Source organism: Alnus glutinosa, chromosome 8, assembly GCF_958979055.1.
Source record: "Alnus glutinosa chromosome 8, dhAlnGlut1.1, whole genome shotgun sequence".
Classification (NCBI taxonomy): Eukaryota; Viridiplantae; Streptophyta; class Magnoliopsida; order Fagales; family Betulaceae; genus Alnus; species Alnus glutinosa.
In genome coordinates this window covers 10,501,497-10,573,585 of record NC_084893.1, presented here as the reverse complement: position 1 = coordinate 10,573,585, position 72,089 = coordinate 10,501,497, and the positions used below count along the sequence as shown (strand labels likewise).

At 36.0% G+C, this 72,089-nt stretch overlaps 4 protein-coding genes and 1 non-coding gene across 8 annotated transcripts; 1 reads left to right on the top strand and 4 right to left on the bottom strand.

Moving 5' to 3' along the window:
* Window positions 1-3,599: 3,599 nt before the first annotated feature.
* LOC133876110 (uncharacterized) lies at window positions 3,600-4,354 on the bottom strand. Its single transcript, XM_062314395.1, has 3 exons — window positions 4,265-4,354; window positions 4,053-4,134; window positions 3,600-3,940 (listed from the first exon to the last, which is right to left on the bottom strand). The coding sequence occupies exons 1-3, from the start codon at window positions 4,352-4,354 to the stop codon at window positions 3,600-3,602; spliced, it is 513 nt and encodes a 170-aa protein (XP_062170379.1).
* Window positions 4,355-18,776: 14,422 nt separating this feature from the next.
* Window positions 18,777-20,116, top strand: LOC133876465 (uncharacterized). Its single transcript, XM_062314742.1, has 2 exons — window positions 18,777-19,226; window positions 19,309-20,116. The coding sequence occupies exons 1-2, from the start codon at window positions 18,907-18,909 to the stop codon at window positions 19,793-19,795; spliced, it is 807 nt and encodes a 268-aa protein (XP_062170726.1). The 5' UTR covers window positions 18,777-18,906; the 3' UTR covers window positions 19,796-20,116.
* A 1,850-nt stretch (window positions 20,117-21,966) lies between these two features.
* Window positions 21,967-34,795, bottom strand: LOC133874662 (putative cyclin-B3-1). Of its 4 annotated transcripts, none has more exons than XM_062312537.1 (23): window positions 34,747-34,795; window positions 34,163-34,223; window positions 33,990-34,053; window positions 32,492-32,543; window positions 32,310-32,358; window positions 32,128-32,221; window positions 31,835-31,870; window positions 30,708-30,765; window positions 29,803-29,860; window positions 29,640-29,691; window positions 29,433-29,465; window positions 29,284-29,338; window positions 29,055-29,103; window positions 28,666-28,756; window positions 27,175-27,223; window positions 25,884-26,177; window positions 25,684-25,806; window positions 24,517-24,606; window positions 24,147-24,308; window positions 23,979-24,038; window positions 22,804-22,902; window positions 22,508-22,686; window positions 21,967-22,436 (listed from the first exon to the last, which is right to left on the bottom strand). In XM_062312537.1, exons 1-23 carry the CDS (start codon window positions 34,747-34,749, stop codon window positions 22,301-22,303), a joined length of 1,947 nt encoding a protein of 648 aa, XP_062168521.1. In that variant the 5' UTR covers window positions 34,750-34,795; the 3' UTR covers window positions 21,967-22,300. The 4 variants fall into 4 exon arrangements, with proteins under 4 accessions (XP_062168521.1, XP_062168522.1, XP_062168524.1 ...); XM_062312538.1 differs by having other exon boundaries at window positions 34,178-34,223; window positions 34,747-34,777; XM_062312540.1 differs by lacking the exon at window positions 34,747-34,795 and adding an exon at window positions 34,634-34,701 and having other exon boundaries at window positions 34,178-34,223.
* Window positions 34,796-34,884: 89 nt separating this feature from the next.
* TRNAI-AAU (transfer RNA isoleucine (anticodon AAU)) lies at window positions 34,885-34,958 on the bottom strand. The gene has a single exon. It is a non-coding gene; the product is annotated as a tRNA-Ile (tRNA).
* A 5,515-nt stretch (window positions 34,959-40,473) lies between these two features.
* Window positions 40,474-45,798, bottom strand: LOC133876423 (uncharacterized). The gene is made up of 6 exons (XM_062314706.1): window positions 45,385-45,798; window positions 44,485-44,536; window positions 44,302-44,350; window positions 44,126-44,219; window positions 42,021-42,076; window positions 40,474-40,771 (listed from the first exon to the last, which is right to left on the bottom strand). The coding sequence occupies exons 1-5, from the start codon at window positions 45,738-45,740 to the stop codon at window positions 42,052-42,054; spliced, it is 576 nt and encodes a 191-aa protein (XP_062170690.1). The 5' UTR covers window positions 45,741-45,798; the 3' UTR covers window positions 40,474-40,771; window positions 42,021-42,051.
* Between the last annotated feature and the right edge of the window lie 26,291 nt (window positions 45,799-72,089).

Below are 72,089 nucleotides of genomic sequence, written 5' to 3'. Positions count from 1 at the left end.
AGGTTGCCTTGCTGCTCCACCCGAGCTCTACTCCTGCTCCTTTCTCTTCTTTCTTCTCCTCGAGGCCGAGGTGCTGGTTTTCTGCTTCTACCTCTTCTTTCTTCTTGCCTCGGTCTATAGTTTCTCCTTTCATTCCGATCTTCTTCTCTTCTAGGTCGCGGATATTGGTCCCGATCCTGTTGGTTTCTCTCATTAACGAGAAATCGGACTAGCTTCCCATTCTCAATAAATTTCTCAATCAACTGTCTCAGTGATACACACTGCTCGGTCAGGTGACCATATGAATCATGGAAGGCACAGTATTTGTGAGCCAGGCGTGGAGGTGGATCTCCTTAAATGGGTCTCGGCCTCTGGTAATTCGGATCTTTTTTGAGTTCCATAAGCACCTTGGTGAGAGAGGCATTTAATGGAGTCCACTTGTAATCTCCGAAATTCTTCTTCGCCTTCTTGTACTCCCTGGGACCGGCATCCTGTGTGGGCTCAGGATTCTTCTTCTTCTTGGGCTTCTCGGTGGAAGGCTGTTGTTGCTGCTGGGAATTACCGAGAAGGGCTCGAAGTGTTTCCTCCTGATTAATGTACGAAGGTGGTTTTAACGCCAAGTCCGCCATCAATGGTCCGTCTTTCTTCAATCCTTGGAAAATTGCACCATAAATAAAGTCGTCTGGTGCACTTTCTATCTCCAACTTTTCCTAGTTGAATCTCCATAAATAATCCTTTAAAGACTCGTTTGGTCCCTGCTGCACAGAGAGTAGATACCATCTGGGTTTCCTTCTGGCTCTTCCGGACATAAACTGGGCCAGGAATTTCCTTCCAAGGGTGTCGAAATTATCAATCGACCTTGGGGGAAGGTTCCTGAGCCACTCTCGGGCCTTTCTTGACAAGGTGAGTGGAAAAGCTCGACACGCCACAGCGTCAGGTGTCTTGTGCAAGGACACATGAGATTGGAAATTATCCAAATGCTCCACCGGGTCTTCACTACCTGAAAAAACAGGGATATCGGGTACCTTAAACCTTCCGGGCAGGTCGAAGTTGGATACTTCTTCGGTAAATATAGACTCCTTATGCTGAAAGAGGTTGTCTACGAGAGACTCCTTCCCGTCTCGCTTCTGATCCATAGTTCTTGATAGTGCATCATACTTTATGCCCAAGTCTAGGACCATCTGCTGCAGCCTTCTTTCGGAGTCTGTTGGTGGAGGTGGAACTGGATTAATAGGCTCCACACAGTCCTCGATCCGCGGCTCGACTCTCTCCCCTGACTCTTCTGGGTTTCCATTAGGATTCGTTCCTTCAACCGCATCGTGATTCAATGGTGGTGGAGTATGAGCAGCTATCAGCAAGGCATTCTGAGCCAACAAGTCCTCTACATTCTTTTGCGCCTGAGCCAACTGTTGGCTCAACTGGGTTATTCTGGCCTCTGGACCGGCAGCCTCTGCTTCTCCGTGGACATCATCTTGATTAGGGCGTCGCGCTTCTTCTTGGGTTTCGTTTTGAACCGGATTAGAACGTCTCGTAGTCACCATTACGGATTTATTTTTGTAAGAACAATTCTTCGTTCCCACAGACGGCGCCAAACTGTTGGTACAGTTTCCGGTATGGTGACGTGTCTCCAATTGATTCGCTGCTTCCCGCAAACGCACAACCTTCATTCTTGTAAAACAACAAACAACTAGTCAGGGGTGCCGACTACGCCCACTCCAATGCCTAAGTCAATGCAAATCAATTTCCTGGAAAGTATCTGTAATCTCAAAAGCTCAGAGATAATCTATGTAATACCTGGTGTGATGGTCTTATTTATAGGCTGGTAGTCGCAGTGCTACCGGAATTCTTAAAACCTAGTTGAACTAGGAGTTTGAGTCCTAGTCTGGTTGAACTTTAACTTTATCTTCAGGGAATTTGAATAAGGCCACAGAGTCCAAATTGAATTGCATTCGTACCTCTTTAATCACCTCTTTAATCTTAATTTCCACGTTACTAGCCATCTTATCCCGTTAATAATGGGGTAGAGGCTTATCCCTGATCTTCCGGGATACTAGCCTTATCTCATTCTAAGACAATTGTAACACACTTCGACCAACCCCCGAGGTGATAATATCTGAGACATGTTCGCTCCGAAAGGATTAGGAGATCTCGGAATATTGCCGCACCGTAACAGGGTTGTGGAAGATCCGAGGTGTTATCATACCGAGACCATCTTATCCGAGGTGTTATCATACCGAGTCCGTCTTATCCGAGGTGTTATCATACCGAGGCAATCTTTGTATATCGGGTTGTGATTCAACTTCCCGAATGGTCTCGTAGCTTCTATCGAATCTCCGAGGCATAAATATCCGAGATATGTTCGCTCCGATCAGGCTAGGAGATCTCGGGATATTTCATACCGTCACCGGGTTTGATGAGACCGAGACGTCATTATACCTAGACGATCTTCCTTTGCTGGGTCGTAACAAATGTCCGAAATGTAACTCCGAGATGTTTCCAGATTAGGATCCACGTGTCCTCGGGGTTAATTTTATCCCCAACAGATTTATTGGTAATAACTTTGTTAAGGAATAAATGTTCAGCTACAAGAATATATATAGCTTTAAGAAAAGTAAATTCTCAGCTTTAATTTACACATTATCTCTTTTTTATTTTCATTATAATAATTGCACTTGTAAAAGTGATACCGAAACTTAATTTGCCAGGTCCTAATTTTACATTGCACATTAATCTTTGACAAATTAATGTATTCGAACTATGGAGTTGATAATTCCAATTAACTCATTCATGAAACAATTGATCTTAACAATATTCTAAAATGGTAATTCGAATATAACACCTCAGAAGTAATTTGGCTTCCCCAAAGTTAAAGAAATTTAGAGAGCATTACCACTTTTAGAGCGTTGGATCTATTTGTAATAACTTTGTTAAGGAATAAACGTTCAATTACAAGAATATATATAGCTTTAAGAAAAGTAAATTCTCAGCATTAATTTACTCACCATCTCTTTTTCTTTTCATTATAATAATTATACTTGTAAATGAGATACCAAAACTTAACTTGTTAGGTTCTAATTTTCCATTGCAAATTAATCTTTGACAAATAAGAAATGCTGGGGTGTACACTATTGTACACCCCTCATCTCACCCTTATATGTATTTTTATTTTTTACACAAATAAAATTGATAAATACATGTAAGGGTGGGATGAGGGGTGTACAATCGGCATTTCTCTTGACAAATTAATATATTACAACTATTGAGTTGATAATTTCAATTAACTCGCTCATGAAATAATTGATTTTAAAAATATCCTAAAATTATCATTCGAATATAAGACCTCAGAAATAAATTTGACTACCCAAAGTTAAGGAAATTTAGACTCAAATGCTTTAAATACAAGCGTTAATTAGTATAATAAACCAAATTTTAAAAATATTCAACCCAATTGAGAAAAAAAAAAATTGTTCATATTAAAAAACATTAAAAAGACAAAAAATATGGATCCTCTACGAAGGCAGTTTTCTTTGTCTCATTATCTAATCTCCCCCGACAACAATCCATTTATTTGCTTTCCCTTACTATTTGTGCTTATTCAACTCTTTCTTCATTGCTTGTGATCAGTCAACCTCCTCCTCCTGATCCTCTTCCTCTTCAGCACCTCCTCCACCTCCCCCTACTCCTCCGCCTACTGCTTCGCCTGCTCCTCCCCCTGCTCCTCCGCCTGCTGCTTCACCTGATCCGCCCCCTGCTCCTCCACCTGCTGCTTCGCCTGCTCCTCCCTCTGCTCCTCCGCCTGCTGCTCCGCCTATCTTTTCTTTCTTAAGAATAGTTATCCGTTTGTTATGTTTACTAGTGTTCCAGACCCATTTCTCGAGATTTGCTATGCTAAACACACCGATCACAGCCAGTGCCAGTTTCCCCTCACGATTAGCAGCTACGTCCTCTACTTTAGAAACTCCTGAGAATTTATAGCAGCTCATATATATCAGATATATATATATATATATATATCTCCAAATTAATCTCAAAATCAATTGAGAAAAAAGGGTTGGATTTAGATAAAGTTATACCTGACATAGACTTACAGCGTTTCTTGACATCGGGCAAGCAATGGTTACAGCAACTATTGAACTCTATGACCACTTTGATCCCCTGAAACAAGAGGAAGGGCGCCAAGTGTTTGTTAGACTCGATATATTGAAGCCGAAATGATGAACCGAAAACAAACAAACCAAATTAAAATGCCATTAATTAGATTCTCCCACTACATCTGTTAACATACATTTCGTTCTAATTCTTCTTGCGAGGGGCCTTCAGGACCTTCAAGTACTTTTTTTATCTTCTGAAGTGCACACTTCTTTATGGAGTTCATACTTTCGACCTTAATTCTCTTCACCTAGCTGCCTTGTACGATTACTTACCTCTTTTGTCCCTTAATTCCATATATATAATGGTTCCTTGCTAAAAGGAAAATGACGATCGACAAAGTAAGCCTGGTACCTAGCATTCAAATTGATAAACAAATGCAGTGCATGCGAGATATGATTGATGGCATGATCTTGCGTATTGATGGTGCATGCATATGAACCCAATTAAGTTTATATATACCTACTTATTGCTTCTTTAGTATTAAGCAATTCACTAAGTCAAAATATATATATATATATATATATTATGAGTGAAGTTTTAATTATCTTGTTAGAATATTAATTAATTAAAATTATTATTTTTTAAAAGTTTAAGCTATTTTAGATAAGTTGAGATTTTTTTTTTTTTTTTTAATATGAATGAGACCCCCTCAAGGGAGGGCTAGTTCGTATACCCTTCCTTAAGAGGTAAATCCAGAGCCCATATTTCGCACACATCTATTAGTTATAACATAATATTAGAGCAAATGTCCTCATTTAACATGATAAATGTTGCAGGTGTTGGGCATCACTTGTTGAGAAAAAATCTGATTTCACAAGTGAAGGAAGTGTTATTTTAAATAAGTATTAAAATTTATCATTTCCTATCATGCATCTTAAACTTTTGGGATAAGTATTAATTTAACAATCATGATTATAAAAAAAATAAAAAATAAATATAAAAAATAAAACAGCTTTAAGATATAATAATTAATTTTGCTTTTAAATTTTATATCTTTTGGATATATATCCAGTACCTCGGATTATATGGAGATATGTGAATGAAGGAAATCACATTTCCAATTAATTACATAAACCCAATGTTAAGTAGTTGTTAACTACATATTCCTTCCCTTACTAGTGTCACTGATTTTCGACCTATAAGTTTGTGCAATGTTCTATATAAATTGATTTCCAAAATCCTTGCTAACCAACTGAAGGAAGTACTCCCAGAAATTACTTCTAGCACACAAAGTGCCTTCATTCCAGAGAGGCTGATTACAAACAATGTGTTGGCTGCATACGAGACTATGTACACCATGCAAACCAGGATGTGGAGCAAAGTTGGATTTATGGGGATCAAACTAAATATGAATAAGGCTTATGACTGGGTGGAGTGAGAGTCTTTGGAAGCTATTATGGCAAGACTAGGCTTCTCTGCAAGATGGATCCAACTAGTCATGACTTGTGTCTGAATTGTTTCATATTCAGTTGTGGTTAATAGCAATTCACTGGGGTAGATTAAACCTACAAGAGGGATTCACCAAGGAGACCCTATTTCCCTTTACCTGTTTTTGATTTATGTTGAGGCACTAAGTTCCTTTCTCCTTTGAGCAGAACACACAAGGATCCTTACTGGGGTTCCAACTTCTTTGAAGGGGCCTAGACTTAGCCATTTCTTCTTTGCTGACGATAGTTTAATTTTCTACAAGGCTAACTCAGTAGAATCACTACAAAAAAAAAAGGACAATTATGGACGGTCTTTTTCTAGACGGTTTCTAAAACCGTCTGGAATTAAATTTTTACGGACTGTTTTTAAACAACCGTCTCTAAATAAATAAACAACCGTCCATAAATGTACAGACAGTTTGTTTTAAACCGTCTGAAAATTCATAAGTAATCAAATGATGCAGCTCGGCACCCTCAACCATAGATTGGAACACTATCGGCGGCTTAAATGCGTCTAAAGAAAATGACGTGGATTGAGAAGCATAGCAAAATGATGCGGATCTGAACCCCACATCGCATATTCCCCAAGCAAAGAAGGCGTACAGCCCCTCTGAAGCCCCCATCGCAAATGTGAACCCCAGCCCCTCATGAACCTCAGCTGGCCGAACGACAGCCCTGAGGGTTTTTAGTGAAGCAAAATGCTATTGATCACTGACTTTTGTATTTGTTTTGGATCAAAAGGGTTTTTCCTTTTTGGATTCGTTGATTCACACGGGCGACGAGATCTCGACGGAACTGCGGGATCAGGACGACGGGAGAGAGTGCCGGAGATGTGAAACACACGCAGTTCTGGCCGGATTTGGCGAGGTCGTCTGGGTTTCCAGCCGAAACCCACTCTCGGCATCTCTCTCTGGCCGGATACAGAGAGAGATCCGACCAGAATACCACGTATTCCGACCGGTTCTCTCTTCCTCTCTTTTCTCTGTCGCCGGCCGATGTGCGTGGGTGACGGATCTCTCTTCCTCTCTCTCTTTCTCCGTCGCCATTCGGATCTCTCTTCCTCTCTCTCCTTCTCTTTCGCCAGCAGGCGTATGAACCGTTCAGACCTTTTTTTTTTTTTTTTTTTGAAAGGTATTAGGCCATCAAAAAACTAATTAATATAAAAATAATAATATTAATATATATTTTTTTTTATAAAAAAAAAAAAGGAAAAAAAAAAAAAAAAAAAAAAAAAAAAAAAAAGAAGAAGAAGAAGAAGAAAGTCTGGATGGTTTTGGGCAAAACAGTTCTGGACGGTTTGGGCCAAACCGCCTGGAATTCCGAACGATTTTGCCCAAACCGTCCATAAATTCATTTAGCGACATTATATACTAAAAGGTTTTAAATCTTCCAGAAAAAACCGTCTGGAATTGATTTCAAATGGTTTTTCTGCATTTAAACTGTCCAGAATTTGCTTCTTTTATTTCCTTTTTTTTTTTTTTTTTTTTTTTTTTTTTGTGTGTGTGTGTGTAGTGAATGGAGAAGAGTGCTAAGGATTCTTGGCACATATGAAGCAAGTTCAGGGTAGAAACTTAATTTAAAGAAGACTTCTTTCTTCTTTAGTCGCAACACAAGCCAAGAGAAGAGGCAGGATATTCTTAAACTTTCAAGTTTGATAGAGGCAAATCTTAACATGTACAATACTTCACAATCTCAGCTTACCCAAACCATCTTTGATTCCAATGATAAGATGACCCACTTTGCTCCGATTATGACCCCTCGCTTTAATTGCATCGACAATTTGTAAAGTATCTCCTTCTAGCATAATATCGAAAAAAAAACCCACCTCCTTACAAAATTCCATAGCATGGACAGCAACCAAAGTTTCAGTGTTACACAAGCTTCGACCAAAAGATTTTTGTAGTGCTACAGGCAGCCAATACAGTTCCCTCATGGTCCCATACTATAATACGTCCATGAGTCTTATTAATAGCGGCATTCTAATTAACTTTAATCATACATGTGGGGGGTTTCTTCCAAGTAATTGGATCCTCAACATTAGTGAGACTCTGGGCGTCCCTTCATTTGTGTTTACCCTCCTAAAATCATTGAGGGAGTTGCTAGCCTCAATGAAAAGTTGGTTGGCCCGAAGAAAGCGTCCCCCATGCCCCACCTCATTTCTTCGAAACTAGATTTTGCGGGCCACCACCACCGCCAGTTCAAGATCTTCCATATCACAGCACTCTAACAAATTCTCAAACACTTGCAAGAAAGTAAGGCCTATGTCTGAACATTTTTGAATTGCCTTGGGCCCACGCCACCATACATTTGTCTCAATCCCTCTCTATTGATTCCAAAAAAAAAAAAAAAAAAATGTTGATTAAAATTAATTTTGAGTATTATTAGGAGTACTATAGCTTTTATTACAAATTCCTCGTAAATTGAGTGATAGTCCACATGGCACTTACTACTTCAACCACTAAACAATTAAATTTACTTGTCAATTTTTTCTGTGTCTAATTTTTTCACTCACATGGCAATCAGGTAGACGACCATGTGAGTTTCTAAAGATATTGTAGTAAAAATTGTAATACCTTAAGCATTTTTCATCAAATTTAATTATTTAGTAACCAGTGTGTTAAGTGTCACGTGCACCTACAAACTAATATCAATTATAATTTAATTTAAATGTTTAGTGATAGACATGACAATTTAATGGCTAACATGATGAATGCCTTATAGACTTGTCACGTTAATTTGTAAGAGACTTTACAGTAAGAACTATTATAACACCCTTAACTGCCGTTATTAGCAAATTATTTTTTAGAAAATAAGACAATTGCAGTATATGAGAAACATACATCCCCCAAATAATCAGATTGGGGCAGCGGCAAGTAGCCAAATTCAAACAAGAGCTGGGTTTGATGGATCCCTCACAAAATAAGGTAACGTGCCAGTGATTTCTGTTTATCACCGGAGGGAGGTAACAGGAAAATTATATGAAAAGTTCATGGGTCCATTAACACTTTTAAAAGACATTTTAAGAAATAAGAGGACACCATAACTTATAAAGTGTTCAAGTGAAGAAAATCTTAACGATATGAAACTCTTTAACACATTCCCCCAAGTGTGACAACGAATAACCAAACACTTCCCTCAGCAAGCTGGGAGGAGAGACGTGTTGGTGGAAGAGATGTTGGATCAGAATATGGATGTGGGATATGGGCAGGATGGGGATCCAAGGTATTGTTGGGTTGGGCTTGAGGAATATTCTGTAGGAAGCCGGAACGTGTGGGACCCAAGGCAAGAATACATTGCATCCCATTCCAAATTTGGAGGCAGATTCATCCCTAATTTTAAGAAACAATCATTTCTTTAGCGTTGAAACTTTGGCATCTCGGAGGGACGGATCGGAGGTGATCAAGCTTGAAACAAAACGATATATCAGCTTTAACCAAACATTACATTCCGAGTCAACTGAAAGAATGTTTTCATGTGTCATTTTGCTCGTAAGAAGTACTCTTCTTTTTTTTTCTTTTTTTCCTTTTTTTTTTTTTTTTTTTTGGAGAATTTCACTTAGAGTAATGATTCACTACCACCTAAATATACAACTTTTTACCACCTTGCCTATGTGGCAAGGTGGTCCCCTACCTTAATTTATTTTTAAAAAATAAAAAAATTCAAAAAGTAGTGGGGGACCACCTTGCCACATAGGCAATGTGGTAAAAAGTTGTATATTTAGGTGGTAGTGAATCATTACTCTTTCACTTAAGGGTACTAAACTTCAAATCATCTTAAACTAAGGTATTCAATTTTTAAAACGTCTCAATAACAAGTATTCTGTTAAGATTTGATGTTAAATCTTGCAAAAATTCTCAAAATACTCTTACTGTTTTTTAGGAAAAAAAAAATTGATAGAATTTAGGTATTGGTTAGAATTTAACGAAATTTACAAAAATACATATGTTTGAATCTTTGAAATATTTATTATTTTTTTAAAAAAATAAATAAATAAATAAACACATGAATATTTTGAAAATTTTAGCAGAATTTAATAGCAAATCTTAACAAAGTACCTGTTATTGAGATGTTTTGAAAATTGAATTTAGTTTTAGATATTTTGAAGTTCAGTACCCTTAAGTCTTAAGACATTTTGAAGTTCTTCCAATTTTTTTAATTGCAAAGAAAAATTTGGAAGAGCAAATGCATTTTGAAAAAAGTAAGTTTTTTTTCTTTATAGAATTACGTTTGTTTTCATTCTCTTACCCATCTTTTGCATAAATCTATAATTAAATTTGTGAAATTTACATGTGAGTCTTGTGAATTTAATGAGATTTTTTATTTTTTTTTTAGAAAAATAGACAAAAGATGATTAAGATAATGACACCAAACACATTTTTATTTTTATAAATTAAATAGGAAGGAGTCTTTGTCGGCATAAGGGTAGGGTACGTTTTTTATGGACGAATATTTGTGGTTAAAGTGCAGGATTTATTCGGAAGATGCTAAAATGGGGAGTATCCAATAAGGAATGTGCTCTCTTTCCTTGCAAAAAAAATGTCCCAAAGGAATATCCTTTTCGATTGCGCTCTTCTAATTTAATGTTTTCTCCTTTGTCTTTTTGAATCGTTGACACCTTATCCAGAAACCATCCAATATAATCTTGGTATGGCTCCACCTTCAGCATTTCGGCTGGCCCATAATTATCAGTTTTCATGTCTCATATTGTTTTCCAAATTAGCTTTTGCAATATAAGAAAGTCTACTATTATATATATATATATATAGAGAGAGAGAGAGAGAGAGAGATTTGATTGCTGCACTACAAGTCCACAACATGAGAACAACAACTCCTCACATGAGGGTGGGCCCCACTGAAAAACAATCTGAGACATGAAAACCACAATTATCAATTATGGGTCAGCCCTCATGTGAGGGGTTATTGTGCCCATGTTGTGGGCTTGTAGTGCAAGTAGCATTTTTCATATATATAAAGCCGAGTTCATACTCATACTTAGAATAGCATAGAATGGTGATACGTGACATGAACTCATACTTTTTAGTGACTAAACCGGTCATTTAAGTATTGAACCTGTCTATTTAATATATCTCTCACTATTAATGATACTATTAATCTCTCTCAATTAATGATATAAATAAGACTCTTTTGTGGAAAAATGTGTTTCTTTAATATTTTATATTTTTGGTTGAAATCTAAATATGTTTCCATTTTGTTTGTGAAATTTTTGGTTGAGCAATTCTTCATTTGAAGCATTTCGAATGTTCAGAATTATATAGGATTGAAATATAATAGGTATCACATCGACAATAAAAAAAATTCCTACTAATTTTTTATTTTATGCTTTGATAATCAAAATCATAGTTTTCTTTTTAGTATTTTTCTTCTTCATACTTATTTTTATTCTAAACTACATCTATGAGAACAAAGATCTTAACATATTTTAATTTATATGAATTAAACTACAAATAAGGGTCTTATGTTTTAATTCATGTGAATGTTTGATGGGATATTTGTTTTTCTTTTTGAGAATGAACAATTTTCACATATTTTTTGGAAGTATTATTCTACTTTTGAAAGCAAAAAAAGGCAAAATTTTATTTGATTACTGTGCACAAAAGGAATAGAAATGCTTTTAAAACACTAAAAAGTTAATTAAACATTAAATTTGAAATGGTTTTTTTTCTTTTAATGTTCAAAATCTAGGTTTTTCTTTTGCTATTTTTTTTTTTTCCTTTACACTTCTTTCCATTTTAAACTACACATATGAATATTTTAAATGTTTTAATTTATATATATTAAAACTAAAATTATGGTTCTTTTGATAGTATAATTTTATGTAATTTATATATTCATCCAATGTTTTTTGTGCAATGGAGAATTATGACACGTGGCGTGAACCCATAATTTTTAAACACTAAACTAGTTTCTTAATTAAAAAAAACTGGTAAATTTTAAAGGTAGAACCGGTTTTGTCATGATTTTAATAAATTTACTGTGAGTTAATGAAAAAGATCATGGGTATTAATCTTTGAGACCAAAATAAGAATTTTTTTGCATTATATCATTAAGTGTCATTATAGACGCATTAAGTTGTGAGATTTTTTTAAAAATTAAAATTGAAAACATGCATTAATTCTAAGTGGTCAGTTTTTTTTTTTCTCCAAAATTTTATTTCAAAAATTTTTCTTATATAAGATTTCATTAAGTTCAAAATTTTAATGTACAATATTATGGTTTCGGAATATACGACTCTCAAAAATTATAGAGATCGAGACAAAATTTAAAACCAATAGCATACTACATTAACTACCCATAATTGACCATATAGGTATTGCATGCATTTATTTTAAAGAAATCGTACAAATAAGCTGAAAAGTCATATTACTTTCTTAGATTGGTTATTTATATCTCTCTCTTTAGGGTTTAAAACATCTAGAATTGTGAAATCAAGAGCATCCAGCAGTGACATTCAAGGGAAGAACAGAGTGTTGAAATACATTTTTTTTTCTTTTGGGGGGTTTTGTGGAGGTTAAAGGACTTTAATTAGATTTTATGCATTTTTATATTTAGAATCTAAATATTCTTCTGCTATTTTTTTTTTCTTTATACTAATGTTCAGAATTATTTGCGTTTTATTTGTATTGAAATATAATAGGTATCACACAAAGATTCCTACTAATTTTGTATTAATGCGTTGATATTTAGATTAAACTATGTATTCTTTTTTATATTTTTTTCTTTATACTTTTAATTTTAAACCACGTATACCTATGGGAACAAAAATTTAAACATGTTTTAATGTATATGGATTAAACTAAAATAAAGACTTATCACTTAAGTTTCCCGGAATTTAATTTTTTTTTGTTTATGTGACTTATTCCATTTTTAGCCATTTTTTTGAAAGTATTTTTATGCTTGTGAAAGTAAAACAAGGCAAAACTTTATTTTATTGTTGTGCATAAAAATAACATAAATACTTTTGAAACACCAAATAGATATTAAGCATTGAACATGATGTGAGAGTTTATTTAACTGCATTAAATGTTTAATGAAAGATTTTGTTTTATTTTGTATTCGTAAAAAAATATTTTGTTTAATTTGTTCAGTATTTTTTAAAATGTTTATAATTACTTGGGTTTTATTTATATTTAAATATAATAGCTAGGTATCATACTAACAATATCATAGATTCCTACTAATTTTTTATTAATGCTTTGGTAATTAGATTAAACCATGTTTTCTTCTTGCTATTTTTTTTCTTCTTTATACTTCTTTTTCGTTATAAACTATTGCACAAAGATTTTAACATGTTTTAATTTATATAGATTAAACTAAAATTAAGTGTCTTACTTTTTAGTTCATTTGAATGTTTTAAGGAATTTTTTTTGTTTTTGTTTGTATGATTTACTCGATTTTCAGCCATTTTGTTTAGTTATATATATATATATATATTTTATAATGTTCATAATTATATGGATTTTATTTGTATCGAAATATAATACGTATCACACCAATAATATTAGAGACTCCTGCTAATTTTTTTTTATTAATGCTTTGATAATCATAATCTATAAGTTTTTTCTTGCTTTTTTTCTTTTATCTCTTTATACTTCTTTTCATTTTAAACTACTGATATGAGAACAAAGATTTTAATATGTTTTAATTTATATGAATTAAAATAAAATTAAAAGGTTTTATTTTTTAATATATTTGAATTTTTGATTTATTTTTTGATTTTTTTGGTATGCACTCAATTTTTTTTTTTTGAAGTGGTTTTTTTTTTTTTTTTTTTTGCTTTTGAAAACAAAATAAGGCAAAAAATTATTTAATTAAGCATTGATCGTGATGTGAGGAGATTTATTTGATTCATTAAATGTTGAGTGAAAAATTTTGTTTTATTTTGTAGGATTTGGCTTAAGTGCTGTAAAAAAAAAATTATAGTACCATCTTGACCATTGAAAAAACTACAGCACTATGCTGTAATATTTGAAATTTAGATTTTCTTTTTGCTCCTTTTTTTTTTTTTTTTTAATGCTTCTTTTCGTTATAAACTTCATCTATGTGAACAAATATTTTAAAAAGTTTTGTTTTTTTGGGTTAAAATAAAATTAAGGGTCTTAACATTTATTGTCTTTTTATTGAAAGATGTGTGATAATTTTTTTTTTACAAGCATTTTTTGACCTATAATAAAAAATACAATGAAAATATGTTTAAATTCTGAAACTAAATTATAATAAAGAATTTCGCGCATAGCGGGAAGTATGAGCTAGTTATCATATAATTATGTTATCATAAAACACTTCAATCCAAACACTAATTGTATCTAAAACACTCCTCCTTTATGCATTAAATTGTTATCAAATAAATTATTCCATTCAATTCCATATGGCATGTACAAGCCAATAGGTCCTTGTTTACCACTTTTCCTCTCCAATATCTCTGGATCAAAGTTACTATCGGGATTTAGTGATTCCCGAGATGTTTCAGTAATCCCGAAATTGATTCTTTTCGGGACTTCATACATATCGGTTGAAATTTTCTGCGAAGTACCTATTTCTCGAATAATATTATGTGCCTATTTTTCCCGGTATTCTCAAGATTTGATGGTCCCGACATACCCTTGGTAAACGCCGTTGGTTACTACGTTCTATTATTGCCTCCTCACTGTCCTCAGGCCTGTGTCTTCATGGACTTATATGAATTTGATTAGCCCATTCCTTTTGTTGGTTATGAGAATATTTCTCAACAATATATATATATATATATATATATATAAGTTAATTGCATGAACAAGCTCAAGTAATTTTGAAAAATAAACTAACAGAGTTTGAATAGATAATTTAGTTCAGCGATAAGCTCGAGCTCAACTCGTATTTGAAAAAGAAAATTAAACAATTGAACTTGAACATTCAACACTCAATTCACATTCAACATTCAATATTCAATACTTGAACTTGAACATTCAAAATTTGAAGTAATTCGTGTTCAAAAAAGAAAATGAAACAATTGAATTTGAACATTCAACACTCAATTCACATTCAACATTCAACACTTGAACTTGAACATTCAAAATTTGAAGTAATTTCAAATATAGTAATGCTAGGACTACATTTTTATTGCAAAATTATTTCACAATACTAATGTGGCACTGACAATTCACTATTTTTTTATTTTTTATTTTTTTTAAAAAAAAAGATAATGATTTCATTCATCTCTAAACGATAGAGCATGTGTTGCTTTAATAAAAAAAAAAAAAAATCACAAATACAACACTGAATTTCTTTCATCAAAATCCGATTTATGATTTGTTTAACGGCTGTTATGACTAACCCATGGGCAGCATAGTTTACATCACTTCTAACGTGGCCAATTTGCCAACTATGCATCAAGTTAAGCACACCTCGTGCGTCATCCACAAGTTTTCCATATCTCCACCAATTATGTCCACCGGCTTTGACAATATTCACAACTTGGAGCGCATCACCTTCCATAATAATCTTTCGAAGACCCAAATCTTTGCTAAATTATGCTACATGTAGAGCAGCCAAGGCTTCCGCTGCTACAGCCTCTAGGCTCCCCAATTTGGTCATACTTTGCGCTACAATTACATATCCCTTATGGTCCCGTACTGTAGCACCCATAGCCATTCGCCCATTAACCTTATCAACAGACACATCCCAATTTACTTTTTACATATCTGCTGGGGGAGCTTTCCATCTGTTTTTTTTCCACCCTTTCATTCTCTAGCATCCTATTACTTTCCTTCACATTTACCTTCTTGTATTCTTCAAAAGACTCAATTGTCCCCCGCGCCACTAGGTTAGGATCTAGAAACTCACCCTCATGAACTATGCATGTGTTTCATCTGAGCCATATTTTCCTTGAGATCATGACAAATAATTCAAATTCTTTAGTACGAGAGGACAAAATTGTTCATTTACAATACCTTGTTTCAATAGGTTTGCTTTGGTAGGCAATATGTAATGACATGCTCTCCATATAAACATCTTAACTACATTTGGCAAGTTCAGATTCCAAATCAAACTCTAAACTCCACTACCTCCCAATTTGTTTGATCCTTCTCCTCTCAGCAAATCTTGTCTTTCTTTTTCCAGGTGATATGCGATACGCACAATGAACTATCTCTTATAGAGGTACCTCTCCAAATCATCACATTTGGCTAGTTGTAGCAACTCAATGGTAGCTTGCAAAAAACCTGCACGCCATCTACAGTAAAGATCTCTTTAAGAAGAGAAATGTCCCACCACTTTGTATCATGATCTATGAGATCACACACTTTAGCATTCAACATTGTTTTGACAGTAGTGTTTTGTTAAAGCACAGTTGATCCCTGAAGCCCTTTCCTCATTGAACATTGGAATGCCCCATTATCTCACTCAACTCATTAAGTGGATCTTAGATTCTTTTTCTTGGTGTCCCCACCAAAACCTCCGCATCATCAAATTGAGCTCCTTGCAATGAGTTTTTGGTAACTGAAATACATTCATATTGTAAGTAAGTATTGCCTGGACCACTGCCTTCAACAAGATTTCATTCCTTGGTTGCGATAAAAACTTGAGCTTACAGTCATTCAGTCATTTCCATACGCTATCTTTTATGCTCTTGAACACTTGTGTCATGGATTTACCAATTAGAGCAGGTAACCCCATATATTTATCATATCTTTGCGTAGTCTAAACACTAAAGATCTCCAAAATTTTGTCCCTGACCTCTTGACTTATATTTGCACTGAAGAAAATTGATGTTTTCTTAATGACCTCACATTCTCATAAATGGTCAACAACCTGGCCAACCTACACCAATTTAGTGACTTTGCATTGCAAAAAAGTAAATAGTCATCATCAAAAACAAAGATGAATAAGTTGATGGCCCTTCTTGGAAGTTGGGACACTCTTGAGAACCCCCATGATTTCCGCATGATGTAAAAGGGAGCTCAAAGCCTTCGGGCATAGAATGAACAAATAAGGAGAAAGAAGATTCCTTTGTCTAATTCATCTAGAAGGAACAATTCTCCCCACTGGATTACCATTCACAATAATATCATAGTTCACTGTTCTGACACAGTTTATCACAAGTCTAATCCATCTATAGTCAAACCCCATCCACCGCATCACTCCCTCAGAAAATTCTACACAACCTTATCGTAAGCTTTACTCATATATATCTAATTTTGAAGCCATATAACCATCTTTCCTCCACATTCTAGTATGCATAAAGTGTAATGTCTCATATGTAACTAGAATATTATCAGTAATAAGTCTTCCAAAAATAAAGACACTTTGGCTGTCGGAAATAATATGGGGAAGTACTACCTTCTGTATGTTAGCTAACACCTTCGAGACAATTTTATATATGACATTACACAGACTAGTGGGCCTAAATTCACTTGCTCTATATGGGTTTTTGACTTTTGGAATTAGTAGCAACTTAAGTGAAATTCAAATCTTTATTTCAATGGCCAGAGTATAAAAAAAATAAGAACCACATTACATTACTCCTCCCCCACAATGGCCCAATTCTCATGACAAAAAGACATCTACAGTATTATGCATCTCATACCACTTTTTATTAGCCACAACTCTATCCGATCGCTCCTGCGTAAACTGTTGCCCATATCTCCTATTATTCCATATAAATTATGGATCATAAGAACCCCAAATCACTTAGCTGGCAATTCTCCAAAGTGTTTTTAAACGCTTTCATTTGACTCCGATCCTAGGCCTTCCACATGCACTATATTTCTCTGAAAGGTCTAATATTCATTGAAGTCTTCCAACATGCATATATACATCCACGGCACCGGGTCATACTTTAGAAAGATGTCACAATCGTTCACACGCTTGATGTCTCTTATTCACTTTTGGATGCCCTTAAAAACCAATAAACTTTCAATTAACCACATGCAACCAGCTTCATTTATATTTACGTGTCCAATTCACTATTAGATCAACTATTATTTAAACTAAATAAATAAATAAAAACCAAAGGTAAATTGATTATGCTATATTAGCATAGTAAAATAATTATATATGGAATAAAAATATAATTTATAACTCTACTCTTTCAAATAATGGTAACTTGAAGGTGTACATGAATTGAAAATAGAGGGTTTAAAATCTAATCAATTGAAAAAGTCATAACCCTACAAATCCGCAGTTGCAATAAGTTGAATTTCAAACCTTTTTTTTTTTTTTTTCTTTTTTTTTTTTTTTCTTCTTTTGAACAAGAATATTGTACTATTACGTAACTATAAATAAGTGCGATTAGTTCAGATACCACCACGATCCAAGGGTTTGACATGCAATAGTCAAAGATGAAGCCTCTTTTCAAACACGTGGAAGCAATCTGTGCATATCTGCTTCAGCCAGGTTACGTAAATTCACACAAATTCTTTTTCGGGCGTTTCTCACTGTAGAAAATTATCATAACGTTTCCGTCGCTCTGACCTTAAACTCTGCCCAAACTACAATTTTTATTATTATTATCATTATTTTTTCATATTTTCAATAAAAATTATTTATTTTTCTGATAAAATATAAATGTTTTTGTACCCAACGTAATCTTAATACCAATTATCATGGGTGTCAAAAAAAAAAAAAAAAAAAAAAAATACCAATTATCATGGACTCAACTTTTCTTCTAAGTATAAGGTTGATGGACTTTTCCCTTCATTGAAAATTCATGAAGAGACGATTTTGTGTATGTTAGGAAATATTTTTCCATTAAGAGAGGATTTTCCAACAGTAAATAAATAGGCTTATTAAATCTGTGTAAGCCCATTAAATTTTTAATATATGAAACTCAGAAGATTGTCTAAAGCTTAAGGCCCATCAAGAAGTAATCTACATAGAAGCCTGAAAAAATCTCAGAAGTATTAAATCCAGGATATCAACAGTAAAAAGTATCAAATCTCGAGATATTGGAAGTTATACGCGGGAGATGCAGATCCCAGATATGTTGAAAAGAAATCTCAGAGTCAAAAAATCAATTTTCATCTTATCCGAAACAATAATTGAAATTCTGTTTATAAATAAGTGCAAACCACCGAGTATGTGATAGATGAGAATGGAGAAGGGCACAACACCAAGAAAAGTTTATATCTCTGAGTGTCAAAGAGAATTACACCAAATATAGGGGTATAATGTGCAAAATCAACGAAGTTCTTCATTTGGTTCATTTCATGGCCACGTTCAAATCAAAAACAAAAACCACAACCTTCACTTCACAAGCACAAAACACCAACACAAATCTCTCTCTCTCTCTCTCTCTGGTTTCCACATGAGAGGCTAAAACTTGAGCGACCCAATTGAAAGAAGAATAAAGGCCATGGCTTTTCTTCTACACAACCTCTCTCCCTCTCTTCTTCTCCATCACAAACCGAAAGAAAAAGCCTTCATTCACCAATCACTCTCCCCCCAAGCAACAAAACCCGATTCTCACGCTCCCCTCTTCCTCGCTTCTCCTTCTGCCTCCACCAGCCTCCAAACCCTTCCCCTCCAGGGCGTGGCTCGGGTTAACACTCCCCCTGGTGCGCAGGATAATCACCAGAAGGACGACTTCTATCTCAACCTTGGCCTTGCTGTACGGACACTCCGTGAAGACCTCCCTTTGCTATTCACCAAGGACCTCAATTATGATATTTACAGGTGATTTCCTTATCTGGGTTTGTTGTATTTTCCAGGGTTTAGTGCTCTGTTTCTGAAAACGTTGGGATTTCGATGTTTTCAGGGATGATATTATATTTGCAGACCCGTTGAACACGTTCAGCGGTATTGAAAAGTACAAATTGATCTTCTGGGGATTGAGATTTCACGGTAAAATCCTGTTCCGCGAGATTTCACTTGAGGTATTTAGGATTTGGCAACCTTCAGAGAACGTGATTTTGATAAGGTGGAACTTGAAGGGCGTCCCTCGGGTTCCATGGGAGGCGAAAGGGCAGTTTCAGGGCACGTCGAGGTATAAATTGGATCGAAATGGCAAAATTTACGAACACAAGGTTGACAATTTAGCGTTTAATTTCCCGCAGCGGCTCAAACCGTCTGTTTCAGTGTTGGATTTGGTGGGTGCTTGCCCCGCGAGTCCTAATCCGACGTTCTTGTTTGGGCCGGTGGATGTCTATCCATCTTCGTGGGTTCAGTTTTATCGGGCGGTAAGGGAGACATTGGATCAAGAAAGTAGCTTTCTTTCACAAGATGGTTTGGTTTCTTGTTCATAGTTAGTGAGCTACAGCAACTCATACCTTGAATTTATACGTATATATATAATATATGTATTAGTATTTTTAGTGCATTTCATTTTGTATGAAATATTATATGGGTAAATAGCAAATAAATAATTGTTTTTGTTGAAGAACAAGGGTGTATCGTATGTACATAGGCAGGTATGCTGGAGGGGATATCAATGTACTTGTTTTGGTGGGAGGCCGAGAAGCTATGGCATATATTGGTGAGCTCATACGGGACTGATATGTATGTATACAAAAACCTTGATTACTGCTTTTAGTGAATCTAGTTCTACATTTATTCTGTCAACAAAATGAATCCTATGATTTTGCTTTTTACCTTTAATTTCTTATATTCTTCAATTGCTTGCATTAAGATTGGCTCCCCCTGCTGTTTGACATTATGCTCATCAATCACCTTGATTTTCTTGGGGTTTAGTGTGCAAGAAGCTCATGTTTATCCCTTTTCAAGTCTTCCTAAGGTGCAACTTTTCCCACTTTGCATCTCATATTGAAGCTTCTATGCGATCTTCACCAATAATCTTAATTTCCTCAACTTAGTCAATCCTTTGAAGCCCAAATTGCTGACCGATTCAAAACATAGTAGTCATCAAGATAGTTTTGTTTTCCTCAACCAAACCACATGGCCATGGATTACATTGGAGTATACATAAATAACATTGAAATAGATGAGGTAAGAGAAGTTTATGCCCATTTTCTTTAAGCTTCAGGGCAGATAAAAAAAAAAGGCCGATAGCCATAGGCGGTTGGAAGCAAGAAAACCCCTGCTTATAAGTCAGGCAAGAAATTAACTTGCTGGATTAATTGGCCGGCAAATATGTTTTTTATCCACCTTTAAGTAAGAGTAGTTCTATTTAGTAAACTTCTACACGATTGCCATATAGTTGGGATGACGTGATACTGAAAATCAATTTTTGATTTTTATTTATTTTTTTAACAAATATGAATTGAAGGGTTGATTTTTCACTGCCTAATCACCAAATAGCGTTACTCCTCTGGAATCCTGAAGAGGGAGCACCTTCGGGCCTTGATGTGATTCTTGAAATATGTTTCTCCTGCTCTCTGCTTTGGAAGCTCTTCTTGATGTTATAATAATTCAAGAATCTGTATGGTCTAAAAGTATTCTGACTAGTAAGAAGGGAGCACTAGTTATTTGGAAGAGCCATTTAGTGATTGGCAAGGGGCTGTAGGATGATTTATGGTCACAGCATCTGGAAGGAAGAAAGGGTGCACTATGCACATATGTCAAGAGAAGATATTACGGCTTTTGGTTAAAAAAAAAAAATCATTCTAGGGCCGTGCATCTTTTGAAAAAGAATAATGCTATTTAGCAGATTGTTCTACGACTATCATATAACTTTATGATATGACAGTAAAAATTAACCATTAAATTAGCAGTTGTAAAAATAAAATAATAAAAAAAAAAAAAATCAAATGACTGATTTCTATTGTTACATTATTTTATTTATATAGCAATCTACTAAAAAGCATTACTTAAATTGTTTCGTGTTTCTGGTGTCTAGTGGGTAGTGATTAAATTAGCAGAGCAGGCGGCTTGGTTGTCTCCCGTTTTGTGGAGTGATGATCATGTGAGTCTAATATCCCATCAGTTAATAATCCTTTTGAGTACTTTTCTAGTCATAATCTTGTATGCTTTCTGTTCGCATATAAATATTCTCAAGGTACTGGCATAAGCAGTGCTTCGATGTGTAAAAAAAGATGTTTCATGCATATCCCATGCTCAACTTTGAATTGTAGGAAAATTATCAAAGTATTTCTGCCAATCAAAGGTTTAAATTACTTGCATCCATTTGATTCTAATTCAAAAATATGAATGATTTTACGCTGGCGTTGGACATGGCCTAACGAATCAATGCAATACGTACTGTATTTGAAATGGAGAAGAGTCTACTCTTTATTTAAGAGGGACAAAATTATCATTTTATTTTATTATTGCCAATTTTTCCCAATAAAGAACCGGCTTTTCTCCGTTTCAAATAAAATGGAAAGGACTCTTCTCCGCTGTCAAGCAAGCAGCGGCAATGAAAACCGTTAATTAGTATGTTTTACATACGCCTAGGAAAAGAAAAAGAAAAATAGTGAACGTAAGGAGTTACAAACATCTTGGCATGTGAACTGTGAAATGGACACCAACACCAAATTTACAACATCAAAAGGCAAAACAGAAATAACAATCACAATACATGAGCAGCAGCTGGCAAATCAAGGCGTTTCCAAGAAATAATATGGAGCATGTCCAAGATTAACAACCAGCGGAGATGTAAAATCACTATGAGTTTACAATTGACTATATTTTTCCTCCAAGACTTGGACGAGAAAAAAGTGGGTTTTGAGATTTGCACAAGTGATGAAAAGCAGAGTATCGAACAAAAGATCCTCACCTTCCACACTTTCCAGTAGAGCATTAGGTTTGATGATCTAATTACAGAGAGAGAGAGAGGTTATCCACACGTCAAATCAAAGAGGAAGCCTATCTAAAGCTGTTATTGCTGCAACACAACTGAGATCAGGCCTTGTGTACTTCTCGTATGTGACTCTCAAGCGTTCTGTTCCAGCAGCTTTATGGAATCTTAAGATCATCTCCCCACAATCCCTACACAGTGATCCAATAAATATAAATAACATTTCAAAGTGGAGGAGGAACTGAATCTTTTTGAAAAGTACCTGAGCTGGGATTCTTCATAGCGGGCGTGTTTGCAAAGCAGGGGGGTCCAAGCTGGAGTCATGTGGAGGGTACACCTTGCAACATAGACAGCTGATGCACACAGCAATGAGGGCTTAAACTTCAAAGCTTCATATTCAACTAAGCAGAGCTCAATGAGGTAGAATGCCAGGTGTTCAAGCTGGGAGCGATTTCCACAAGGAAAAAGAAACAATCAGCGAATTTAGGATTAAAATATACAGCTGAGCTTTTACCAACTAACAATTAGTAGAGAGGGCTATTGAAAGCTACTAGATACCTTTGTGTCTGACTGAGAAGCCTTGAGAAACCGTAACATAAACACGTAAGGAGTAGCCACATTAAGACGAAACTTCAATTGCTTAAGAACAAGTCTCTCCTGGAGAGAAAAGCCAATGTATCATCAGCATCAAGCAAGTGCACACTATAAATGGTAGTCAAATTTTGACAAATAATCTACGCCATAGATTTGTATACAAAAATAAGAAATTAACATACTAACCAGCAGGATATTCTTAAAATTGCCAAAAGCAAGTTCATTTTGGACATTAACACATTAACCACAACCCAGATCTTCATGCGCAGCTTTTTAAACAAAGGGGATATTCCAGCAGGATCAGACAGCAAAACCAAGTCATTCTCGTCATATTCCACAAGCCCTAGCTACCCATACTAATGGTGGTGTTCCCCAAATCTTAACTCAGTTACCATGAATTCGTTTCTTTTGCAGGTTCCCAAAACGAAGGCAAACAACTTAACAGATCCCAACTCCAAAGCTTTTGAACGTATTTTCCACAAGTCCAAAGCTAGTTTGTGTAGGAGTGCGCCACATTAGGTGTGGGCCTTTTTATGGTTTCATGTACTAGTTGGACCTATCCACCTCGTCACTTAAACTTTATGGTTTAGAAGCTGAAGTGAGATCTTGCGTTTGAGGTTTAGAAGCTGAAGTGAGATCTTGCGTTTGAGGTTTAGAAGTGAGAAGGAAGGATTTTTGTTCTTTCTTTTTGGGTGGGGGTGTTTGACTTGGAAAGTCCCACAATGGTTAGGTGTGACCGTTAGTGTTATGTACTAGTTGTGCTCTTTTTTTTTTTTGATAAGTCTAGTTGTGCTCTCCACGTTGAGAAATGATAAAATTACAACCCCAACACAACTCCCACACAACCCCCTCACATTGTGTGGGATCCACATGCATGAGACCCACACAATGTAAGAGGAATCACACCCCCCCTCCCCCCCCCCCCCCCCAACACGTTATAACTTAAACTTTTAGACTGGATACTGTAAACAATTTTCCCCTCATCCCTTTTCACCACCAGAAACAAGCAAACCCAAAACTACACATTTTGATCTTAACACAGTTCCCGTGTGTGTATTTATGAGTTTCCAACTCACCCAGTCTATGACGGGTGTCAGCAATCTAAAGAAAAGAGAAATTACAGGTGAAGACAAGCATACCATTGCAAGCATTTGGTCTCTTGTGTACGACTCAGCCGAGATACTAATTAAATCCTTGACCTGTATTATAGAGCATAAAAATCACAAAATCATGTATTTTGAAGAAAAAAATAGTCATGTTGAAACTAATTTGATCAGAAAGTGTCAGTTGAACTTATTGATATTTACCCTAGGATGCCAAAAGTCCTCGTATTTTGATGCCAGCAAGAGTGCAGTAAGGCCAACCAACTGCAGTTCATCTTTCTTTATAGTAGCTTGTGAGAGATATCTGTCTAACAATGTCACCATGAGATATAGAGTTTCTTGCATTAAATCAAATTTGAAGTGCACCTGTAACAAGAGTGACCAACAATTCAGAAATAAAATAGGCACGGTAATCAGAATGCATTGATGACCAACATCAGAAAAGCTTTATCAGAATGCTTTTCTGATCAATTGGTTAATCAGATTGCTTTATAAATTATAACCAATATGGAAAAAGCCAGGAGAGAGAAAAAATATGACGTTATCAGGATGCATTTGAAGAAAAGATATGTACCTCAATTAACCAGTTGATCAATATGCCTCGCATATGGGCTGTAATGTTTGTCTGAATCGACATGTAATTTGCTAAAGACAGATTATATGCCTGCATTCAAAAGTGAATTTGGCATAGGCAATAACATCAAACCAAATTGGTTTAGAGAGCAATGCTAGAATGCCAAATTCAGATAATAACCTAGAGCTAAGTATTTAAGGGGATGTTTCTCAATCTTGACAGAAGATACATGATGGTGATCATTAAACCGAGCATAAACAAAGCGAATAATGCCAAGTAATTCAAACATGTTACTCCAGCTAAAGGCAACCAATTTTATGAAAGCTGCACAGCTTCTCTTGATAGGATATACTAGAAAACAGAAGACCTAAGATCGCTCAAATCCTAAATTATGGCTAATTATTTGTTTTGAGAATGTTACTTGTTCTTATTTTCACATCTTACGACTTTTCTTTTTCTTTTTTGATAGGTAATCAAAGAAATATATATAAAATAAATAAATAAATAAAACATAAGGCGCCCCTACGCATACATTAAGTATACAAAGGAAACCAAACACGAGCAAGCAAAAAACGAAAGAGAAAACCCGCAAAACCCTACAAACAGCCGAGACACCAAGACCCACAGCCTAAACCCTAGTCCCGCCAAGCACCCTAGACTACATTACATCAATAGTCCTTTTGCCTTTACCCCGGCTAGAACGAACACCCCTAACATCAAACATCTTACCACTTTCTACTAGGTACTAATAGCCTCTAGATCATTAGCTTTAGAAATTTCAGAATGTTGAGTAAGCTAATCTCTTACCCTCCAGTGTCTTTTTTTGAGAAACAGACAATGAAAAACTAATGGGGAATACAGACTGCAGACATACTTATCGAAAAATTAAAAAAAAAAAAAAAAATATATATATATATATATATATATATATATATGCTGCAAATGTCCACTTTCCTAGTGGACTCACTCGTGGGAACTTTTTCAGATCCATGTGTTTATTGGGATCCAAATTCTTTAGTTCCCTTCCTCTCTACTTTCTCAGTACTTCAGAAAATGGGTTACAACACTCGATAAATTTAAAGTAAAAGAGTGTCAATCCTGAGTAGAGAAACAAAAACGATAGAAAGGAAGGAAAGTACGTAATAGAGAAGATATATTAAACGTTACCTCTGTTACCCAATAGTACTGATAAATCTCATCAACATATTCAGCGACTTCCAGTTGATTGCGATAGTCATCAATACTTGGTAGCTTTTCCATCTTCATAACTTCACCACATTTCTCTAGTAACTGCAAGACAATACCGATTGTAATTAAAATTCACAAGAAAAGGGTAAACAGATTATTAGAATATGGTATGCCTCAACCTTTGATCTAGCCATCAAGGAAGATGTATAAGATCTCCTCCGATCTGATTTCCTCCTGGCAATGATATCTGATACAGTCCTTGGATTGCCATCAGCATCAGATGAAAGCTGTCCTTGAGCGGCTTCATGGGGAACCACTATTGCAATATTCTCAGGAAGAGAAGATGCCACAGCATCCTCCTTGTTCTTGGATGAGATTGCAGCAACAGATCTCTGTTTTTTAAGATCTGATGTGTTCTTGGATTTTGAAGTCCTTCGAGCTTGGGTAGCCTGGAGTGTAGTCTTCACAATTGGCTGTATCATTAATGACATTAAAAAAAAAAAAAGGTTTCAAATTGCTAAAGCTTGTTAAAATAACATTGACACATCTAGTGTTGATATACTGACTACATTTTGAAGTCCTTCGAGCTTGGGTAACCTGATACCCACTAAACTATTCAAAATGGGGATGAACAAAATGAAAGTGCTTGAGGGGAAAATATTGTAAAGCTATCACACACATGAACTAAATCTATATGCCGCTGTCTTTCATCAATAATGGAAACCGTCAAAAGAAAGGTTCAAATAAATTGGCAGATTTTACTAATGGCTTTAACCACCCAGATATATGTCTTGCAAAGCAGAGAAACTTGTGATAGCAAATGTAATAAAACTACCTTGACCAAGAACAAAAAAGCAAAAAGCCTAAACCTAAGCTCCAAGTATGAGCACGACCAAGCAAATCTCAGCTTAAATAACTGTCATGAGACCGCTAAAAATTATATGGCAGCTGATGTAATGCCCTCATGTGCTAAGTGCAGCAGGGTATACCTCAAAATATACTGAGACAACATCCAAAGAGACAGCTATCTATCGTTATGTAACAACCATTTTATATTCCACATGTCAAAGGTTTTGTTGAGTAAAACTAATCCTCAGCATGGTCTTTTTACTTTCTGTGAATCAAACTTCAATTCGGAAATGAACTTTTCCCGCACATTCATATCATACAACGTATGATAGGCCACATTAATTGAATAACCTAATATAACGGAAATGAATTATTTAGTTAAATGATTTGAAACCTCAACATAATATGGTTATTTCTTTTTCATTCTAGAGTAATATTGTGATCAAAGAAATTAATCAACCACCACTTCACTGCTGAAGTGACAGAAAATATTTTGAAACAAATGGAGTATTGATAGAATTAAGGCAAGCTCGAAAACAGTAGAACAGAACTATCACAACAACGTGAAGCATCCTTAACATCAAAAGAAAGCACATAAGCTACATAAAACATGTTACATACCCTGACAGATTTTCTTGGCAATGCACGAGCCTCGACGTTAGTTTCACCCCTGGAATCATAAATGTAAACTAAAAATATAAATTGCTAATTCAACCAAGTAATATTAAATAAACTTGCATGCAGTTTCAATGGCAGTAGCAAAAGAGAGACTACTAAGGTTGACGTCAAGTTTCTCTGCCCCTCTTTTTGAGAGTGAAAAATATAAAGGAAATAGGATAAAATATGAAACATTCAAACATCTCATTTTCTCTGAGAGCTCTTTAAAGGCTTATGCGGCAGCTAGTAGAGATAACAAATTTGATGCCAAACACATGTTCATAAGTAGTGCTAAAGAAAGAGCATGGTAGGAAGAAACTGGTGGTCCACACTCCAGCATGTGTTAGCGGCAAAAATAAAAGATAAAAAATGACACTCAAGAACACACTGCTTCTCATCCCGAAATCCTAAGTCGTTAGAAAAGAAAAATTATAGAAAAAGGTGTAATTTCAGTTCCAAATGTTGAAAGTTTAAAAAAGGACCACAATACCACAGTTCACAAAACAAAGTTGAAGAATATCAGAATTCATGAAACCTTGTGTGTTTGGATACAGAATTTTGGAAACAAAATATGATTCTGATTCTACTTTTTTCAAAAATAAATCATATTTTATTCAACTTTTTCTAAACAATCATATTTTATTCAACTTTTTCTAAACAAATCATATTTTATTCAACTTTTTCTAAAAAATCAAACCTCGAAATTCGCAAACAGAATAAGAATTCAATTCTGATTTCAAAAATTCAACACCCAAACGCACTGTCTCTGCAATGTTTTATTAGCGAAAAATTATGCACTAGAATACCTGATTCTCATGAAACCTTTGCATCAGATCAATCCATTAGAATATTTAGCATCTTTAAAAGCGAAGAAATAGTTAAGTCCTCTCATATTATTTTATTAGTCGCACTCAGCGTCTCTTTCTCTGATCCAGTGGAAGTAAGGTTGACTGTACTGCTGATTTTTATACCTGATTGCTACTAAAGTCTAGCCATAGTTGTCACATTTGCTATTTCCCGGTCATCCTTACCCTATCACAGTTATCACACCCATGTAACAAGGTCTTTAGTAAGAATTATGAACACAGTGAAAGATACAGATTTAAAACGTTCAATGCATAAACTAAAGCTATACAGAATGTATATAAACTCAAATGGATGATTGGGATAAACCTCATCAATCCAAATTTTAAGCTAGAATCACATTTTTCTGCTTGTATACTGTCAAAATATGACCACAAGCCGATTTATATGCTTCAGCTGACAATGTTAGCAAATAAAACACACTCCCATGCCATGTGCAAGCCTTACAGAATGGAACTCTGATGGGCAAGAAATCATACTGTCGTAACATTTATGCAGAAGAGGAATTGAATGAACAACTAGTGAGACTGGCAAGAGTTTCATCAATCTGGCTGAGAGAAAATAATGCTTGAATATATCATCATGACTCACATTATTATGAAGCCATCACTTGCTCGATTCTTCCAAAGATGGCTCCTACCACTGTTTACCCGGGATGCTACTTTCTTGCCAGCTTTACCAACTGAACCCAGCAATAAAATTAGCAAAGACAGAGAAACATAGTCAATGAACTTTAGTGTTGAGTAGAATGCGTAAATGAATACAGCTGGTCAATTATGATTGATTTTGTAAAATTTAGGATGGCGATTATTTTAGAGAGTATTCTTCACATATGATGTATATATTATACTGCATCATTCCTACAGGTTCTTGCCAACTGTAGCACTCAAGTAAAAATAAGTCAATAAAGTCAAAAACACATCTTGATCGGTATAAAATTTTGCCATTGCACGTGCGAAGAACTAAATCACCATAGCTACCTAAATATCCACTCTTTTCTTTGCCCTTGTCAGAACTTCCAGCATTTTCCTACAAGCAAGACAGAACAAATATCAAAATAAATTTTTTAAAGAGAGAGAAGCAACCAGAACATAGAGCCGGGGAAAGAAACAACTCATTAGAAAAAAGTAAACAAAGAAAACTTCGCAATGAAGCTCTCAATCTGAAATGAAAAGAAGAAACAAAAAAGATGCATATGATTATGACAACCTTTGGGATACTTGCATCTGTCTGGTTCACCCTTTTTAGCACCGGCAAAGACTTCCTTCAAGCAGGGAGGGATAATAAAAAATTGCATCACCAGTACATACATTTATTCATATCACATAAACCAAATAATATATTGAAGATTTACATACCTGTTTGACAAAAGATAATTCCTTGTAGAAGTCCTGATAAAAAATATATATATATAAAATGTAGGAGACGTCTAAAAATTTAAGTTTTACGACATATGAGCTACATGAGAGTTTCAAAAACTCTCATTGGTATCAACATAACTGTCTCCAAATCGAAGTGCTTATTCCCACAATATGATGGGGAGAAAAAACCGAAGTCACACATACCTGCCATTTGTAACAACACAGCTTTGACCCATGGTCTTGTCCCTGTTACCATCTGCAGAGGGATTCAAATCTTTGGAACTTAATATTTTGCAAAACAAGTACCTATTTATATGCTGAATCATAGAAATAATGATAGTAAAACTTATAAAGGATAACAAATTACCTCTCTTGGAAGTATGTATGTCACCAACACCTTGACTTACATGTTCCTGCACTTTTTCCTATATTAAACAATAGAAATTTCAGTATTTCTTACAGGCAAAACCAAACAAAAGAAAGAGTGATGAATATCAATGTATGCTAGCCTCAACAAAGAAAACCCCGTCACAAACCTTCACTAGAAAAATTAACCAAAGAAAAAGAGTTTCTTACAAGTGTTAGAAATGGGGGGGGGGGGGAAGAGAAAACAAATTTTACCCATGCTATCACATTGACTGATTTTAAGACCTTGATCATCATTGCAAATACAAAAAGTAGATTTTTGAAACTCATTATGATACTTCATTCATTGTTTGCTGTAGTTTGCCCTCCCCAATTACAATATGCGTTTCTTTCTAACAAAAGATCTCTTCCACCCCCTTATTTCAGATTTATTACTTTTAATTGAGAGAAAAAAAAAAAAAAAAAACCTTTTGGTGAAAAGAAGAATAATTAACTAAATATCAGAATGCTACAAGACTACAATGAAAAGTTCATGTATCATTTAGCTTCACTAAGTTTGTCATTTCAATATAACATCAATCTTTGGAATGGGCACTTGAAGAAATTTTAAAACCATTTCACCACCATTTTCAAGATGAAGCAATAATTATGCAATATTTTGAATTTGCTATTCCATTCATCTATTTAATGTAATCATACATTAACAAAAAATTATGACAAAAGTTAGAAACTCAATTAAGTACAAGTTACCTTTAAAATAAATGAGTAATTGTTCAGAATGTTTTATCACTTTGTGGTAAGTAAATTATAAAGAAAAAAACCAGAAGCATAAGATCAATTCAATGGAACTCAGAAGGAAGAAAACAAGAATTAAGCAAATATTTAAATTGGTTTTGGTTTCTATACCATAAAAGATTTCCTCGACGAGTCATTCATAATGCTTCTGCTTGAACCCAGTGAAACCCTAGAAAGAAATATTGTAGATGTTATTTGTAAAAAATTTACTAGTATGGAGAAACAAAAGAAAAAAGTTAAATAAAAGATAAAAATAGAGAAACATCTGTGTCCTAGCCCAACTATAAAAATTCCGTCTAGTGAATACCAAAATACCATTTTTCTATTCACTTAGTTGTCAATTGCAAATTTAGATCATTGAGTAAATAATAACAATTAAGGAATGTATCCACAATCCAGCTAGCAAACATATGTAAGCGAAACAAATTAAAAGTGTAAAATTGGGTTGGCACTAGAAACAACAACTAAAGCTTGTCCAAGCCCTGAAATTTGCAGAAGCGGGTGATGTTATGTCATAGTTGCAAGGTGGTGCCTGGTCCAACATTCTCCCACTCAACTTTCCCTTTGTCCGAAACACCTTTTCCCAATCAGCATTAGCCAATACCCTATCTTGTTCATTAGCGCAAGGGCTTTCGCGCTAGCGTGCTCGGTCATTGCTTGTTGGGTATACACAGTTACGAAAAACCAAGCCATGACTTTCTTTTATTACACCTGCTCGGTCGGAGATAGATGCTACTTAACTATGACTACTCGGCAGTCTCAGAGACCGAACTGATCTATTAACACTTAGCCTTATCTATTAAATTAAGTCCATGCACCTACAGCTCGATCTACTAGCGCTCTCTTCGATCCTTCCAAGTCAAGACCTTCGCTTTACTCTCCCTTATGAACCCTTGGAAAAAAGACTCCAAAAGTTGCAAGATCATGCCGAGAAAGTTGAAAAGCCACAGGTTCTCGTTCATCTTTGAAATTTTCATTTCTTCACAGGGCTTGGAATATACCAACATATATTTTTCTTTTGAAAAAGTCACCCAACAACACCTCCAACCGGAGTAAACTAAGAGCTCAAACCATGAACATGCAGAGAAAAAGAGTAATATTTTTCCATTAAAGACTGTTCTTCATAATCAAAATTGCAACGGTATATACACTCTAAAACTAGAAATGCTTCATTTTGACATGCATATAGAGGAAAAGGAATGATGATGGTGCTGATACTCATGGTTCAGAGTGCATACCTTTGCAAACATGTTGTTCCCTCACTTTTACCTTTCCTGCAATGCAATAGAGCATGTAGCTTTAGAGCTACTAATTCCAGGGCCAAAAAGGCTAAAAAAAAACTATTCTTCCAGCCTTTCTTTGTAAGAAAAATGACAAGTATCAATCAAGGGGAAGGAAATGACAACTTCTACTCCAGATTTATATATTTACAAGGATTTTAACTCTTAGCATATATGAAAAAAAATATGGGAAACAAACAACTCCAACGAAAGGAAAGAAGGTAATATTGCCATAATCAAAAGATACTCACATTAGCTTAGGGCCATCACGCACTACATTCCTTGAAGAGATGACCTGGACATTGCTGACATCAGCCAATGCTTTTCTTCTAACAATTTTACTTGCTGAAAAAGTCCAATCTAAAACTGTTAAATATAGCTCTCAAGGCATAACTCAAGTTCTGTTGACAAAGTTACTCTAGTTAAGCCTTACCAGTACTAACAACTTTGCCTTTGCTCTTCTCCATATTATTCAAACCACCCTTCATAGGAGTAATGAAGATAAATTAAAACTCAATACCCAAAAAGCGTTGGTATTATCCAAATTATCTAGGCTTTGCCACAAACTAAAACAAAAATTACCAATTACGGCGAAAGGGACTGAAGTAGTAATACCTGTGCCATAGTTAGATTAGCTCCTTTGTTAACAGTAACAGATTTTCTTCCACTGAGAAATCAAAAAGAGTAAAGAAATAAAAAAGAAGAAAATTAAAGTTCTCCTTACCCCCAGGTTGGTCCCCAGGAAAAGCAAATAAGAAAGAAGATAAATGAGTCTTTTGTTTAATGTTGTTTTCATTTCTAAAAGTTGTCAAACTAACTCCAACTAAGACAAATAGCTGTAGAAGCAAATTGAGCTTATGTATATGTTTTCAAAGGCACCAACAAAATGAAAAGAGTGCGATTCTATGTTAAAGTAATTTTTACATCCCAATTTATCTCAACAACAGTAGCCAGTGTATAAATACAAAACTAACCTTACATTGTTGCCAATTGGGCCCATAAAAACAGAAATAAACTACTGAGGTGATGCTCAAACAGTTGAATCGAGAACTTTCTCGGAGTTTCTAAGTGTATTGGGTTTATTTTTCCTTCAGTAAAAAATTCTCTCTTTATTTTTGTGATTTAATAGGTTTTAGTCTTATAGTCAACTTAGGACTCCTAATGATAGTAGTGGAAGAAAGAGAGTCCTTGTATAAATATTGAGTATCGAGGCACGTCAGCCTATTAGTGTTTTCTCTCTTGTTCTTATTTCACTGCACACTTGTACTAATCATATAGCCCTTGAATAGTGCTTTTCAATTCCTTCTTTACAAGTCCAAATCAGATGCCTTCTCCTACATCCATCAAAACCTTAAACGCCTAAAACTTTACAACCTTTAAGATCACAAGTCGTCCCTCTAAACATCCTTCAAAGCCTCACTTGTTATTTCTACTTGAAAATGCTAGCAAGTCATTTCCCTAGTTTCAGCTTCTTTCATCTGCAAAACTCCCAATCTTTTCAAGCCACATTTTATTATACAAAACCTAAATATTTCTTCTAAGATTCTAAAACCCTTAAATTTGTTAAAGTATTGATTAAATAATTAAATTTACATCTTCTTATAGGCTTAAGCTTTTAGATAAGTGGTGATTTAACATGGTATCAGAGCCAAAGGATCTGAGTTCGAACCTTGACTCCGTCACTTACCTCACATTTCAATTAAATATTTCACGTGTTGAGCCTCACTTATTAAAAGGGAGTTTGAGCTCACACGTGAGATATAGTGTTAAAGTATTGATTAAATGATTAAATTTACATCTTACTGTCAACTTAAGCTTTTGGATAAGTGGTAATTTAATAAAATCCACAAATTCTCCTCACCCTATGCCCACCACAAGCACATGCAGGACAATTCTCCCTAACATATCTTGCATCATAGCTGTTAGGATTTCATACAGTAATTGTCTTGTTTTATGCAAACCAAAGCAACAGAAAGCATAAAAGCCCATTGTTTCATTTTCTTTCCTCCCCTCGCTTTCCTAAGAAACTAAGTCTTCATTAGGGATGCCTAACAAATTACAAGGAAAAAGGAAACGAAAATGAATAATTTATTCACTAAAAAATTACACTTACATGATTTTGGCATCGTCTTTAACCTCTTCACTTTCCACATAAACCTTAAAATTTCTGACACCCACTGTACCAAAAAAAAAAAATGAAAGCAGCTAATATAAATTGCTAACCAATACTCTTACAATTATAATTGAATATCACACACACAAAAACAACTATAATTAAATGTTCACCGCCTCCATTCATGCCTGTGGCAGCCACCATTTTGTTCCGTCCTTGATTCCTTCTAGTGTTCTACAGAGAGACAGAGAATGAGAATTTAACGAAAACGAACGAAAAAAAAAAGAAAAGAAAGAGAGAAGGGCTACTATTTCTGTGAGTATTTCTCACAATCTCTTGTGTTGTATGCCTAAATCAAATGACACAATCAAAGAACAAAAAGAATGCCGTAAATTTACTGTTCTTCTCCCTTTCTAAACCCTTACCCCTTATTCTACACAATACCTAATTCTTCTTTTACCGTCCTCTCTCTAAACCCTAACTGTAACCGTAGATCTTTCGGTTTCTCCAATTCAAAACTTAGGCTTCCTAATTCTTGGCCTTTTTTCTTCGCACTTTACACGCACAAATGTATATATGAACGTTTAAGAAAAGAAAACTGGGTTAAAGAAAGCGAAAAAGAGAAAGATTTAGTGTGAAAGTACCAACTGAGTATAAGATCTGACAGAGAGAAATTCAGCAACTTCAAAAATTGAGACTAAGATCTTAGAAAGAGAACGCAAATTTCAGAGAGAGAGAGAGAGCGAGAGAGAGTTACCATTGCAAACGTTGAATCTGAATGGCTACGATCGCGCTCTTTGGTCTTGTTTTTGAAAAGCGGGCGTGTTTACATTAATACCCTTGTTCTTTAATTTTTTCCCCTCGTACCAAAAATAAAAAGAAAAAGAAAGCGTTTTGGCCCATGCAGGTTTCGAACCTGCGACCTTCGCGTTATTAGCACGACGCTCTAACCAACTGAGCTAATAGGCCGTTTCGATAAACATTTTCGTATCATAATTCATAACATTTAAAGTCAAAAATTAGTATCACTACTACTTTGCGTGGCTATTTACTTGGTGGGGAATTGGGTTAACCAATTGTAAATCCTCTAATTTAAACTAACCGTTTTTGCGTTGAAAAATAGAAATAAGGAAGATGGGGAGAGATAATCAATGGAAATTGTGAAGGGTTCAAATGTAAATATTTGATTAGCCACTCCCACCACCTTTTGAAAAGAATTTATTTATTTATTTATTATTTTTTAAATAATAGTATTGATTCTCATTCATAACTTGAAACAACTATAGCAAAATAGCTCTAAAATAACCAGAGGAGAATCCTCTAATGGTACAAACATTCTAAGGCACTCCGGAATACAATGAATCCAAACTCGGTCCTATGCATGGTGTAATCCTGACTTCGCAAGCAAATGGGCAGCTGAGTTTCCCGCACATTTGGGTGACCCAAGACTGAAAAGAACGGAGCACTTCTTGAATATTTGCAATGATTTGCTCATGCATGGCCCATATGAAACTCTGTTTTTTAATTGCAGTAATGACTTGCAAGGAGTCACCTTCCAAAATTATCTTTACCAAACCCCTACCACGGAAAACTCAACTGCTTGCAACGTAGCCATTGATTTAGCAACCATCGGTTCCATGCTTGCTTGCACTGAAGAACTGGAAGCAACATAAATCTTTCCATTAGTTTCGAACGGTGTAGCTCGATCATCCGGACAGTTACAACGACTGAAGCTTCTAAATACTGAGGGGCGTTTGGACGCCTTCAAAGGCTCGTTCGGATGGTTGCACAGGAACCAACTGTTTCTGACTTGGAAATAGCATGGAATCTTCATGGACATCTTTTAGAAGCTTGTGAACAGACACATGGCATGAATTAAGACATTATCCATATTACTTGAAGACTCTGAATTAAACCAATATTCCTATTAAAAATGAACATTTACATAAAGTATTTTTGTCAACCAGAATGTTGCCAATATAAAATACTAACACTACTCTCGCAAAAGCACGCTTAACTGCGGATTTCTGATAGGTTCATGGCAATCACGGCTTTAAAACGTGTTGTGTCTAGAAATGTGCGAATATACATATAAGCACATCCTCATTCCCATACCCAGGCAATGTAGGATGTCACAATCAACCCACTTGAGACCCAGCATCCCCACTGGCGACCTTTATGGGATCACCCCATTATTGGTGTCCCAACGAGTGCACGCTGGTGACCCTTACGGGCTTGTACACGCTCCCCCCATCTTAGGTTGGGCAATGACTTTGATATCATTTGAAACGACCCACCCCAACGACACAATATTGTCCGCTTTTGGCTCTCCTAAACCAAACTTCGCAGGAGGTCACCAATCCTGGTACTACTCTCATAAAAGCATGCTTAACCGTAGAGTTCTGATAGGCTCATGGCCATCACGGCTTTAAAACGCATTGTGTCAAGAAGGGTGTAAATATATATATAAGCACACATCTCTATTCCCATACCCAGGCGATGTGGGACGTCACAACGTGTTCTTAGGATACAATACTCAACATAAAGGGTATCGCTGCTTTGATATTGCTTCCTTTTTTTCTTTTTTTTCTCGTGATGTTGTTTTTAATGTATCTCTTTTTCCTTTTCATCCAATTCATCTCAAGAAGAGTCTGCTATACCACTGCCTTTTATCTTTCTTGCACTCGCTACTCGTAGTCCCACAACAATAGTTTTTGCTTCTAATTCCCCTATGTCTCCTCCCTTCTCTACTAATGTTTCGTCCTCAAATAATGAAGTACATGAGCATGTGGAAATAGACTTCCACTTTGTTCGTGATAGAGTTGCGTCCAAACAACTTGATGTACGTTTTATTCCAAGCAATGACCAACTTGCGGATGTCCTTACTAAACCAATCGTATCTGGTCAGCTTCAATTCTTTTGTGCCAAGCTCAATATGATTCCTCCCCTGTTGAGCTTGCGGGAGGATGTTGAAACACACAGTAATTCTCAACCCACCTCAATTGTAACACATGCCTTAAAGTCCAAAATAATGAAGATGGTTGCAGTAACGTAGGTAGCAGTTACTCATCCAGTGTAACGTACACAACAATAATGTAGGTAGCAGTAACGTGTACATTTTATTTGTCTTTATTTCTTCCTAACTTTTGAAATCTACAATTATATTTAAACTAATGAAAGCCCAATCAGATGGGTAAGTACGGAAGCATACACATATCAAATTCATGTTTTCTCTAAGAGAAGAGCATTCAAAGTGTTGAATATAGGCCCATAACTTTAATCCCAAGAAAAATATATGCAAATTGACTACAGGTGTACAATATTCAATGTACTGTATGAGAAGTTTGTAATAATCCCAATCAAAGACAAGATAGAAAGAAATAAAATGAGACAGCTTGAAATGGGAGACAAAAACTTATAACTTGACTATTTAAAAGATTATTTCTAACAAATAATAAAATCAATTATTACTTGTTAGAAAAGAATAAAGATTCACAAAAACAGACAATAGTGAATTGATATAAAGAGGAACAATGAAAAAAAGACCAAATTTATCTATTCCAATGAATACTCCATCACCATAGGATCCCCGCGTACACCAACATGACAATGTGAACATAAAAGATACATATATAGTATATTGAGAGAACGCGCGCACACACACAACTCAACTGTGTCGGCGCACAACTGGCACCTATAGTCTTCCTACGACAATCCAACTCCTTTGTTACTGAGAACAAAATCAATTTGCCAAAACAAAACTAAACACATCATCAATATGACTATCGAACAGATACCAAAGAAGACGTTTTTCCTTCTGGTGTGACTAAACGCTTATCATCTAGAATATTCGCCATTAAAACACACGCCAACTGTTCACCGATCGAGATCACTACTCGAATATGACTTAGCGATCAAGGTCGCTACTCTAATAACTTAGCGATCAGGATTGCTTATCGGATGCAGTTTTCCCGATCGCTTCTCAATAGCATTCTACACCACAGCTGCAGAAGCCAAAGTAACAAACTTGTGAGAAAGCTGCTAATCATCTCGCTTTCGAACTAGAATGGACGTTGACTTGTCTTTGGCACTCATGTTCTTTGCACCACCCCTTCAAACATAGTGCCCATCAGACATCAATAAGTATTAATAAACCCCAAACTTCAAACATCTTGCCTAGAAATCAAGTATCGATGACTAGATGGTCAAAAACACAAATAAACATATTAATTATAAACTATAGAATATATCTCAAACTTGGATCCACACAAGCACAATGATGCAATGCAAAAGCCACGTATTAGATAACAACTCCAATTGTAGGAAAATCAACCTATTAAATCCTATACTGAAACCACATATTTCCACTCAAATACTTCAACCACTTATAAAGTCCATTAAAATCTTTTAATATTCTTCTGCTCTCTAGCAAGTGTGTGCTGATAACCATATGGAAGCCGAGCTCTATAGCAAGCGTGTGCTGATAACCATACAAATGGGAAGAGTTAAGTTTGTCAGATCAACATGCTTTCTATAGTATATTGCTATGAAATATTTTAAACGCCACTGGAGAACTCATTTGTCAACAAAGGCAATTGGAAATCTCAAAATGCATTCAATGATAAATGGTGAATGGGGAAAAAGATACAATTGTATATGCCACTTACTAGAACAATGCGGCATTCTTGATGAAAGGATCCAGCTGGAGGACAAGATGTGCCCCCTTTAAAATCATGCTATCTCAAAGTCCCATCTTCACTAGCACTTCATACCACATTGGGCTTTCCACCAAGAGTTAATAAAGTGTACCTTCTCCTACAACTGGAATATAAGGAGTCACTGTATTTTGTGGGAACAATGGTTGTGATACACCACCATGAAAGGTGGAAGGCAACTGGGCATTGGGGAGAGCAGCGTCCAAAGGCTCATGTCCAAGAACTGAATATGAAATACACCAAGACAAATTAGAGGCAAAAAAATCCATGAATGTACAACCCTATCTAATTTATTTCCCACGAGAGAAAAGAGCAAGAACAAAAAAGGACAAACCAGCACTTGAATGGAATAACTATCGCAAAACACAAATTTCATAGAAATGATGTCTAGATGTAAAAATATGCTAAAACCACATTGTAATACTAGGCAAAGCCGACCTTTCAAACTAGAACATCATGTGTAGTGGGGTACAAAGCATAGATGCCATAGCTCTAATGCAGTATGATTGACTATCTAATTAATTAAGTAATAAACCTAGCTTGCACAATGTCACTGCTTAATGTTCTACATACTAGTTATATTGTAGTTCATGCGGAATAAAGACATTCTATATGTAATATCATGTACTTGCCCATATCATACCATATACAACAAAAGCATGCTCTATTAGAATGAAACTTAATTGAGCTGAGACATATAAGAAACATTAGATGATCAATTATATAAGAGACAATACTTAATTGAGCTAAATGGTTTTCAAAAGTAAGAGTAGATAAAATTTTCCTAGGATAAAGAGACAATCCATGTATATTAAAAGATAAGCCACAAAGAAGCAGCCTTTGCAGATCTTAAGCCCCTATTGCAGTGTCGCAGCCAGCTTCGCTTCAATCCAAGATTCCCAAGCAAATCAATTCAGAACCCTCCCCTTCTCCAAGATCTACACCTGATCAATTACTCCACCTTAGTTGATTTATTATTATTATTATTTATTTTTTTATGTTCTGTTTAGTTACACAATTACAAACTGAAAGCAAGCAAAAGCAAAAAATGACAGGCAAAAACTAATTTTAATTTTCTTTCGATTTCCTCGATTTTCTTAGCTACCAAGCTTAAGAGAAATGTAAAGGAGGTAAACAAGAAGATAATAGTAAGTTTAGTCAATAAGAAAAACTTGAAAATATCAAGTAAGAAAACAGAATCAATCAAAGATGAAATAGAATCAACAAAAATATTGTGTTATGTTTTGTTAATAGATGTTTTGAGATTGTTGTCATGATGAACTAACCTTACAAGTTTAATATTCATATGTTACAAACTGTTGTGGTGGTGATTATTTATTCTGCTACGTGTTGGGGTCTTGTTTAGGTAAACAGCTACAACCCCAGTTGTTATATCGTGTTTGTAGTTTTTTAGCTATAAACTGTGCATTTTTACATTATCATAAAATGTTCCTAATTCATGTTATGAGCCCAATTTTATAAGTATGACAATATATATGACTAACAAATGAATGATTGTGTGATGTTTTTACTCATGGTTTATGTGCATGTAATAAAATATGAATCTCTAATTATTTGTCATGGCCACTATGACAACCCGTTTTGTTTTGTTTTGTTTTTTTTCTTTTTCTTTTATACAAATGTAAAATGAGTCATCGCAGTGGCACGACTATGTGTCGTTCAGCCAACATATGTCACATGCCCCATAACATGCACCAGATCATCAGAGTTAAATCTAACAGCGGAATATAATAATCAATGTGCAGCGGAACACATATCATAAGTGGAAATACATCTAATACATAACAATTGATTACAACAAGAGCCAATTACACGTCTAACTGGTTAAAGCTTATAAAACATATTACTACAATTACATACCCAAAATACAGGCTCAACAAATACATATGCCACGTAGGACACAAGCCATAAATAAAATACCAAAAATGCAGACTACCCATGAGTTCGGCATATGACTGTCGCGATATGCTCCAATCATACCATCCCACATGCTAAGCAAACTGGTCATCATCTACATCCACGGTACCGGCAACCAAGAAACCTCATCTATACGGTTGTGGTGGTATCCACATCCGCATAGGTGAAAGAATGAGTCCACACTCTCAGTATAAAATATACTAAGACCCCAGTGATATTAAACTAACTGAGTTTTCACAAAGAACCAACCTTTTTTTTTATTATTTTTAGTCATGCGAGCACTATATCAGCCACAATTTACCAATAGCTAATACAGTAAACACTGACTATCCAGAAAACATTTAAAACATATTATATAGTTGTGAACATATGTAGAAGTTCCAGTCATCCTTCCTTAGAAGTTTCTACATATATACCCCTCTATAATAATACTTTTGAATGGTGACTCAGACATATGTGCACATAATCACTTTATTACAGATATCACGTCTACACATAAGTCTTAAGCAAGAAAACATGGCATCTTACTCTTCCATGCTAGGATATCATCCTTCAACATAATACTCGCAACACCATCTCTAATCGTATTTCAGCTTCGTGCCTTGAACGTCAGTAGATCATGTGAGCACTAGAGTAAAACTCAATTATGCTGACACGTCTTTCCTGAAGAACAAATACAGTCAACCTTCTTACTCATAGACATGCCATTACTCGCCCTGGGAGATCATGAATCCATGTACTTTCAAGTTCAATATTTCTTAAACACAAGCAACCATCCGATAAAAATATACATAAGCTCTTTTCATTTAAGACACTTATGCATACCAATACGTCTAGTAAAACTACTCATAGCATAAAAACATCACACTCATAAAACAATGCTATATATGCTATGCATGAAACTAGGTTTACTAGGGCTTAGGTCCCCCGTGATGCTGATAATTGCTGTTTAATTGTGTTTATTGCTATTTTACTGTGTTTACTGCGTTCTACTGCTGTTAAGCTGTTGTTGTATGTATGCTCTATACTACATGCTCTATGCTCTGTGTTTGTTCAATATATGTTTCACTACTGTATCATGCTGTAAAATCATGTTGTTACTAAATCATGTTCTCTTAAAACTAAACAAATCCAACATTTCAACAAACACTTTGAAATCATTAAAAATCATAGTTTCTTCATAAAACATAAAAAGTTTCAACATGACATGTTCTCAATCAATTTGCATAATTTAAATCCCAACCGCAACACATACTCAAACACTTTAAATCAATTCAACACACTTCACTCATGCATCAGTTCGGATTCATAAAACAATATACATTGTACAAATTCATAATATATAAAAATATATTTTCTCAGTGAGTAGAATACTTACATTGGCTGTGCGGATTTAAGCACTAGGTTTCCTAGATACCACCATGCAATGAGTCACTGTGGAATAATACATTTCATCATTTAGTACTCTAAATAACTTAACACCCAAATTAGCACTTGAATCGCTAAAGACTAACCGTTGAAAACCTATAATATTTTTAAGGGTTTCAAACGTCTACCCATAACTTATTTTCATTAACCTAGTCGCATAAAATACTACCGTATTAAAATAACATTAACCCTAAAATTATGTTCACTAATCTTTTTGCAATAATTACTAACTTAATAACATGATTCAACGATCTAACTTTTAAACACTCAAAAACTCTGAATTAATTTAACCCATCAATTTGGGGTTCCAAACTTAAACATTAATTTACAAAACACTACCCCAAACACAATATCATTAACCCAATAGCATTTACTAAGGGTTAATCACATCAAAACTTGATTAAAATTAAATACCTAAAAGTCAGGGTTTGAGGAAACTCACTAAAAATTCACCAAACCAAAACCCATGGTTTGGGTAGCTTAAAGCAAGTTTCAAGTAACCCATTACCTAAATAAAGCACTAGATTAAATTCACATTAACAAGATCTAACCAAAATCTCAAAAACATGAGTTTAACGAAAATACCTCAAAACTTTCGGTCAAAACGTAGATTGGGCTTCGAGGATTACATTACCGAAGTCGGATCTAAGATTGGACGGCTAGATTTCAAGATATCACGATTTTTAGGTGAAAAACCGTAGAGAGGAGGAGAGAAATTTCAAGCTACCGAGATGAAAAGGGCGTTCTGCCCTCTTTAATACTAGACCCGTCCGAACAGGCATCATAAATCGTCCGGGCACGCACCATTTAGAAAGGCCGTCTAGACGGGCATTAACCAACGTCCGGACGGGCGCCATTTAAGTAGGTGTGCGCCTACATGACATGCCGTCTAAACATGCCAGCATATATATATTTTGTTATATTTTATTTTCTATTTCCATTCTAAATCGTTTTCTTATATTTTTCTCTTATATAATTTATTTCTCTGGACCATAAAATATTCTCAGCGCGTCCTACTGTATTTTCTAGTCGTCAAATTAATTTTAGTTATCTATAAATTAAATTTTATTCTTAAAAAGATAAATAATATTTTGGACATCACAACCACTATTGTAAAATGTTGAGAAACTTTTGTCAAATAAATTTTGTAGCATGTCATACCAATTATATAGACTTGATCTTGTGGCCAAAGTGATGTGTATGTGAGTTCTACCTATATATTGTAGATCCGAGAGCTATTGTGACTAGGGAAACCACGTACAGGTGGAGTCACCCTTGTTCGCATTATTAGTTGGGTGGATCACCCAAGGTCGGACCTGGTCAGATAACTAGGGGATGGCATGCTATGTGCATTCTGAGGCACTGAAAAATGTATGTGACATCCTTTTGGACGCACAATACTGCAAAGGGCTAAAGGGCACAAATGGGCCATACCGAACATAGTTATGACTTCTTAAATACATTTTACTTACGTAATGCATTAACATGATTTTCTGCCTTATTTTCAAAGATTATGCACTGTTGCATCTGAAGTTTTACTTATGACTTGCATTAAAAAGGGGGTTTTTAGCTTTACCATATTCATGAGGGTTTACTATTTATTAATTTGTGTACTTACATTTTATGTGGAGATTGACAGGCCTTGGTTGGCATTTTTGTATTGTTGGTTTAGGGTTTTTATCTAGGGCTCTTGAGGATGCGATTATGCTGGTTAGATGGTCTTAGACTATATCTGTATTATGGAAGACAATTCTGGTTATGTCTGTATTAACTTTGTGTATCCTTTGGGATATGTGGTTATATATGTTTTATCTTCGACTTGATAGTACTTTAGGTTATCCTTAACTACACATTATGGTTTAGTTGCTGCTGATCTGGTTATTAGTAGTCATGATTAGATTATGAATTTTTTTTTTTTTATTTTTTATTTTTTTATGGTTGTGAAAGAAAAGAAAAGAAAAGAAAAGAAAAAGATATACCTTTATGCTACATAGTTACCTGATTTTTGAAGGAAAAGCAAAGAAGGTAATGTTGTCAAAATGAAAAGATACTCACTAATGCTTGGGACCATCATGCACTACATTCCTTGAAGAGCTGCCCTGGACATTGGTGACATCATCCAATGCTTTTCTTGTCACTATTTTACTTGCTGAAAAAAGCCGATCTAAGACTGTTAAATATAGCTCTCAGAGGCTCAGAGCATAACTCAAGTTCTGTTAGTTAAGCCTTACCAGTACTAACAACTTTGCCTTTGCTCTTCTCCATATTATTCAAACCACCCTTCACAGGAGTAATGAAGATAAATTTAAAACTCAATACCCAAAAAGCTTTGGTACTATCCAAACTATCTTGGCTTTGCCTCAAACTACAACAAAAGTTACCAATTATGGTGAAAGGGACTGAAGTAGTAATACCTGTGCAGTAGTCAGATTAGCTCCCTTGTTAACAGTTACAGATTTCCTTCCACTGAGAAAGCAAAAAGAGTAAAGAAATAAAAAAGAAGAAAATAAAAGTTGTTCTTACCCCCAAATTGGTCGCCGGGAGAACCAAATAAAAAAGAAGATAAACGAGTTTTCTGTTTCATGTTCTTTTAATTTTGATACCCAAATTAACCAAGCAACAGCAGCCAATGTATATAGAAATGATAATCTTAATTACATTTTTGCCAATTGGGCCCATAAAAACAAAATAAACGACTGAGCTTACGCTCAAACAGCTTGATGCAGCCACAGAAGAAAGATCAAGTTGCCTTGTGGAAGGTAGTTTTCAGTTTTGACAACTTGAATCTTTTGGCATGTGGGATTCATGCGTAGTATGAGATTAATTGGAGAAAAATCAGGTATTTCCAGCATTCATGGACTAGCCAAATTAGTCAAAAAGTTATTTTGGCCGCAAAACTTTGCGAAAAAAAAAAAGAAAAAAACCCATTCAGCTGGCTACTTCAGCTAAGGAAACAACTGGCTGCTATAGTACTAAGTAAATTGTAGCTCAAGCATAAAAGAAAATGAATTTGATTCTCTCGCCTCACGCGATTGTCAAAAAAAGAAGAGAAACATAATATTTAAATAAAATAGTAAAAATTAATAGCTAAATTGATTAGCCGGATGTAAATGCTTTGAAAAAAGTACATATAGAAGAAGATAATTTTTTAGCTAAATATTTACTAAGTAGAATGTGAATGTTAAGGTATTCCTAGAAAAGGGTGCCAAAATAGTAATTAGGGAGAATAAACCCGACTGTCGAAAATTGGAGGAAGGTGCATGACTAAAATTGAAACGGTTAGTAATAAAGATTGAAAATTCAAGAAAACCAACATCATTTGAATTCCGGGTGGAGCCACATTATCATGTTTCTTCTCTTTCAAGCACAAGTCTAAAGCTTTTGTGACGTTGGAATCATCCTTTGCGTCCCCTGACTCCCTCTTCCTTTTCCGGTTCTTCTGGGATCCCGTGAGTGAGGAAGAAACGTGGGTTGCAGGACTCGACGCCTTGGCTTTGACAGGCTTTGGAACTGGGTTTGATCTCCTTCTCTGGATGCCCCAATTGACTCTGAAACAATAGCGGCGAGACTCTGATTCAGAGAATAAAACAGGAAGTTTAAGAAGGATTTGAGAGACTTCAATCTCATCAGCGTTGGCAGTGAGAGGAAGCTTGTGAGTGTCTTCAACCATGCTTCCGTTAGCGCATGAATTCTCTTACTCTCAGTATATGTATAGCCCAGTGAATTGAAGGACGATAGGACCGTTATGGTACTGAAGTCGAAAGGTCGGAGGCCAAAACAATGATCAGGGAGAATATACCAACGGTCGAAAAAAAATTGAACAGTAGAATCATTATATATTGCATTACTGAAAAACACATCAACAATTGATCCAAAATTTGAGGAAACTGGGTCACAAAGATTCTAACGGTCAGTACTTAAAGATTCAAATTAGAGAGATCAGAAAACAAACGAGTGTATGATTGTTTGCCGACTCTTTTTCGTTTTCTTCTTTCCTATAAAAGAAAAAGAAAAATATGGTTAAACATAATTTTGGTCTTTGAGTTTTGACAACTTTATTTTTTAGTCCCTGAGTTTCAATTTGCATCACAGATAGTACCTCAATTTTGAAAAAAGATCATAGTAGTACCTCAGTTAAATTTTTCGTCTAAAAACTAATGGTCCGCCATACGTCACTATATAAAAAAATTAAAATTAAAAATTAATTAAATAATATTAAAATTAAAAAAATATTAAAAAAAAAAAAAAAAACAAGGCCACCCCCATGGTGGCCAAGAGCCACCCCTTTCTTTTTTATTTTTTTCAATTTTTATTTTTATTTTATTTTTAATTTTTTTATACAGTGCCACATGTCAACCTCAGAGCCATTAGCTTTTGAACGGAAAATTTGACTGAGGTACCAATTCGGTCTTTTACCAAAATTGAGGACCCATCTGTGATGCGAATTGATATTTAGGGACTAAAAAATAAAATTGTCAAAATTCAGGGACCAAATGTGTATTTAACCCAAAAAAAAAAGGTCAAAACATTATCAAACAACTATTTTGATAACACTAAAAAAAACACTTTAAACTGAAAACTCCTTTCACTAAAACATTTTAAAATGGGTTATCAAATATCACATATATATTTATAGAAGACATGTGTTGCTCAAAACTATAAGCAAAAAAAAAAACAAAAAAAAACAAACAAAAAAAAAAAAACTCTTACTTTCAAATGATGATTTTAAAAGTCACATTAGGAATTGTGAGAGCACGAGTCGATGCGAGAGTGAAAGTGAGATTAGTGTCACAAAACAATAATAATAATAATAAAATAAAATCTTAAATAAAGTACAAAACATGAGTTCAATGCGAGAATTAAACCGTCTATATAAAAGCTGTTGTTGGGAAGTAGTTCGAAACAAACATATCTAATGGGTTGTGAACCAACTTTAATTTTTATTTTATGCTCCGTTTGTTTCGATCTAAAATGTTTTCAGTCGTAAAATATTTTCAACGAAATCATTTTTCAGAAAAAATAATTTCTTTGAAAATATTTTTCGGCGTTTGGCTCTAACGAAAAACCACCGGTGATGAAATTTCGTTACCGGCCGGCAGGATTTTGGCCACTTTCATCAGATTGCAACTACTATTGCAGGATCCTGCCCATGGAGGTCGGAATTTGGCGGCAATGGCCAGATTTCGGCTAGTTTCGTCGGAACCTGGCCTAGTGCCGTCGGATTCCGGCGAGGTGGCCGAAATCCGACAAAAATTTTTGGATTCCGGTGAAACTGGCCGAAATCCGGCCACTTTCACTGGATTGCAGCTACTATTGCCGGATCCCGACCATGGAGGTCGGAATTTGGCGGCAATGGTCAGATTCCAGCCAGTTTCGTCGGAACCTGGCCTAGTGCCGTCGGATTCCGGCGAAGGTGGCCGAAATCCGACATAAATTTTTGGATTCCGGTGAAACTGGCCGAAATCCGGCCACTTTCACTGGATTGCAACTACTATTGCCGGATCCCGACCATGGAGACCGAAATCTGGCGGCAATGGCTAGATTCTTGCCTTAATACCACATTGTTTTTGGAATTAACAAGATCTGATTCTTCTTGGTAGTGGTATTTTTGGAGATATTTCTGTTTAATTTTGTTTTAAGAATATATCATCCAGTGGCTCCCAGCACAGTGTCTGACAGATGGATCCTTTGGAAAACAGACTGTTGTTGAAGTCATATGTCATATTTCCAAAGGTCTCAGGATTTTGACAAGCTCTTCCCCCTGCTCATGCAGAGCTTTCTGTAGCATCTTCCTTAGATCTGTATCAGTTAGAGGTTTAGTGGTGAATCTTCTCATTTATCTTGTAAACCTGTTGCTTAGAGGATGTCACTCTATGGATAACCAATTTGAGGCTTTGCAAAATCAAGAGACTGAAGGTTTTCAGTCCATGGATACCTGGCTTCCAGTGCTAGAAGCCGAAGTAGCACAAATCCAGCTTATTGTATGGATCTCTATCCATTACTTGCTTTTAGTGGATTAGCAGGATTTGGTACTTGGAGGATTTTTGTTCCTCTCTCTATCAGTTGTTTTACAAACTTCTGATCTTTTGATCCACTTGCATACTCTTCTCTATTTTCCTTTTGTTTTAGCTTTTAGAATGTTTTTGTCTGTGAATTTTATATACTTTGTTTACCCTTGTCCTGTTGAGACATCAAGGGGGAGTATTTTATGGCTGTGGTTTTTCTATACTCTATTTACCCTTTGTCATTTTGAGACAAAAAGTGAAAGTATTTTTTGTTTTAAATCAGGATTGTATTTTTAACCGGTCAAGTATTTTTGTCCCAAAATGGCCAAAGGGAGAGTTTGTTAGTTTGTGATTGGTTGCATTCTATTTGACAAAATCACTTCTATGTACTGTAATACCTTGTATTTTAAGATATTGAATAAAATATATTAAAATATGATTTAAGGCCTAATGATAGGAATAACAAACATATGAATATTTGTGGAAAAAATATTCATCACGATAGATATAAATATTTAAGAGATTAAATATTTATTAGAAATATATGTATAAGTGTATAGGAGTTAAAATGGATTAGAAATTAGACCAAGTCTAAATCGATCGATCGATATTTGAATTGATCAAGCGATTGTTTAATGTTCCAAAATCGATCGTGCGATTAAGGAATCGAACTCTTATTAGAAGCCAAAATCGATTGATCGATTAAATAATCGATCGAGCGATTTAATTATATGGGTGCTGAAACAAATGGAATTCTGACTAAGTATAATCGATCGATCGATCGAAGTTGATTTCTAGGCATTAGATGCAATCCAAATGGAGTGATTTGGACTGTCCAATTCTGTTCAAACAGAACCCATTTCTCATCATAATTCTCACATCAACTTCTTCTTCAAGAACTCTCTCAAACTCTCTTGGTTCCTTTTTTCTACCTTAGTGTTCTTCTTATGTTTTACACTAGAAAAACAGAGCATAGAAGCTCTGATTTTCCCTTAGTTCAGCAGCTTTCTGTCCTTATTAGGCATAATCAGAATCCAAAGAAGAAGAAATTCTTCTTCTCGTTAGCTTCCTTTGGTAAGCAAGTTCTCTAATTATTTTTCTCTTCTTCTCTGCCGGATGATGCAGGATCCTTTCTAAACTCTATTTTCTCTTCTCTTTTTCTGATGCCCTCTTATATCTCTAGATTGTGGATGCATCAAACAAAAAAGAAGGGGAAACAGAGAAGTTCTCTCTCCGTCCTTTTCGGCCAGCAGGAAAGGATTCTCTCCATTTCCCTCTTTCTATTCCTTAACGCCTCTCTTTCTCTTCCTCTCGGGTGCCCTTGTAGCAAAGAGGAAAGAAGGATCTCCTCTTTCTCAGGTTTGGTAGTGGTAAGATCCTCTCTAACTCATCTCTTCTTTATCTCTTGGGTGGTGGAAAGAAAAGGAATAGATGAACAAAGAAGAAGAAAATAGGAAGGACACGTGAAAGAGAAAGAAAAGAACAGAGAAGAAGAAGAAAAGGAAAATATAAAAGAGAAGAAACATCTCTTCTCTATCGGTTCTCTCACAAAATATATCAACATTGTGATATATTTTGGGGTAAGTTTCTAAAGCCTTAAGTTTTGATATTAATGTTTTAAGGTTAATTGTTAAATAAGTTATTAACGTTTTAGAATTGTGTTTTAAAATAAGGCTTTTCAAGTGGCAAAAATGGTTTATAAAACAAGCTGTTGTAATGCCCGAATAAAAAGAATATATTTTATAAAAGCGTAGTTACGTTGCCCAAATGTTTTTAAAGGGAAAAAAACTCATTAAATATATTAATGAGGTTTTATGCTTATTTGATTTAGAATAAGCCACATGTTGGCTTAAACATATTTTGGTATCCCATTGTTTCAATTATTCTAACTTAGATGGTGTTTACCTTAATATTATTTTTATAAAAAGTTCTATCATTTTGGGTTGCGAAACTTTATTGTAAAAATTGTGAGTTTTAACTATTATACCTATTTTTTATAAAAAGGGTATTATGAGATTTATTTGGATAAATAGATATTTAAAGGCCTTAATAAATGTCGTAATAAGATCCGCATAAAATGATTAGTAATAGTATGTAATTGGACTAATTTTATATGTCGTTACTATGTCGAAATAATAATAATAATAATAATAATAATAATAATAATAATAGGATTAAGAAATCAGAAATGAGAATAGTATTAAAATGTATTTTTTAGTGAATTATATTAATTCACTATTGTGTGCATTGAATTATATTGTAATGTATCCTTGTGTGCTCGGTTAATGATGTTAATGAAATGGAAAAGAATGAATAAAACAAAGAGAAGAAACACTTTGTTGCTCTCACGGGTTGCATTTCTTTTAAAAGGAAAGCAGAAAAATACTCTATTTTGTGTGCTACAGCAAGGGTGCAGTTTTAGCCCTTTTTCTAGAAGTCTTTATCAACAAATATATGGAAATCCTTTTGGAAGCAAAAGAAGGTAAGTATCTTTATACTTACTGAGGGTGATGCTGATGGACTTTTTCTTTAATATTGTGTTTACTGTTTTATTTATTTGGTTGCGCATGTAAATTTGCATATTTTCCTATTTTAACTAATCCGGTTAATAACAAAGCTGGTATGCAGCGGGGGGGTGATGGCTGCCAGTGAAACCTTAGGCTCCCGTGAAAGAATAATAAATAAGCCACTAAAATCGTAAGATTTTAGTTATGCTGGAACCGTAGGATTCCAATAAAAGATTAATAAAACTTAGTGAGATAACTTGTAAAAGGGGGACTGTAGGATCCCAATCAACATGCTAATACGGACCGTAAGATCCATTACAAGAGGAGTGCTTCAAAGATATAATTAAAACTCTGCATATAAAACTGTCATGCCATTTCTTTATTTAATTATATATACATACATATATTCAATCTATGACTATGACTTGCAACCACAGGCCATAAATTGTATATATATATATTTATATATAATCTTTATTTTATGTTATTTCATTGTGTTGCATGTCATAAATAAATCAGCATTCATTATATTATTGAAAACAGTGGACTCACTTAGGTATTTTTGTATTATTATTTCTTTCTGTATTATTTGTTAATACAAGATTTGAGGATGAAGAATATCAGGATTATCCAAATGCCTAGATGGACCCTGATGGCAATTTTGAGGCTAGGTTTCCTCCGTTTTGTGAACTACTATGCTGTAGTTCGTTAGGTTATTATTTGGAGAACAATATTTATATTCTAGTTGGTTTGTATTAATAATCACATTATGATATTTTAGGTTGTAAATTATCTGTGCCAAATATGTGGCATTATTACTAACTTTTGTGTAATTGTTTAATTACACACTCTTTAATCTATTTTTAAGTATTTTATTTAGAAGCTCTAACGTGTCATTGTTAAAGAAAAATGCACTCTGCTGCCAATTTATAATTCTGATGAGGTCGTGATGTCACATGGAAATCGAAAATTTTTCACTTACGTCTTTCTATAAAAGGCAGGGTGTTACATGTACTGTTGCTACTGTATTAGGGATATCGTTTATTTCAAAGTCTTCTATTCATAAATGTGCTTCAAAGAAAGATTCTGTGCAGATTCTAAGTCAGAGAAGTCGGATCCTAAGCTTCGGTCCAAACGATCCTGTCTAGCGTCCGAACGCTCATCAGTTAAGCAACATCCATCCGGACGACGTGGTATTTCCGTTCAGACTCCCATCAGTGTTCAAAAGCTTCGAACAATTCAAGGTTGCATTCGTCTGGACGTCTCAGCAACACGTCTGAATGCCTATCAGTGTTCAACAAGTAAAAGGATTTTCTTCGCAGACATAGATATGGGAAGACAGCTGCAACCGTCCGGCCAACAGGTTTACACCGTCCAGACGCGATCCTATATAAGGCAAGACGTGGAGAAGAATTGCATCCATCTGGAAGTCAGGGCAACACCGTCCGAACGCTAGTCCTTATTATGGAAATTGTGTGTAGCAAAAGTGCAATCGTCCGGAAGATAAGGCAACACCGTCCGGACACGACCTTATTCAGGAAAGAATCTAAGCGCATTATGGAAAGCCGGTTCAACAGTTGGCCGTCCAGACGCTGTTAGCTACCGTCCGGACGCTGCCTAGAGAAATTTGATTCAAAGTCGATTTTGGACTCCTATAGCCTATAAATAGAGGCCTCCAGACATATATTATTTATAGAATTCGGAATTGAATTCTTTATAGCTTAGAGAGGGTGTTTAGAGAGATTTGAAGATCTGCTAGCTTTCTAGCTGTTGCTAGTGTGTGATTTGATCAGCTGTGAAGTCTATCTTAGGGAGGAGCCCTAAGGTAAAGGATTTCATTGAAGACCCCTTCAGGTAGGAGACCTAGTTGGGAGGCGTTCGTGTGTAGGTCCACGTCAGAGTTCAAGGTACGACCACTACATCAGGGGTATATGAGTGCTACTGCTTTGTAACTAACTTTGTCTTCTGAGCAATGTAAATCCTGGGTTTGGCTGCCATGGAGTGATTTTTCTCTTAACTGAGTTGCCACTTCGTCAATAAAATATTTGTTTTTTTTAAATTCCACATTTAATAATTTGTTGCACACTGTTCACACACACACACAGAGTTAATTAGAAGTTATATTCTATTTTTCAATTGGTATTAATGCAGGTACACTCCATTTAAAGGATTTAATTCTTGAGTGTGATCCTTATCTTTTGTAACTTCTATTTTTTTTATTACACCTTTTATCATGAATTCTTCTCAGTTATCTAAAGAGAATTCTGATATTAAGCTCTTTAAGGTTTTTGATAAATTGAAGAATGCTAAAAATTTTGAAGTTTCTCATAAAGAGCTTAAAAAGGTGAAGCAAGAAAAAGAGTCTTTAATTGTTCAGTTATCTGAATCACATTTTTCGATTGACTCTTTGAAACCTGAGAATACCATGTTGCTTAATACTATTGATGCACTTGAGAATAAATTAGAAAATTCTCTAGTGATAATTTGAAAAGCATGCTTTGTATTCATACAGATATGTCTAACAAGCCTGTTTTAATTATTGATGATTTGAGTGCTTCTACTTCACATGCTTCTGATTCTGAATCAAATTCTATTGTTATTAAGCCTGTGATAGTAGATACAACTTGTTTAGAAAATTTTTGCTTAAATAATCTGAAAATAAATAATGACTTCTAATTTAACCAAATGTGTGTGTTTATGTGCAACAAAATATCTTAAATGCGGAATTTAAATAAGACAAGATATTTGTTACGAAGTAAAAACTCTGTGAAGAAAAAAAAATACTCCAAGGCAGCCAAACCAAGGAACTCCACTATCCAAAAACAAAGCTAGTTACAAGACATTCGTACTCACATACCCTTATACAGTAGTCATACCTTTAACTCTGACACGAAGCCTATCATGAACGCTTCCCAACTAGATCTCCTACCTAAATGAATTTTTGATGAATTTCTTTACTTTAGGGTCGACCCCTAAGATAGACTTTGATGAGTGCCAAATATTGTATATTTGGACCCCTTAATTCACATTTGTTAAACCTTTAGCTTTGTTATTTTTTAATGCTTTTGGTTAGTTTTTGTATTTTGGTATTTTGCAGATCATTGAGAAAAAATGGTAGTTTTAAAGAGAAAAATGCAATTTTGGAAGTCAAAATCAGATTGGATTAAATTTCAGGTTCTGCACAAGTCATAGTATTTTGACCATAACTTTCAGCTCAAGTATTGGATTAAAGTTAAATTAGCGGCGTTGGAAAGCTAATTCAAAATACTACAAATCATTGTGAAATATAATTTTCCTAATTCGAATGTCTGCTACATCAGAAATGTCCCGCAATATAAGAGCGCGAATTTCCTTATTCCTGGCGGCTGTAGACACTCCAAACCCTAGCATTCTTTTCTCTTATTAGGGTTTTTGAAAGGTAGAGGTGCCATTTGAAAATATGGCCCTAAACCCTAGCGTTCTTTTCTCCTATTATAGTTTAGAAGGGTAGAGGTGTCATTTTGTAAAAATTGGGTTTAACCTAATTTTATGCTATAAATACCCTATGTTATGCACCACTTAGAATACGAATCCCAACATTGTACATAGCAGCAGCTGGGTTCTTTGGCTTCTACTCTTTGTAAGTTTTTATTTTATTTTTAATAAAGTTTAGTATTTTCTTCTTAGTGATGAGTAGTTAATTTTTTTATTGAGGTTGAGGATGAAACCTCACCTTTGAAGAGCAACAATATTTTTATAAGAGTTTATACTATCCGATTTTATTGGGTTTAATATTTCCAATGTTCTACTTCTTTTAAATTATTGAGATGAATTCTTGGATATCTATTGTGATTTTCGGATACATGTGATGATTTAAGATAAGTCTTATTTAATTGATTGCTTGGATTTTAAATTTATCAAAACATTGGATATTCATTGTGTTTCGTTCTACGGATACATTTGATGATTCGGTTTAAACCGGATATCTTTTGTAATTTGTGCAAAGAACGGATTCAATGAATGATTTAATGAATTTTTAAGTATAGTAGAATATACAAAAGATTTTTAAGGTGAGAACTTCAGATATGTATTGATGAACATGAGAATATGTTACTGTGATTTGGTAGGTGTGGATTCTAAAACCTTAGTACATTTTGTTTTGTTTTATTTTATTTTATTTTTCTGTTATTCACAAAATTCGGAACTAGGTTAAAATAGAATTTGTTTAAATAGAAATTAATTTTTGTAACACAATTCCCTGTGGATACGATCTCGCACTTGCACATACACTATATTGCAAACGATTCGTGCGCTTGCGAGTATTAAAATTTGCACATCAGACTTCACATGAACTATTGAGCACACACCGGCAACGGCTTGAGAGCTAGCGGATCTTCGATTCTTCCTAAACACCCTCTCAAAGCTAAGAGAATTCAATACTGAATTCTGTATAATTGAAAAGCCTAGGTCCCTTCATTTATAGGCTTACAGAAAACCTATAACTGCTGAGATTCGGACTCTGGCTGTCGAGCGTCCGGACGGAAGTTAGCCACGTCCAGACGGTCTTCAGCGATATCCTTTCAGAAATAGCGCAATTCTATCTTTATCAGGTCTACGTCTGGACGACTTGACCGAGCATCCGAATGGTCTTCGCTATAACTCATTTCTGCATTCAAATGGAACACTAGAATATTCTGAAATGCTAGACAGCGTCCGGACGTGTTGCCACGTCGTCCGGACGACTTGCAGAGACTTCCCTAATAGTGTCGACTTCTAAAATCCAACTCCATGTTGAATACTGATTGACCTAGCCGTCCGGACGGTGTTGCTCTATCGTCCGGACGTCTTCAAGACACTGCGGGGCGTCTAGACACCTTTAAAGGCTCGTCCAGATGGTTGCATAGGAACCGGTTGATTTGGCTTGAAATTTGCAAGAACTTTTCATGGACATCTTCTAGAAGCTTATGATCAGTCACATGCTTTGATTTGAACACTTACTGAATACATGAAGATTCTGAATTGAGAACCGACCATCCTGTTAATTAATTCGTAATCATTACATAAAGTGTTTTTTGTTATCCATAATGTAGCCAATTTAAAATAAATCCATAGAAACAAATCCATGAAAGCATTAATTCCTGTTAGTCCAAAAAAAAATTGGGCATTATGACGGCTGTAAAATGGACTATCCCAAAGATTACAACTACATAAAACTCAACCCAAACAATAAAAAGATACCAAATATGCAAAATCTCATCCCAATCAATAAAGAATTTAGAGCAATAATACATATTAACTCAAAATAAGAGAAACCCAAAAACAAACTATTTTAAGCATAAAAACTTAAAATAAATTAGTAAAAGAGTATAAAAACATACCTGGGGTGGAGATAAATTGCAAAGATGACACGTACACGCGAGAAATATGCATAAAAAACACAGAAAAAACACACAAAATGACAAAAGAAGCCAAAAAAAAAAAACCATATGAGGCGGTTGCGGCTTGGGGGGAATGCAATATAACCTTACAGGGTTCACCGTCCGAACGGAACTTAAGTGACGTCTGGACGTAGTGCCACATAAGAGATTGCAAAAACACGCTCGTCCGAACAAGGAGAAGGGACGTCTAGACAAATCAACCTTACCGTCGGGACAGCCAGAACCATCGCCTGGATACTTCACTAAAAAATCTGAAAAAGAGAGGAAAAATAGCAGAAAAATATTTTCCAAATAATTTCCAGAACACACATGTATATAAAACTGATATCCCAGTTCAATTGGCATTTCAAAAATATACTAAGATATAATTGAGAGTTAAGAGTCAATAAGTACAAAACTTTCCTTGTAGAAAGACATTTTTCAATAGTAAACTTAAGTCAAGCAATGCGTGTGTGTGTGAAGGCGTTCACAAAAATGTATGAATTTCACTGATATGACTTAAATCACCCGGATTTTCTAAAGAAGAGAGAAAATTAATATTAGATCAGTTAAAAGTCAAACCTTATTTTACTAGGGCCTAGCCACCCTCATCTGATACACTCCTCCTAAGCTGCAACACTTTTTCTTTTACATCCACGCAATAATTTGGTCACTGACTGTTTCTATAAGGACAAATTTCAAGAACAGATTTATAGCACATAAGCAGTGGATCTTATTATTTATCCATATTTATTCAATTTTGAATGTTTTTTATCAGTTGGTACTGCAACTTAGAAAGAATGCCAGAATTTATGGGTTCTAGGTTCAACTAGCGAGTTGGTCAATTTGACCATCTTAGCAAAAAAATCTCTCTCATATAGAATTTCCATAAGCTAAAAGTCATAGGAGAGAAAAAAAAAAAAAAAAAAAAAAACCTTAGGGGAGCCTTGGATAGTGCACATTTTTCATCGCATGCGAAAAACAACTATCTAGTATGATGCCATTGGAAAACTTTGCAGATATCAAGAAAAACTCTCAGTTATATAAAGGCAAAAGATAAATGCATAAAAAACTAAGGCATCAATTAAATATACATAAGATATCTGGAAGCTATATAATGGAACAAAAAAACTCTGCATCCTTTTTCACCCCCTTTTTGATATATATATTTTTTTTATTAAAAAGAAAACAAAAACATGCTTTATAATTAGGAGATAGTATAGTTCAAGCATGTAAGATGAAAGTAAACCTGATCTCAGGGAGAGAGGTTTGACAGAATCATGATAGAAGAGCAGCCGCTCGATGTGCTTTTTCTATCATCCCTATTTAATACCTGCAGAATTTGCTCAAGTCAAACATGAGGGAATATAGGGATAGAAAAAGATGGTTCCATAACAACTTGCAAATATTTCATATGATGCTATAAAAATGCTATGCAAGTGTACATGTCATGCTCTAGGATTTAGGAACCAAAATCCTAGGCATGTGTGACCTAACCTACTGGGTAGGTCCGCTCCCCCTTGCGGGTTGGATGTCCTCTTTCTTCTCTTGTCCTTCCTTCTTTTGCTGTAGTGCCAGAAATCTGATCAGATCTTGCATGAAGAAACTGACGAAAGATGTTCCTTTTTAGGAGATTTCCCTTCCTGCAGTCTTCTGTTCCTCCATATACAGCTTCTTGGGGACCCAAGTCTTTCTTGCTTGAGTAGGCTTCTGCAGCTGCTGATGCCTCGGAACATGATTTCTGGGAGGGGATCTATGATGCCTGGGTGGCTTAGGTGGAGGACACCTAAGTCTGATATCACTGCTAACTCCACATTGGTACTTCCCATCCATTGCAGTTTTTCCCTTATCCATGATTGAGGGTGGAGACTCGGGAATAGCCGGCTTCACAAAAATAGTCTGGGAGGTAAGAGGAGTATCAAAAGTAGAAGGAGGAACATACCCGAGTTCGGTCTTGTCGGTTGGGCACTTCTGAATAGAGAGCATGTGAATTAGCTTCTTGTCTGAGACTCTCTCTAGCTGTAACTGTGTCTCCAGAAGCCTCTCTTATAGATTATTGACCTTTATGAGCATGACGGTCTTCTCAGTCCTGAGGCTGTTAAGCTCTAGTACCTGTTGCTTGTATTTCTCCCTCAATTTTAAGAACTCTACATATTGAAGTTAATAGGCTGACTACATATCTTCTTCTTTACTATTCTCGGAGTAGTAAGATTGAGAATCCTCATTTTCTTCATGTAGGGCCACGAAGGCCAGGAGTTTTTCTTCCTCAGAAGTTTTTTCTTCCTTCTCAAACTCATCGCTTAGAGTTGCATTAAAGGGTTTCCCTTTTAATTTCTTCAGATTTGCACATTCAGTCCTGATGTGCTCAAAACCTGAACATTCGAAGCATTAGAGACCCCTCAGATCTTTCTTTTCTTCTTCTGACTCAGCTGTGTGGGGGGCCTTTCTTAGTTTGTCAGAGAACTTCTTATTGAATTTATTATTTTTCATGAACCGCTCAAATTTCTTGGCTAACATTGCCACTGAATCTTCATCAACATCAGAGACTTCGTCAGATGAGGCTCTGGATTTCTTCTTAGGTGCCTTAAATGCTTCAAGGGCAATTGTCTTTGCCATTCTGACTGGACGTAAGGAGTATTCATATGTTTGAAGAGATCCTACCAGCTCTTCAATCTTCATCTCCTCCAAATCTTTGCTTTCTTCGATAGTTGTCACCTTAATCCTGAAGCGCTCAGGCAAAGATCTTAGTATTTTTCAGATGAGTTTTACATCCGAGATTTGTTTTCCAAGACTCACCATCGAGTTTCTTAGGTCGCTAATCTTTGAGTAGAACTCTCTAAAGGTCACATACCCTTATGCAGTAGTCATACCTTTAATTCTGACAAGAAGCCTATCGTGAATGCTTCCCAACCAGATCTCCTACCTGAAGGGATTTTTGATGGATTCCTTTAGCTTAGGGTTGACCCTAAGATAGACTTCACACAAATTGTTGAGCACACACCGACAATGGCTTGAGAGCTAGCGGATCTTCGATTCTCCCTAAACACCCTCTCAAAGCTAAGAGAATTCAATACCGAATTCTGTAGAATTGAAAAGCCTAGGGCCCTCTATTTATAGGCTTACAGAAAACCTAAAGCTGCTAAGATTCAGACTCTGGATGTCGAGCGTCCAGACGGAAGTTAGCCACGTCCAGATGGTCTTTTGCGATATCCTTTCAGAAACAGCGCAATTCTATCTTTATCAAGTCTACGTCCGGACAGCTTAACCCAGCGTCCGGACGGTCTTCACTATAACTCATTTATGTGTTCGAACGGAACACTGGAATATTCTGAAATGCTGGACAACATCAATACGTGTTGCCATGTCGTCCGGACGACTTGTAGAGACTTCCCTAACAGTGTCGACTTCTGAAATCCAACTCCAGGTTGAATACTGATTGACCTAGCCATTCGGACAGTGTTGCTCTGTCTTCCAAACGTCTTCAAAGCAAACTGTTAGACATTGCGGGGCGTCTGGACGCCTTCAAAGGCTCGTCTGGATGGTTGCACAGAAACCGGTTGATTTGGCTTGGAATTTGCAAGAACTTTTCATGGACATCTTCTAGAAGCTTGTGATCAATCACATGCTTTGATTTGAACACTGTCTAAATACATGAAGATTCTGAATTGAGAACCGACCATCTTGTTAATTTGCAACCATTACATAAAGTTTTTTTTGTTATCTAGAATGTAGCCAATTTAAAATACTAACATGTTATGCCAAAGTCCAAGGAATCAGGAACACAAGGTAAGTTTATTCCTAATTGTCATAATTGTGCGAAGATTGGTCATATTAGACCAAATTGTCATTTGTTAAAATCCAACAGGCCTTGGATTAAGCAGGATGCTCCGAGGAAAGGTAAAGTTGAAAAATTCTTCCTTATCTAAATATGTCCCTCCACATAGGAGACATATAAATGGCAAGGACAATATTATTTGTGAGAATGCAAACCTTAAATCTGCAGAGACTGTCAAAAAGCATTCAAACAAAAGAAGGTTGCCTACCTATCATCACTGTGGCATCACCGGTCACATCCGACCTAAATGTCAACAGCTTCAGGTTTAGAAGTCAAAGGTTTAGACGAAGCTACCAACAAGAGCTACATCAAGTACTCTCCCTCCGACGACACTTCAGGCTCCACGACATTAGTAGCGACAACAAAAGTTTGTTCTTGCCTATCAGAGTGGCAAATCAAGGCACCACAAGAGAAAGCCGCAAAAGCCTATTAGGAACCATGGCTGTGAAGAGTTGTTAAGCCTAATGCAAGGTATGCTAAGAAGAATGGACAACATAGACAAGACTCGCAAACCATCGCCACAAGTCAAGCAGGTATGGGTCAGAAATGATGAGACCATTCACCCCTTGAGGGGGAGTGGACTCACCTAGTAGAGGTGCAGTCTCACCATGCCTAGGATTTTTGTTCCTAAATCCTAGTGCATGTCAAGTATGTTTGCCTTCCATTATTTATCATGGCATATCTTATTCATGCCTTGCATTCTGTTTGAGGAACCATTTATTCTATCCCCATATTTTCTATTGTTACCTTGAGAAACTTCTGCAGATATTTTTTGGGGATGACAGTTAAAAGTACGTCAGGTGGCTGCTTTTCTGTCTAGCTATTTTTAAATCTCTCTCCCTGATGACAGATTTGATTTTACCTTACATGCTGGGGCTAGATGTTATTTCATTTTCCATAAGCATGACCTTGTTATTTTTCTGTTTTATTGTTTTCAACAAAAAAAAAAAAAAAGGGGGAGAAGATGCAGAAATTATATATATATATATATATATATATATATATATATATATATATATATATATATTTTTGATAGCTTTTCAGATATTGCATGTGTTTTTGCATGATATCTCAGTTCACTGTGCATTGATTAAATATGCTTATATATGATTGAGAGTTTATGCCTGATATCTGCTAAGTTTTCCTGTGCATCTTAATGCTAGATAGTTGGTTTTCTCATGCGAAGAAAAATTGTGCACTATTCAAAGCTCCCCTAAGGTATATATTTTTTACTCTTTGATTTTTAGTTTCTGGAAATTCTGATAAGAGAGAGATTTTTTTGTTAAAATGGTCAAATTGACCAACTCGCTAGTTGAACCTAGAGCCCATAAATTCTGGCATTCTTTCTAGGTTGCAGCACCAAGTGATAAAATGCATTTAAATTTTAGTACATACGGATAAATAAAAAGATACATTGCTTTGGTGCTATAAATCTGTTCTTGCACTTGTCCCTATAGAAACAGTCAATGACCAATTCATTGCGGAAATAGATGGTTACTAAAGGACTAAGTAAAAGAAAAGTGTTGCATGTTTGGGGAAGTGTATCAGATGAGGGTTGCTAGGCCTTAGTAAAATAAGGTTTGACTTTTGACTGATCTTTCTTTGAATATTTCTCTCTTGATTAGAAAATTCAGTTGCTTTAAATCATATCAACAAACATCATATCTTATTAAGGTTTAGACAAACTTGGCTTAAAGTCCGGATGCATGAGGTCCTATCGATTGCTAGTCTGGCAAGTGGATCGTCCGGACGCATTGGTAACACATTCAGAGGCAATCCTTAGAGTTTTTTATCCGTTTCTTTGCTTTCACTGTTATCCGCACACCATTGCATTTTTATTGATTTTTCATATCTTGTTGTGTGTTATTCTCACGGATTTCTCCCGTCAAGAGACTAAAGGTTTTCAGTTCGTGGATACCTAGCTTCCAGTGCTAGAAGCCGAAGTAGAATAAATCTAGCTTATTGTACGGATCTCTCTCCGTTACTTGCTTTTAGTGGATCAGTAGGGTTTGGTACTTCGAGGATTTTTGTTCCACTCTCTATAAGTTGTTTTACCCTTGTCCTGTTGAGTCATCAAGGGGGAGTATTTTATGGCTGTGGTTTTTTTATACTCTATTTCACCCTTTGTCCTTTTGAGACAAAAAGGGGGAGTGTTTTTTGTTTTAGACTGGGATTGTATTTTTAATCGGCCAAGTGATTTTTGTCCCAGAATGACTAAAGAGGGAGTTTGTTAGTTTGTGATTGGCTGCATTCTGTTTGAAAAAATCACTTGTATGTACTGTTGCAACTGTATCAGGAATACCGTTTATTTCACAGTCTTCTATTCAGAAATGTGCTTCAAAGAAAGATTTTGTGCAGATTCCAAGTCAAAAAAGTCGGATCCTAAGCTTCTATTCGGACGATCCTGTCTAGCGTCTGGACGCTCATCAGTCAAGCAACATCCGTCCGGACGACGTGGTATTTCCATCCGGACTCCGATCAGTGTCCAGAAGCTTCAAACAGTTCAAGGTTGCATCCGTCCGGACGTCTTAGCAACACGTCCGAACGCCTATCAGTGTTCGACAAGTAAAAGGATTTCCTTCGCAGACACAAATATGGGAAGACAACTGCAACCGTCCGGACGATAGGTCTACACCTTCGGACGCGATCTTATATAAGGGAAGACATGGTGAAGAATTGCATCTGTCTGGACGTCAGGGCAACACCGTCTAAACACCAGTCCTTATTATGAAAATTGCTTGCAGCAGAAGTGCAATCTAGCTGAGTGCATAAGAGATTGACAGAGCCAAGCGCGCCCGGACGTAAGAAGATGTTCGTTCGGACGCTTCACACATGAAGCTGAAAAACAGAGCGAAATATGCAGAATTTTTTTTCCTAACGTTAGCTTCAGAACACACATATATAAATAATAGATAAAACAATCAAATAGCATTTCAAAAATATACCAAGACATAATTGAGAGTTAAAAGTCAATAAGTACAAAAATTTCCCTGCAGATAGAAATTTTTCAATAGTAAACTTAACTCATGCAATGCGTGTGTGTGTGAAAGCTTTCTCAATGAGGTATGAAGTTCACTTATATGACTTAAAGCAACCGAATTTTCTAAATAAGAGAGAAAATCAATGGTAGATCAATCAAAAGTCAAACCTCATTTTAGTAAGGCCTAGCCACCCTCATCTGATTCACTTCCCCTAAGCTACAACACTTTTCTTTTACTTCGTCCTTTAGTGATCGTTTATTTTTGCAATGATTTGGTCACTGACTGTTTCTATAGGGACAAGTTCAAGAACAGATTTATAGCACAAAAGCAGTAGATCTTTTTATGTATCCATATTTATTCAGTTTTGAATGCTTTTTATCACTTGGTGCTGCAACCTAGAAAGAATGCCAGAATTTATGGGTTCTAGGTTCAACTAGCGAGTTGGTCAATTTGACCATCTTAGCAAAAAAAAATATCTCTCATTAGAATTTTTAGAAGCTAAAAGTCAGAGAGAAAAAAAAAAAAACCTTAGGGGAGCTTTTGATAGTGCACAATTTTTCATCGCATGAGAAAAACAACTATCTAGCATTAAGATCCATAGGAAAACTTAGCAGATATCAGACATAAACTCTCAATCATATATAAGCATATTCAATTAATGTACAATGAACTGAGATATCAGGCAAAAACACATACAATATCTTAAAAGCTATATATAAAAAATAAAATTCTACATCTTTTCCCCCAATTTTTTTTTTTGAAAACAATAAAATAGAAAAACAACAAGGACATGCTTATGGAAAAGGAAATAACATCTAGTCCCAGCATGTAAGGTAAAATCAAACCTGTCCTCAGGGAAAGAGGTTTAGAAATACCAAGACAGAAAAGCAGCCACCCGACTTGCTTTAACTATTATCCCTAAAAAAAAAAAAATCTGCACAAGTTTGTCAGGACAACAAGAGAAAATATGGGGATAGAATAAATGGTTCCTCAAATAGAATGCAAGGCACGAATAGGATATGACACGATAAACTATGCAATGCAAAACATACCTGACATGCACTAGGATTTAGGAACCAAAATCGTAGGCATGGTAATACTTCATCTCTACTAGGTGAGTCCACTCCCCTTCAAGGAGTGAATGGTCTCATCATTCCTAACCCATACTTGCTTGACTCGTGGCGGTGGTTTGCAGGTCTTGTTCATGTTGTCCATTCTTCTTTGCATACATTGCATTAGGCTCAGCAACCCTTCATAGCCATGGTTGCTAATGGGCTTCTGCAGCTTTCTCTTGTAGCGCCTTGATTTGTTCTTCTTTGATTTGCCACTCTGATTGGTAGGAACCAACTTCAGCTGTCGTTGCTTATGCCATGCAGCCTGGAATGTAGTCGGAGGTAGAGTGCCTGATGTAGCTCTTGTTGGCAGCTCCTTCGAACCTTCGACTTCTGAGCCTGAAGATGTGGACATTTGGGTCGAATGTGACCAGTGATGCCGCAATGATGACAGGTGGGCAGGCTTCTTTTGTTGGAATGCTGATTGACTTTCTCTGGAGAAATATGGTTAGCATTCTTACAAACAATATTGCCCTTACCTTTTATAAGTCTCCTATGCGAAGGGACATATTTTGATGAGGAAGAATCTTCAACTTCACTTTTTCTCACAGCATCCTGCTTAATCCGAGCCCTGTGGGATTTCAACAAATAACAATTTGGCCTAATATGACAAATCTTCCCACAATTATGACACTTAGGAATAAACTTATCATGTATTCCTGATTCCTTGGAGTTAGGCATCACATGATTAGTTAAGTAAGAATTATCTAAACAAGCTGTATCTTCTATCACAGGCTTAATATCAATAGAATCTAATTCAGAATCAGAAGCATGTGAAGTAGAAGTACTCAAATCATTAACAATTAAATCAGGCTTGTTAGAAATACCAGTATGAATACGAAGCATGCTTTTCAAATTATTACTAGAGAATTTTTCCAAGAGATCCTCTGATTCTTTAATTTATCCTCTAGTGCATCAACAGTATTAAAAAGCATGGTATTCTCATATTTCAAAGAGTCAATCAAAACATGTGATTCAGATAATTATAAAATCAAAGACTCTTTTTCTTGCTTAATCTTCTTGAGTTCTCTATTGGATTTCTTAAAGAGTTTACCGATCAAAAGGGTATCTTTAGAGAAATCATAAAAATCATCTTCACACTATGTTAGAAGAAGTCATGGATCACACTTAGGAAATAAATCCAAACACAAGTGAACCTGGCTCTGATACCAATTGAAAATAAATATTGACTTCTAACAACCAAGTGTGTATATTTGTGTGCAACAAAATATCTTAAATGCCGAATTTAAAGAAGACAAGATATTTGTTAACGAAGTGGAAACTCTGTGAAGAGAAAAACCACTCCGGGGCAGCCAAACCCAGGAACTCCACTATCCAAAAACAAAGCAAGTTACAAAGCACTCGTACTCATAAAACCTATTGCAGTAGTCATACCTTTAACTATAACACGGAGCCCATTGTGAAAGCTTCCCAACCAAGTCTCTTACTTGAAGGGGTCTTTGATGGAATCCTTTACCTTAGGACTGACCCCTAAGATAGACTTCACATGAACAAGGAGCACACACCGGAAATGGTTTGAGAGCTAACAGATCTTCAATTCTCCCTAAACACCCTCTCAAAGCTAAGAGAAGTCAATATCGAATTCTGTACAAAACACATGCCTAGAGGCCTCTATTTATAGGCTTACAGAAAACCTATATCTGCTTAAAATTGGAGTCCTCTAGACGGCATTCGGACGGCAAGCAAAGGGCGTCCGAACGGTCAACTGTTTCCATGTCTGAAAAGGAATTCCGAAATTTCTCGAATTTCTAGAGGTCGTCCGGACGCTACTCTCTTTCCGTCCGGACGGTGGGCCATTTGGACATTTCTATTTACCGTCTAGACATTCAAGTTGTAGGTTTTTTTTCTTAACTTTCCAACGACACCAGTTTCGTCTCAATCCGATACTCGAGCAGAGAGTTATGATAAAAACACTAAGAAGTGTGCAAAAATCTTCGGGGAATCCTAAAAAGTGTTCAGACAGTGTTGCCCTTTCATCCGGACGGTTGTTGTTTCCCGATCTGTGTTTGAACATGAAATCCAATTTCTTCTCGGATCCTGAATAGCTTGACCTAGTGTCCGCCTGACGTCCGGACGTTCTTCAACGCTGAAGCTTCTAGACACTGCGGGGTGTCCGGACGCCTTCAAAGGCCCGTCCAAACGGTTGAATAGGAACAGGCTATTCTGACTTGTAAAGTGCATGGAATCTTTATGGACATCTTCTTAGAAACTTGTGACCATACACATGGCATGAAATGAGACACTATCCATATTACTTGAAGACTTTGAATAAAACCGATAATCCAGTTAAAAAGCAACCATTATATAAAGTGTTTTTCCAACCAGAATGTTGCCAATATAAAATACTAACACACAAGAAAAAGCACAAAAAACGCACTAAAGGGAGAAAAAAATCAAATGAGAAATCGGTGATGTGTGGCGGCTAAAGAGAAAGAGATGCAATTTTAAAACCTGTAGGTTACCAGTCCGGACGCGGGCTGCCACATAAGAATATGGTAGAACCACGCCCGTTTGGACGTGCACCTAACTGTCCGGCTGTTTGAGCCGAACCCGTCCGGACTCAAGAAAAGACCATCCAGACACTTCACCTTGAAAAACAAAAACTAAAGGAAAATTTGCAGAAAAATTATTTTCCCTAAAGTTAGATTCAGAACACGCAAATATAATCAACTGATATAGTAGTCACATAGCATTTCAAAAATATGGAAAGATATAATTGAGAGTTTAAGAGTTCAATTAGCATAAATTTTCCTGTAGATAGAAATTTTTAATAGATTACTCAATGCAATGTGTGTGTGAAAACTTTCTTAAAAATGTATGAAGTTTGCAGATATGACTTAAAGCAACTAAATTTTCTAACAATAGAGAAAATTGTTAGTATTTTGGCCTTATTCTGTGTTTGGACAAAATCACTTATGTGTAATGATGCGGCAAATAGGGATTCCACTTTTCAGAGTGAAGTAAGAAGAATTACAAAGTTCCCTGTCAGCCGTCCGGACGATGTGTCATCCCGTCCGGACGCCCATCTAGCTACTGTTCCATCCGTCCGGACGACGTGTCACTCCGTCCGGACATCAGACAGACAAGCATCACCTGTCCAGACGATGTGCTTCTTCCGTCTGGACACCAACATCTCATCGAGAAGTTTCTGTGCAAACTTACTCCGTCCGGACGTTTCAGCAGCACGTCTGGACGCCTATCAGTTCTCGAACGGATCACTGATTCTTTCCAAGTTTCAAGAAAGGGAAGATCAATCAACTGTCCGGACGATGTGGTATCCCGTCCGGACGCGTATCTCCGTAAGGAAAGGATCGTAGTTCAAAATGAACCGTCTGGACATCTGACAGCTGTGGTCCGGACGCTGGTACATCGTATATGGTAACTGCCGATTCGACTTCAACCGTCCGAACGTATCCCTCTCATGGTCCAGACGCACGAACATCAGATATGGAAATTGCGTGTTGAAGTTTAGCCGTCCGTACACTCCTGCCTTATGGTCCGAACGCGCGAAGCTTGTTATGGAAATTACTTGCAGGGACGTGCGTCCGTCCGGACAATCGAGCCATCCTGTTCGGACGATGTTCTTATATAGGAAAGATTTCTCCGTGAAAATTTCGGAAAATCCTGTCGCACAGTTGTCCGTCCGGACGGCCATGGTCCACCATCTGGACGGCTCCCAAGCAAAATTTGCCTGACGCCCATGCTGACCCCCAGCCTATAAATAGGGGTCCTTGGGCACTTAGAGCTGCAAGAATTCGGTGTGAATTCCATTAGAGCTTAGAGACGTGATATCTCCTCTGAAGTCGTTTTTCAAGTGTGCTGTGCTGCAAACCGAAGTCTATCTTAGAGTTCGGCTCTAAGGTAAGGAGTTCCATTGAAGACCCCTTCAGGTAGGCGAACCTGGTTGGGAAGCGTTCGTGTTGGGTTACACGTCAGAGATCAATGTACGACCACGGCATCGGTACATGTGAGTGTTACTGTCTTGTATCTAGCTTTGTCTTCTGAATAGTGGAATTTCTGGGTTTGGCTGCCCCGGAGTGGTTTTTCTCTCAACTGAGTTTCCACTTCGTCAACAAAAATATCTGTGTCATTTACTTTCCGCTGTGCTTTAATTTTTGTTGACACTTATGCACACACTTTACTTTTAGAAGTCATTTCAATTTTTCAATTGGTATCAGAGCTTGGTACACCTTGAGAAGATTAATTTCTTGAGTGTTTTTATATTTGACTTCTATCTTTATTATGTCTCAAACTCTTAATTCTGTTCCTGCCTTTGATGGCTCGAACTATGGCTATTGGAAGGCACGTATGCGTTTCTTTTTGAAATCTATTGACTGTTGGGGTATTGTTGAGACTGGTTGGACTAAACCAGAGGATACAACACCTGAACTAGTCCCTCAAAAGAACGCTCGTCTTTCAAATGACAAAGCCCTCCATGCTCTATGCCAAGCACTTTCTCCATCTGAATTCGCCAAAATTTCAAATTGCGAATCAGCCAAAGCAGCATGGCAAATTTTGGAAACAACATATGAAGGCACAAAACTTGTAAAATCTGCCAAACTTCAGATTTTGATTTCAAAATTTGAAGAAATTAAGATGTTAGAGGAAGAGACATTTGGAGAGTTTTACTCCAAAATAAGTGACCTGAGGAACTCCATGGTGAGTCTTGGGAAACCTATCTCGGATGTAAAACTCATTCGAAAAATTCTCAGATCTTTGCCCGAGCGTTTCAGGATTAAGGTAACAACTATTGAGGAAAGCAAGGATCTTGAAGAAATAAAGATTGAAGAGCTGGTTGGATCTCTTCAAACATACAAGCTGTCTCCGCCCCCGGTCAAGAAATTAAAGACCATTGCTCTTAAGGCTTCCAAGAAGAAGGTAGAAGCCTCCTCTGAAGAAGAATCTAAGGATGAAGAAAAGGCTGTGGCAATTCTTGCCAAAAATTTCAGAAGACTAATGAAAGATGATCGGTTCAAGAAGAAGTTTTTTGAAAAAGCCAAGAAACCTCTTAAAGAAGCTGAACCAGAGGATGAGAAAGATCCCAGAGGACCTCGATGTTTTGAATGCTCAGGCTATGGGCATATCCGGGCCAATTGCGGGAATCTCAAGAAGGGTAAAGGGAAGGCTTACAATGTGACTCTCAGTGATGAGTCCGAAGAAGATGCTCCAGAGTCTGACAAATTTCTGGCCTTTGTGGCCCCTTATATTGAAGAAGAAGACTCTTATTATTCGAAGCATAGTGAGAATGAGGTAGAACTCAAGGAAGCATACAAAACTCTCTACAAAGAGTTTGAGAAGCTGAGAGAAGGCCGAAAGCAGCAAGTTAATGATCTGAACAGTATGCATACTGAGAAGAGCTCATTGCTGCTCAAGATACAGGAGCTTGAGGAAAAGCTACTTGAGACACAGCTTCAGCTAGAGAGAGTCACTGATGAGAAATTGACTCGTATGCTGTCCATCCAGAAGAGCCCACATGACAAGACCGGTCTCGGGTATGTAGCTTCCTCTTCTGATATTCCTTCTTCCTCAAAGACTGTGTTTGTGCCTCCTACAGTCCCAGAGCTCCCTCCAGTTATTGAAGATAAACAGAAGGAAGAGGTCAATGATGAAGTTCCAGGCACTCAGCAGTCTCATTCCATCAGAAGACCTTCTGTTTGCCATCACTGCGGTCTCAGTGGGCACATACGGCCTCAGTGCTCCCTCTTGAAAACACAAAAGGCCAAAGCCAAGAAAGAAGTTCCTAGACAAGCTCAGCATGGCACTGTACCTGCAGCTCAGCATCAGACTCCTTGGCATCAGGCATCCTATCAAGCACCATGGGGACAAGCACCAAGACATCAGTTCCAAGCCCCTTGGTTTCATGCTCCTCAGCGTCAACGACCTCAACAATGGTTTGTACCAGCCAATCAGAGTGGCACTTACAAGAGCAAACCTAGGCAATTGAGAAGGCCTCAAGAGCAATACTCCGGTGAGCCTCCTATTTGGATGCAAAACATGATGGAGTGAATTATGCAGTCTTGTCAGCAACCACCCACTGGAAGGCTGACTTGGGCTAAGAAGGATAGTTACCCCAGGAGGGGGAACCGACGCACCTAGCAGGATCGGGCGTTCATGCCTAGGATTTTGTTCCTAATCCTATGGCATCAGGTTTGATTGCTCATTGTATTTGATATATATTATATGCAATCTAGGAACAAGTTATGTTTGCCCCCTTGTGTTTTCTTGAGAAAACTTTGCATGTATTTTTTGGGAAGACAGAAAAAGCAGGTTGAGCGACTGTTTTTCTGTAATGGCATCATTGAGCCTACACAGGTTTGATCGTGCCTTAGCATATGATGTCTTTTCCTTATCGCTTGTTGTTTTTGTTTTTGTAGAATTTGCAGGATTTTTTTTTTTTCTCTTGGCTTATTAGATATTGCATGCATTCTTGCCTGATGTCTCAATTCGGTTTGCATTGATTCAATATGCTTATATATAATTGAGAATTTTGACTATATTGGCCAAGTTTTTTTCCTGTTTATACAAAAGTAGGATAGCTTCTTTCCTCATGCGATGAAAAAGTGCACTATCCCGGACTCCCCTAAAAGGTACATCTTTCCTTCTCTGACTCTTTGCTTTTGGAAATTTTGGATAAGAGAAGAAGTCCCTGATAAGATGGCCAAATTGACCACAGGCTAGTTGAACCTAACATCTATAAACTCTGGCATTCCCTATAGTTTGCAGTTCTATAAGATTCGAGCAGTATTTCATAAAAAGTTTTGTGCTTTAAATCTGTTTAAATCACTGCTTATGTGCTTAAATTCACCTTGCTCTCAATGAGCAAGTAAAATTTTATCTTGTCCTTTATGGTACAAGTAAAACAAAATATGTGCTGCATCTTAGGGGGAGTGTATCAGATGAGGGTGTCTAGGCCCTAGCAAGTTATAAGGTTTGACTTTTGGCTAATCTGTCTAGTGGAATTCCTGGGTTTGGCTGCCCCAGAGTGGTTTTTCTCTTAACTGAGTTTCCACTTCGTCAACAAAAATATCTGTGTCATTTACTTTCCGCTGTGCTTTAATTTTTGTTGACACTTATGCACACACTTTACTTTTAGAAGTCATTTCAATTTTTCAAAAATCAATGATAGATCAATCAAAAGTCAAACCTTATTTTACTATGGCTTAGCCACCCTCATCTAATACACTCCCCCTAAGATGTATCACTTTTCTTTTACTTAATCCTTTAGTGACCGTCTGTTTTCACAATGATTTGGTCACTAACTATTTCTATAGGGACAAGTTCAAGAACAGATTTATAGCACAAAAGCAGTGGATCTTTTATTTATCCATATTTATTTAGTTTTAAATGGTTTTTATCACTTTGTGCTGCAACCTAGAGAGAATGCTAGAATTTTTAGGTTCTAGGCTTAACTAGTGAGTTGGTCAATTTGACCATCTTAGTAAAAAAAATCTCTTTCATTAGAATTTCCAAAAGCAAAAGGTTAGAGAGGAAAAAAAATGTATCTTAGGGGAGCCTTGGATAGTGCACAAAATCATCACATGAGAAACGTAAGTATCTAGCATTTAAGATGCACAGGAAAACATAGCAGATATCAGACTTAAACTCTCAATCTTATATAAGCATATTCAATCAATGCATAATGAACTGAGATATCAGGCAAAAATACATATAATATCTGAAAAGCTATCAAAAGAAAAAATAAAATTCTGCATCATTCCCCCAAATTTTTAATTTTTTTTTTAATTTTTTATGTTGAAAAAATAAGACACAAAAACAACAAAAACATGCTTATGGAGACAAGAAATATTATCTACTCTTAACATGTGAGGTAAAATCAAACTTATCCTTAATGAGAGAGGTTTAGAAATACCAAGACAGAAAAGCTGCCGCCCGACGTGCTTTATTTGTCATCCCCAAAAATCTCTGTAGAAGTTTCTCAAGATAACAAGAGAAAATATGGGGATAGAATAAATGGTTCCTTAAATAGAATGTAAGGCAGGAAAAACATATAACATGATAAATAACACAATGAAAATGTACCTAACATGCACTAGGATTTAGGAACCAAAATCCTAGTCATGGTGAGACTGCACCTCTAGTAGGTGAGTCCACTCCCCCTCAAGGGGTGAATGATCTCATCCTTCCTTATCCCTACCTTCCTT

Excerpts from the sequence above, each read along its gene's own strand:
- LOC133876110 (XM_062314395.1), bottom strand. The coding sequence starts at position 4,354 with ATGAACTCCATAAAGAAGTGTGCACTTCAGAAGATAAAAAAAGTACTT. Across the intron at positions 4,135-4,264 it reads AAGAAGAATTAGAACGAAAT|GGGATCAAAGTGGTCATAGA; the intron begins GTATGTTAACAG and ends CTCTTGTTTCAG. Across the intron at positions 3,941-4,052 it reads ACGCTGTAAGTCTATGTCAG|GAGTTTCTAAAGTAGAGGAC; the intron begins GTATAACTTTAT and ends ATAAATTCTCAG.
- LOC133876423 (XM_062314706.1), bottom strand. The coding sequence starts at position 45,740 with ATGGTTGAAGACACTCACAAGCTTCCTCTCACTGCCAACGCTGATGAG. Across the intron at positions 44,537-45,384 it reads CCACCCGGAATTCAAATGAT|TGGAAGGAAATCTGTAACTG; the intron begins GTTGGTTTTCTT and ends TTGCTTTCTCAG. Across the intron at positions 44,220-44,301 it reads AGGCAAAGTTGTTAGTACTG|CAAGTAAAATAGTGACAAGA; the intron begins GTAAGGCTTAAC and ends GGCTTTTTTCAG.
- LOC133874662 (XM_062312537.1), bottom strand. Across the intron at positions 29,692-29,802 it reads CATACATACTTCCAAGAGAG|ATGGTAACAGGGACAAGACC; the intron begins GTAATTTGTTAT and ends ATCCCTCTGCAG. Across the intron at positions 29,466-29,639 it reads TGTGTTGTTACAAATGGCAG|GACTTCTACAAGGAATTATC; the intron begins GTATGTGTGACT and ends ATTTTTTATCAG.
- LOC133876465 (XM_062314742.1), top strand. The coding sequence starts at position 18,907 with ATGGCTTTTCTTCTACACAACCTCTCTCCCTCTCTTCTTCTCCATCAC. Across the intron at positions 19,227-19,308 it reads CTCAATTATGATATTTACAG|GGATGATATTATATTTGCAG; the intron begins GTGATTTCCTTA and ends CGATGTTTTCAG.